Source organism: Carya illinoinensis, chromosome 7 (genome assembly GCF_018687715.1).
Source record: "Carya illinoinensis cultivar Pawnee chromosome 7, C.illinoinensisPawnee_v1, whole genome shotgun sequence".
Lineage (NCBI taxonomy): Eukaryota > Viridiplantae > Streptophyta > Magnoliopsida > Fagales > Juglandaceae > Carya > Carya illinoinensis.
The window spans coordinates 25585342-25657430 of NC_056758.1; the positions used below are offsets into that span (position 1 = coordinate 25585342).

Consider the following 72089-nt stretch of genomic DNA (forward strand, 5'->3'; position numbering starts at 1 on the left):
CCAAGATTAAAAAACGTACCGTCAATTACTCAAACAAATAGGGGTACTGCTCCCTCATGTCAGCTACTCTCTCCCAAGAGAAATCTTGAGCTAACGGATCTCCTCATGCCACCTTTACCAGAGGTATCATCTTGGATCTCAATTGTTGCTTTTTTCAATCCATAATCTGTAAAGGAACGACCTCATAAGTAAGGTCCGGTTGCAACTGAATACTCTCTGAGTCGACAAAGCGCGGCTCTTGTTATCCAAAACTCTTCTTCAAGGATGATACATGGAAGACATCATGAATATCCCCATGATATTCTGGCAATGCAACTCTATAAGCGACGGACCCTACCTTCTCCAAAATCTGAAAAGGGCCGACATACCTCGGATCCAGTTTCCTCCTTTTTCCAAAAAGCTTAACTCCTTTCATGGAAGAGACTTTGAGATAAACCCAATCACCTTCTTCAAAAGATAACTCTCTCCTCCTTGTATCTGCGTAGCTTTCCTGACGACTCTGAGCTGCTGCCTTTATCCTTGATAATCCGGACTTGATTTTGCATCTCTTGAATTGTTTCGGGCCCAATTATTTTATTCTCCCCGACTTCAGCCCAACACAAAGGCGATCTGCACTTCCTCCCATAAAGAGCTTCATAAGGAGCCATCTGGATGGATGCATGGAAGCTATTATTATAAGCAAATTCTATGAGCGGCAAGTGATTTTCCAACTCCCTTGAAATTCCATAACACATGCTCGCAACATATCTTCAAGGGTCTGAATAGTGCGCTCTGATTGGCCGTCCGTTTGAGGGTGATATGCAGTACTAAACTTCAACTTAGTACCCAATGCTGCCTGCAAACTTTTCTAAAACTGAGATGTGAACCTTGGGTCCCGATCTGATACAAAACTCTTCAGTATACCGTGCAACCGAACTATCTCTTTCACGTACAAACGAGTCAACTTACCCAAGGAATCAGTGTTATTAACATGCAAGAAATGAGCACTCTTCGTCAACCGGTCAACAATCACCCAAACCGAATTCTTTCCACTAGGAGTCCTCAGTAAGCCCACTACAAAATCCATCGTGATGTAGTCCCACTTCCACTTAGGAATAGGGAGGGGTTGGAGCATACCAGCGGGTCTTTGATGCTCAGCCTTGACTTGACGGCATGTGTGGCATCTCTCCATATACAAGGCAATATCCTTCTTCATCCCTTTCCACCAATAATTTTTCTTCAAGTCCTGGTACATCTTTGTACTGCCAGGATGAACTGAATAAAGGGCCGCATGCACTTCTACCATAATTCGCTCCTTGAATTTTAAATCTTTGGGGACCACTCTACGATCTCGGAATCAAATAATTCCATCCTTATCCATACTATAATGCAACGGCCCTCGAGATTTTCTGACTCTTTTTATTATATCCAATAGTTTCGGCTCCTTCCTTTGAAGAGTATTCAATTCCTCAAAATCAGCTACTCGAATATTAAGAATTGAAGATAATATTTCCTCTTGCTGTGAAATTTCAATAAGGAGTCTTCTCATCCCGCAAAGTAAAGAATCCAGTCCTAACGATTCGGCTTCATCTTCCAAGTGCGACTTTTGACTCAAAGCATCAGCAACTATATTTGTCTTTCCCGAATGATACTTGATCTCGCACTGGTAGTCACTGATTAACTATAGCCATCGCCTCTGCCTCATGTGCAGATTCTTCTGGGAAAACAAGTGCTTCAAGCTCTTATGATCGGTGTATACTTCGCAAACTTCCCCATACAAATAATGCTGCCAGATCTTAAGAGCAAACACAATCGCAGCCAATTCTAAAATGTGCGTCAGATAATTTTTCTCATGATCCTTTAGCTGACGGGATGCATAAGCAACAACCCGTCCCTCTAGCATAAGGACACATCCCAATCCAAATTTAGACGCATCGCTGAAAATTACGAATGGCTTATGCGGTTCTGGAAGTGCCAACACTGGTGCAGTTGTCAACCTGTTCTTCAATTCTTGGAAGCTTCTCTCACACTTATTTGACCAAATAAATTCTGCATTCTTTCTAGTCAAAGCTGTGAAAGGTTCGGATAAGCTATGATTGAGCTGATATATTGCATGTTTTAACTATTTAAAACCAATGTATTTTAAATTCTTCGTGACACTATTATTGGTTTTAGATGAAAAAATAGTTAATAAGCATAAATACGAGTTGTGATTTTTAATTGATTGATATCATGTTTATGCTTAATTTTATAACTATAATTTAATGGGACAATATTTCCTCACATATATAGTCTATTTTTGATAATCTATTTTTCTTTTAATTTGTATTTGAGTGCTATTTTTATCTCTTATTTTCAGTTCAAATAAAATTTACATGAAGAAAGCGGTGTACTTCAACAGCTAAAAAAAAAAAGACGAAGACTTTTGGTGGAGTAAGAACATAAGGCTTGAGGCGGCAACTTCTTGTTATTTAGCTTGACTTTTACGTTGATAAGAGGTGAAGACTGAAAGCTACATTTCGGTGCTGTGAACGTGGTAAGCAGATCAATCAAATATTTGGAAGCTCTCATGTCGGTTGGTGCAGTTAAAGTGGACGGAATTGGAGTGAAGATTGTCATGCTTGACTTGTGGAGAGGGACACTTTAGAAAGTTGGTGGTTATTGTTTATGAGAAGTCGGCTGCAATTGGGATTGGAGGAATTTGTACCAACTTGAGGCAGCTATATATATATATATATGTTGTTGAACGGTGCAGTAGGTACGAGAGAGTGGGTGAGTAGAGAAGGAGCCGTGCTTGACTTGTAGAGAGGGAGACGTGCAGGGAAAAAAAAAGGGAAGTGTCGTGCCGTGCTTAAATTGCATTAAGGGAGTTATACATCTTCACGTGGGAGTCTATAAGAAGAGAGAGTTGTGTGGTGCTGAAAAGAAAAAAAAGAAAGAAGGCAATCGGTGGGTGTAGGAGTTGAGGGGCAGGTTACGTGGGGGTAGAATTTGCAGGAGAGGTGTCCAACTGCTTTTGAAAAGAGGGTACTGTGTGAGGTCGGTTGGAGTTGAGTTGGAGTTGACGTGAGAAGTGTCATGCTGGTTCTTTGAATTTTCTGGAGGTAACAACTGGATTTTATTTTCTTTTTCTGAAGAAACAGTCGGTTCATGAGGTGAGATCATAATCGGTTGGTACTGTGTGAGTAGAGATGAAAACGGGGTGAGAAGATAGGATGAGAAGAGAGGGGTATGGAGTTGGGATGATTGTAGAGGGAAGTAGAGAGGAAAGTCAGTGTTGGATTCATGAAATGAAAGAGAGAGTCTGTGCTGGATTCATGAAATGAAAGAGAGAGTCGGTGCTGGAGGTAATTGATTGAAGGGAATCAGCTGGATTAATCTAATTGGCTGGTTCTACTCTTTTATGTTGGGAAGGAGACGTGTGGTAAGTGAGGTCGGTTGCTTGAGTTGGCTGGACGTGAGGGAAATTATTTTACTGGGCAGCTTTAATGCTCTTGCAGGAAAGGAATTGGCTAAGGTTGGCTGAGGTTAAGTTTGATTTGTGAAAGCATTGAGGGGAGTCGGTGGGGAGAGAAGAGATAGGAAAGGGTGAGAAAAAGTGAGTAGAGAGGGTGAGTAATGAGTGAGTCGGTGCATGCTTTTTCTGGGGTTGAAGGGAATCAGCTGGAGTAATTTAATTGGTTGGGGTTTATCTTGGTTGAGAGTAGAGGGACATAGAAAGGGAAGTAGAGTATTGAGTGGAGAGAGTTTGGAATTAATGTAGAGAGTCCGTGAGTTGAATTTTCTAGGAGAAAGTCGGATTGAATTTAATTTCTTTCAGCTTCATGTTTTTCATGTACGAAGAAAAAAGGATTGATGTGGAGGGAGTTTTCGTCCATTGATTTCATTTTTATTTTTTTACAATTCAATTTCTGATTCTGATTGATTCCTCTGTATCAGCTAGATTTTCAGATTTTGTTGTTTTTAAGTTATTTCCTAGTGTTTCTTGTATTTTATTTTAGTTATTTAATGAAGGATATTTATATGATTTCTATAGTACTTGTAATAAATATGTTTGGCTAAATTTTAATACTAAGGTGATAGGTGAAGTTTAATAATTTAAATATTATTTTCGGATCCACGTAAAATTTATTCTGCGAGCTTGATCGATTGAAGGATTTTATTATTGGATATTTTAATTATCTATATACTCATCTTGATTCATTGTGATTACTGAATACAGTGAATGCTTGGGGAATCCCTGTGATATTCAAATAGATTCGTGAATATTTTAATCATCAATCGTTCATGCTTAATCATAAGCGACTATTTTTCTTGATCTTAAATGTTAAATCTTCCAATTAAACGGAATCATTATTCTAGTTTAATTGAAGTAAATCGATCAAAAACAATATCATAAATTATTAGACGGATCCTCGAAACCTTAGTTTTTCTCTATATCAATTCATTTTATCATTTTAGTTTGATTCAGTTATTTTATTAATCTTCATTTGATTGCATGTTTCTTTTAGTAATTTCGTTTTATTGTCTGAATTTATTTTCTTTATCACAAAAGTCAATCCCTGTAGATTCGATCCTGTAAGATACTACAACACCTGTATACTTGCAGGTAAAACTGCACTAAATTTTTGGTTCATTAATTTGAGTCAAAGTTTAGGCGCAACAAGCTAGAAAATCCCTCCACAAATCTTCGGTAATATCCGGCAAGCCCCAAGAAACTCCGAATCTCGCGCACGGTCGTCGGACGCTGCCATGACAAAATGGCTTCCACCTTACTAGGATCAACAACCACCCTGTCTCGGGAAATCACATGCCCAAGAAATCTGATTTCCTCCAACCAGAATTTACATTTGCTGAGCTTGGCATACAACTGGTATTCTCTTAATTTTCCAAGAACTAGACGAAGATGATAAACATGTTCTTCAAAATCTCGGGAATACATTAAAATATCATCAATGAAAACTACCACAAAGGAATCCAAATAAGGTCTAAATACCCGATTCATTAAATTCATAAAAGCGGCAGGGGTATTGGCTAACCCAAAAGGCATCACCTTAAATTCATAATGCCCATATCTTGATCTGAAAGCAGTTTTGGGTACATCCTTGTCTCTTATCCTCAACTGGTAGTATCCTGATCTCAAATCAATCTTCGAGAACACAGCTGCTCCTTGAAGCTGATCAAACAAATCATCGATCCGTGTGAGAGGATATTTATTTTTGATGGTCACCTTATTTAATTCCCGATAATCAATGCACATTCTGAGGGTACCATCTTTCTTCTTAACAAACAACACTGGCACACCCCACGGCAAAGTACTTGGTTGAATGAACCCCTTATCTACCAGTTCTTACAACTGAACCTTCAACTCTTTTAATTCAACTGGTGCCATACGGTAAGGAGCTTTATGTATAGGAGCTGCTCCAGGTTCCAAGTCAATAACAAACTCCATTTCACGAACAGGGGGTAGCTCAGGCAAGTCATCCACAAACACGTCAGGAAATTCTTCCACAACGGGAATATCTACCAATGACTTCTTCTCAGACGGCATAGACACCATTTGGACTAAGAAGGCATCCGCTCCACATGCAATCTCTCTTCTCGCTTGAATTGCCGATATAATTACCGGCTTTTCTTTTAGCTTACTCCCTGCAAATTCCAAATAATCACCATCTAGAAGCTAAAAGCTAATAACCCGACTTCTGCAATTAATACTCGCAGAATATCGATATAGCCAATCCATCCCAAGGATGATATCAAATCCCAGCTGCTTAAATACAACCAAATCTGCATCCAGAAACCTTCCACCAAAATTTAAAGGGCAACCCAAAGCAACTTTGGAACACCACACCACTTCACCATTTGGTAGAGCCACTACCAATGACTTTGGCAAAGGTTCCGTAACCAGATTACATATCCGAGCGAAAGTGAAAGATACAAACGACTGAGATGCACCCGAATGAAACAAAGTGCAAGCATAAAATTCATATAAACGGACTCTCCCTGAACTAATCACATCAACCAATGAAATTCAATTACAAAGAAGAAACGAAAACACACCAAAAATCAAATCCAAAATTAAATTAGATCCATACCTGTAATCACTCCAGCATCATGGGTCGCTGGTGCCTGATCATCCACATCTCCGGGTGTAATAGCATAAACCTGGGCTTGCACTGTTTGCCTCTGATTTTTTCTTCCACCACGTCTACCTCCACGGCCTCCTAGTACCCCTTTCCATCCATTGCACATACCATCATTTTATTTTCTGTTTGTAAAGTTTTTCACCCTTTTCAGCGAATTTGATTTTTAAGTTACTTTCCCTGAGGAGACGATCTAGGAATTTATTCCTATAGCTAATTATTACACGACATCCTCCTGCACTTGGGATAGTTTTAGTGCTACTCATTTTTGGAGGGAAGCCCATACTCAAATTAATCTCTCGCTCTGCAAGAGTGGCCAAGTCCACTAAATCCTGAAAAGTGGAAATCCGGTGACAGACTACCATTCTACGTATATCAGGACGCAGATGCTCTTGGAAACGCTCTGCTTGCATCTCCTCCGTGGCGATGAGGTGGGGAACAAATCGCCTAAGCTCTATAAATCTTCAGGTGTACTGTTCCACGGTCATACTCCCTTGGACCAAGCTTGTGAACTCTCTTGCTTTTTGCTGCCTCATAGAAGCGGGAAAGAATCGATATTAAATTCTTTCTTAAAGCGTTGTCAGGACACAGCGATGAAAGACCCCAATTCTGACTCCAACATTACTCTTTTTGTATCCCACCATTCAGAAGCAGTGCCTTGCAACAGATAACTGGCATAAAGTACTTGTTGCACCTCAGTGCAACCACATACTTCAAAAGTTATTTCTAAATCTCTGACCTTTCTAGCCCGAAGTGGATCCTCTTCTCCCTTGAAGGGTGGAGTTCTATGCGCTAGAAAGCGCTCATAGGTGCATCCAGCTTGCACCACTCCACTAGGCCATCCTTGTTGTGGTCTAAAATTTTGCTGCATGAACTCAGTCATTTGCCTTAGCGCTTGGGCTATGGCATCATCTCTCGGTGTATCATCCCGAGGCTCTTGAGTAGACTTTCTTGGTCTCACCATCTTCTTGCCACAATACAACCTTTGGCCCCCTTAAAGAAACGAAAAAAAAAAACCAACAGCATAAAACCAAAACCAAAACCGAAACCACATAACAAGAAAATAAAATATACTAGCATGCAATAACATAACTAAATAAATAAATACAAACAAGTTACTCAAATAAATTCAAATCAAATAAAACAAATCAAATAGCAAACTTTAATTAAAATAAATTTCAAATCACAACTTTAAAAACTTTCTGGTACTACACCTACGGGACATGTGGTTTTACCCATAGCCAAACCGCTCTGATACCACCTGTGACGCCCCTAAATCTCACGTACGGACACGTGAAAATCGAGACATCGGGATGATGACAACACGGGTCACCACCCTATCGCCAAGTGCCAAGTGTGTGTACATGCAACAAGTGTGCAAATAAAAACACGTAGCGGATAACAAAAATCTTGTAACTAAGTACCACAATTTTTGTATGTTTAATACAAACCCGTTCAAAACATACATAATAAAATATTACAAGCCACAAATATCGTTTCAAACCAAATTACAAAGCATGAAACTCCAAATCAATACTCGGAGCTGCCTCCTCAGGCTCAGCCTCCTCCTCCTCCTCGACCTCTGCATCAAAATCTACGGTATCAAAATGGTGTCACAGGTAAGTAAAGATCCAAACGCCACAAGATAAAAAAATATTAAACTCAAACAAAATGCATGAAAGAATGCCAAATACACATATTCCATAAAACCAAATTTTTATTCCCACGCACGCTAAAAAACCCATTTTGGCCCAAAACATATCCTTTAAAACCAGTCCTTGCCATTATCCCAGATAAAGGCCCAAAATCAAGAAAACCACAATTTTTCCAGAAAATGGATCACAAGGCCTCAAACATAACCTGACCATTTTTCCCAGAAAATGGCTCATATCCAATATCCAAAAACCCGATCCAATTATTGCATGCACCATGATCTCCCCTAAGGATCATCCGCACACTCTAGCTCCTGTGCCACACCTCAGGTAACGACTACGCGTGTGACACCTAAACGAGCGATGCCCAGTTCTCGCGCCTAGCGCGTACCTGGACCAGGCCATCCTCTAGTCCCCGCTAGCCTAGGAACCACGGAGTCGACATGACAACGTTACCGTATCGTGTGATCCGGTCATCGCCTAGCGACAACCCAGGGGATGTCACTCAGTATTATCCACTCCCGAGTGACCAGAGGAGCTCCACCGAGATAATACCCCATCTCGGCTCGGGGTCGTGATACACACGCACCCGAAAATCCATTTACACAAATAACACCGGTTTTTCTCAATTAAAAAAATATGCACATGAATGCATCATGCATGCACACCTCAAGATACAAATCATCCAACCAAATCACAAAATCAACAAAATCAAGCAACTCCGTCCTCAACCCATCCGATCCCCTACTCCTCGGACTTAGTCCAGAATTAACCAACTAGTCAAATAATTAATTGTAAGAGTAATAATAAATTTAAATCTAAAATAGATTTTGGAAAATACTTACTGTGCTATAAGATATTTTTTGAAGGACCACGACGTTGCAAACGGCGGAGAAAAAGTAACGTAATAGTGTATTTTACACTGTGGCCGTGGGTTGTAAAATACTCACTTTCGAACGGGGACAAACCAAGACTTGGAATTGATAGGGAATGGCCTAGAGATGTTTATGAAGCTAATGGAAGTGAGTTTTGGCCGTGGGTGGTGGTGGAAATGACGGTGGAAGTAGAAAAAGGGCAAATCGAAGTTGAGCTCGTGGGAGCTGCTCCGGCAACAGATCGGGGCCGAAAATGGGTGGGTTAGGACGGCAAGAGGTAGGTGATGAAGTGGTGAAAAGATGGTGGCCGGAGGTGGAGCGACGGCGGCCGAAAAGGCCAAAAACTGTGCGGCTTAGATGGGCTCTCGGCAGCAAACGGCGGCTCGGATGGAGGTAAGATTTGGTGGGGAGGTGCACCAACCAGAGGGGGAACTTTCTAGGTGGGTGGTGCCGGCCACGTCACCGGCGAGCGGTGGTTTTGGGCTCAATTGCTGGACGGCAACAGAGAGAGGGAGAGAGGTCGTACGCGCGGGAGAGAAAGAAGAAAGAAGAAAGAAAAAGAAGAAAAAAAAAAGAAGGAAAGGAAAAGGAAAAGAAAAAGAGAAAAAGAAAAAGAGAAAAGAAAAAGAAAAGATGACCACTCTTTCACAAAGGAGAGATTAGATAGATGTGTGGCCAATAACAAATGGATGGAAATGTTCAGAAGTGCTAGTGTGAAGGGGTTGTCAGCAAGGAGCTCAGACCATCTACCTTTGTTGGTATTAACAAGAGGAAATGAGGAGAGACTGAGAAGGGGGCAGATTCCTTTTAGATTTGATGCAAGCTGGGTGAAAGAAGAAGATTGTGAAGAGAAAATAAAACAAGAATGGGTTAGGGGGCAGCTGTCAACTGATTTTGTCAAGAAAGTGCAGGCTAGGCTAAAATTCTGTAGTGGAATGCTAGTGATATGTTTCAAAAGAAAAGATGAAGAGAGAACAAGGGAAATAGACCAGATTACAAGTAAAATAAAAGAAGTCCAAGAAGATCTGGGGCATCATAATATAGAGGAGTTGAAGAGCTTGCAGAAGCAAGTAGGGGGTTTGTTGGAGCAGGAGGATATCAAGTGGAGGCAGAGAGCAAAAAGAAACTGGTATAGCCTTGGTGATAAAAATACAAGGTTTTTTTCATGAGTGTGCAAACCAGAGAAGGAGAAGGAACAAGTTCTATACAGTGGTTGACAGTAGAGGCTTCTCGAAAGAAGGGGAAGAAGAGATTGAGAAGGCTTTTCATGAACATTTTAAAGATGTGTACGAGAGTATTAAGCCAAAGGAAGAGTTGATCAATAAATGCTCAATTACAGTAGATAAAAATGTTACTTGTGAGACGAATGATTTTCTAGAAAAAGCTTTCAGGAGGGAGGAGGTGGAAGATGCTTTGAAAATGATGGGACCTCTAAAATCCCCAGGACCAGATGGGTTTGGAGCTTGTTTCTTCCAATCCTTCTGGCATATTGTTTGTGATGATGTGTGTAGTGCTGTGCTTCAGTTTCTTAATGGAGGAGAGATGGATCATGCTCTAAACTATACCTATATAGCCCTTATTCCCAAAGTGAGTGATCCAAAAGCTGTCCATGACTTTAGACCAATAAGCTTGTGCAATGTGATGTACAAGCTTGCAACCAAAACACTTTCCAACAGATTAAAGAAAGTAATGGATGCTATTATCTCTAGAAGCCAAAGTGCCTTCATACCAGGGAGGTTAATTTCAGATAATGTGATTGCAGCCTATGAGGTACTTCACTTTATGAATTTAAGGCAAAGAAGTAAGGGTGGGAGCATGGCTTTAAAATTGGATATTTCCAAGGCCTATGATAGGGTAGAATGGTGCTATCTTGAGGCAATAATGAGGAAGATGGGTTTCGGTGAAAGGTGGATTGGGTGGATAATAAAGTGCATATCATCTGTCACATATGCTGTTTTATTTAATGGCAAGCCAGGGGAGACTATTGTGCCTTCAAGAGGATTAAGACAAGGAGATCCATTATCTCCTTACTTGTTCCTTTTGTGTGTTGAAGGACTAAGTGCTTTGCTTAATAAGGCTGAAAGTAGTTCAGAACTAAAAGGTGTGGCAGTGGCTAGAGGAGGCTTAAGGGTTACCCATCTGTTATTTGCAGATGATTGCATCATTTTTGGGAAGGCTAGTTGGGTGGAATGGAGGAAGATAATGGATATTCTTGGGACTTATGAAGCGGCATCAGGCCAGAGCCTTAATAAACATAAAACCACATTGTTTTTTAGTCCAAAAGTCAAAGCTTTTGTGAAGGAAGGAATCATAAGAGAGATGGGGGCCAGGCAGCAGAGTTGTTGTGAAAAATACTTGGGTTTGCCAATTACAGTTGGTAGATCAAAGTATAACTCTTTTAGAGTCATCAAGGACAAAGTGTGGAAGAAGCTTCAAAATTGGAAAAATCAGTTCTTGTCTCCCTCGGGGAAGGAAGTATTGCTAAAGGCAGTTATACAATCCATCCCAACTTATTATATGAGTGTTTTCAAGCTTCCAAAGAAGTTATGTAAGGAGATAGCAGCACAGATGGCAAAGTTTTGGTGGGGCTATAAGAAAGAAGATAGTAAAATACAATGGAGAAGCTGGACCAAGATAGGGGTTTAGAAACATGGTGGTGGATTGGGATTCTGAGAGCTTGAGAGTTTCAATAAGGCTCTTTTGGCCAAGCAATGCTGGAGACTGTTAGTGAATCCACAGTCTTTGGCTGCAAGGATATTGAGAGACAAGTATTTCAGGCATGGAAAATTTCTAGATGCAAAGTTGGGTTACAGGCCTTCAACTGTGTGGAGAAGCTTATAGGGTTCTTTGGATTTACTAAAGGAAGGATTGGTGTGGAGAGTTGGTGATGGGGAAAACATCAATATATGGGGTGATAGGTGGATACCTAAGCTATCTACTTTCAAAATTCAAACTCCCAGAAACTCTTTACCAGTTGATGCAAAGGTTAAAGATTTAATTGATGGGGTTACTAAGACATGGAAATAGGAGATGATAAGGGAAATTCTTGATGAAGAAGAGGCAAAACTGGTCTGCAGTTTACCAATTAGTCCTTCTAGTAAACCAGATAAGTTAATATGGGCCACTCCAAAAAATGGACAGTTTAATGTAAAAAGTGCATACCACCTAGAGATGAGTAGGAAACATAGAGGAAAGGGGGAGGTATCAAAAGGTGTAACAGATATTTGGAAGAATATGTGGAAACTGAACATTCCTAGAGTAGTTAAGATGTTTTTATGGAAAGCACTGAATAATTGCTTACCTACAAAGTGGAATCTGGCTTGCAGGAAGGTTGTTAAGGATTTTTTCTATCCAATATGCAAACTATAGAAGGAAACAGTTGCACATGCTCTTTGGAGTTGTGGTGGGGCTATGGATGTATGGGCAGACAAAGCAAGTCCATTACAGAAATGGGCACTGAAAGAGATATGCAAGATCTATGTGCAGATTGGTGTGAAAAGATGCAGAAAGAGGAACTTGAGCTTATGGCTATAGTGTTGAGGAGGATATGGTTAAGGCGAAATCTCTTTGTTTTTGAGAATAAATTTGAAGGGCCTGATGTGATATTTAGGCATGCTGCAAACAGTTTATTTGAGTTTCAGCAAGCTCATAAATAGAATGCAAGGTGCCAAATGGTTGGAACAAGGCAAAGAGACTTTTGTAGATGGAAAGCTCCTGCAACTGGTCAGATGAAAGCAAATTGGGATGCAACATTAAAATTAGAAGAAGGGAGAATGGGAGTAGGTGTAGTGATAAGGAATGAGAATGGGGACTTTATGGTATCTATGTGTTCTCAAAAGCAGAATGTATGCAGTCCTTTGGTAGCTGAGCTTCAGGCATTATGGTGTGCCTTGCAGATTTGTGCAGATCTTAATTTGATAGAGGTAGTTTTTGAAGGCGATGCATTGAATATAATTAAGGTTGTTAATAATCCTGAGACTAATTGGGAATTGCATGGTCAACTAGTTGAAGATGTCAAGGATATACTGAGGAACAGACCAAAGTGGAAGGTTATACATACATATAGAGAATGTAATAGAGTAGCTCATTTTCTTGCTAAATTTTCCTTAACTGTAAATGAGGAGCAAATATGGATAGAAGAAGGTCCTGCAGGTATTCAATACTATGTAATGAAGGACAAAACTGTAATCACTACAGATGAATGAATATAAGATACAGAGGTTTGTTTTAAAACAAAAAAAAAAAGTAATAAGTTTTATCATTAAAATGTTATTTAATGTTTAGTAATCTTATGTTTAGCGCACTTTTATACATGTTACATTTGTTTGGAAATAAATTTAAAAAGTGATTTCTAAGTAAAAATGATGATTATTTGATTTTATTTTATTTTAAAAAAAAAGGTTATGGGCATATCTTTAAAAATTTAGAAGTTGTAATTATCTAAAAGTTATATGTGTAGTTTCACCCATTGATAGAATTTTAAAATTTGAACTACATTACTGATTGTCTAGAAAAGCACATTTGAGGAAATAATACTTTTACTCAAACATACTTTTTAATTTGTTTTAGATTAAAAATTACTTTAATATATAACATCTAAACAATTTAATTTTTCCATTAAATTACTTCTAAGTCTATTTAAGTACTTTTTAATACTCATATCGCTAAACCGACCCTAAAAATTAATGAAATAACTTATTTCATATTTAACCCTTATTTATACTACAACATATAAATTATCTACAAATATTAATACACTAGTTTTGAGTTATGAAAACATCTTTATACAATTTACATGTACAACTAGTTATGTTTGATTGTCAAAGTGATCTCAACTCATATCGAACCATTTATTAATGAAACCTACTACTTTTTCAACTTCCCATAAAAAAAATTAAATTCATCTCAACCTACTTCATACATTTTTTTTTTTTGAAATAAAATTGATTTCATTAATCAATTAGATAACATTTCAGAGGCTACAATAGAACAAATGCACGTAGGGCATTCTTCAATGTTGTACAAATCCTCTGTCAACAAAACAGCAAATTTTGCTAAGGCATGGGCTGCACAATTAACTTCTCTCGGTACATGACCTGCTCTCCACTCTCTCACACTTGCCAACACTTGCCTTGTGTCTTCAACTAGCCACCCTCCCACTTGTCAGACCATAAGTTGATACTGTTGTCATTTCCCACTCTCCATGTAAGTCCAAACTTGAGAATTGATAGGCCAGCCATTATACTTCTCCACACATATGAGGGACTTGAGCCTAGTTTTGCCTTTATAGGAGGTTTCCTGTGGGATAGTACTTCTGTTTCATAACAAATGAGGCAAGGGAGTTGGGTCTTGTATCATCCTCCAGCTTTGCTTTGCTAGCATTGTTAGATTGAATTTTCTGAAATCCCTGAAGCCAAGGCCACCCATATCCTTTGTTGAGCTTAGTTGATCCCACGAGACCCAATGGATTTTTGAGGAGTCTTCATTGAAACCCCACCAGAACTTCCTCAAGAGTTTATTAAGCTTTTGAGTGATGAAGTGTGGCAATAGGAACATCCCCATTGAGTAATTAGGAATAGCTTCGAACACTGCCTTTAGTAGGATCTCTTTCCCTGCTGAAGACAAGTGGCTGGTTTTCCAGTTCACTACTCAGGACCAGGTTCTATCTATGAGTGAATGGAAGGCTGCTACTTTAGCTCTTCCTAAAGCTGCAGGAAGGCCTAGATACTTTTCAAAGGATCCATTAGATTTTATGCCTGCTAGCTGTAGTATCAAGTCCTGTCCCTCTTTCATAGTGTTCTTGCTGAAAAAGACTGATGATTTGTCCTTGTTGAGCACCTGACCCGAGGCTTGTTCATAAATGTCCAGAATCTCTATCACTTTAATAAGCTCGTTTGGTGATGCTTGAGAAAATAACAGGTTGTCATCTGCAAAGAACAGATGGCTCACTTTGATTGGACCTCTTCCTATAGGAGCACTGGTAATTTTCCCCATCTCTTCAGCCTTATGCAATAGAGCTGACAAAACTTCTGCACATAGGATAAAAATATAGGGTGAGATGGGATCTCCCTGACGAATGCCTCTTGTAGGGGTGAATCTCTGTTAAGGTTCCCCATTCACCAGAATTGAGTAGGACACTGAGTTGATACATCTCTGGACCAGATTTACCCACTGAGGAGGAAAACCAATTCTTATCATCACAGCTTCCACAAAAACCCACCCCACCCTATCGTATGCTTTGCTCATATCCAACTTGAGTGCCATGAAACCTTTCTTTCCTTTTATCCTTGTTGTCATTGAGTGGAGAGCTTCGTAGGCTACAAGGGTGTTATCAGAAATAAGCCTCCCTGGTACAAATGCACTCTGGTTTACTGAAATGATCTGAGGCAGAATAAGTTTCATCCTATTTGCCAAGGTTTTTTAGACCACTTTGTACAGGACATTACACAGGCTAATGGGTCTGAAGTCTGTCACTTTCTTTGGGTTTTTAACTTTTGGAATTAAGGCAATATAGGTATCATTGATCTTATCCAGAGAGCCTCCATGGTTCAGAACACCCAGGGAAAATTCACTCACTTCTCTACCCACTAACTCCCAATGTTTTTGGTAGAACTGAGCTGGAAATCCATCAGGACCAGGGGATCCTAATGGATTCATTTGGAAAGTGGCCTTTTTGACTTCATCCATTGTAAAAGGTTGGACTAACCCCTCCCCCATTGCTTGAGTGATTCTTGGCTTAAGGACATTGAGGCATGTATCAATGTTAACAGGCATTGAAGAGCTGAAAAGTGAAGAAAAAGAACCTGTGAAAATGTCACCTATCTCCCTTTAGTCAAAGGCAGTTCTACCATTACCATCTTCTATGACTGTGATGGCATTGGTCTTCCTTCTTTGGTTTGCCTGCATATGGAAATAGGTTGTATTTCTATCTCCATTTCTGAGCCAGTGCTGTTTTGCACACTGCCTCCACTTCATGTCATTTCCTGTCAGGGACAGTTCAACATCTTTCTGCAGTTGCTTCATTAAGGTAATATGTTCCCCATCACCTATATCTTGTAGCCTACTGATCTTGGTCCAATTTCGAATGGTTTTCTTTTTTTCATCCTGGTTGTGTCTTTTAACCCACCTGGTTAGTCACTTTTGACAAGATTCCAGTTTCTCTGTCAGTGAATCAGCTAAATCACCTCCCATTCCATTCCTTTTCCAGGCTTGTTCTAGCACGAGTGCACTATCTTCTCTGAGGTCCCAGGCTGCCTCATATCTGAAAATTCTTTGTTTCCTGCTTCCCCCTCCATTGTTATGAAGTATGGAGATGATTAGGGGTGAGTGGTCTGACTTAACTACTGCCAGCACATGGCATAGTGCAGATGGAAAAATCTCCAACCATTCTCTATTTGCCATAGCTCTATCAATCCTTTCCTTTGTAAAGCCCTTCCCCTTCTATTATTGGACCATGTATACCTTTGGCCAGAGTAAGTGAGATCTCGGATACCACATTGTTCTAATGCCTGTCTGAACTTCTCAATCTGTTTGTAGGGCCTGCCCTGACCTCCTACTTTCTCTTTCTAGTGTAGTATTTCATTGAAGTCACCTGCACACACCCAGGGTATCCTTGGTTCAGGTTTTAGCATCTTCAACAAATCCCAACTTCCATTTATTTTTCCTGTTTCAGGATGCCCATAAAATCCAGTAAATTGCCAGGGTATACAATCAGTTTTATCCATGACCATGGCACTGATGTGCCATATAGTATAATTAATAACTCTGACTTGCCATTCTTCCTTCCATAGGATTGCTATGCCTCCACATAGGCCCACACTTTCAACTACAAAACACTCATCGAACTTGAGAGCTTGTCTTACTGTTTCCATTCTAGTCTTATTGGACTTAGTCTCCACAAGGAAAACTAAGTTGAGGCACTTTTGCTTAGTGATCTTCCTACGGATTTGAATTGTTCGAGGGTTCCCAAGCCCTCGACAATTCCATGACAGGAGACTCATTTGGGGTAGCAGTGCTAGGATCCAGCCACTGCCTTGTCATTTTGGTTCTCATTTCCACCTCCACTTGATCTTGTCTTTTTTGCTGGATGAAACCTTTCCACCCTGTGTACTTCTCTTCTTTTGACTACCCTCTTGTTGTATATTGGTGATCTCATTCAAGGTACTATTAGTGTGCTCTTTGTCTCTGGCCATTCTTTTCCATCTACCCCTCTTGCTCTTATCTTGCATAGGACTGCTGGTTAGTGTAGGGACCCTATCAGTTACGTTGGCCTTCAGTGACAGTGTAGGTTTGTGGTCCTCATTAATACATATATTAACATCTGGTTGTGGGCGCAGCATCCTTTGACTGGTAGCTTGGGTTGTACTAAAGAACAGATCCCTAGCATTGATGTCATGGGTATTATTTTGATCCATCTCTGGGTCAAAGTCCATCATATAACTAAGGCCTACAGATTCAGGTGATACTCTTTCCTGGCTGGGTGAGCACACTTCCTTCTTGGTCTCTTCCTTACCACCATTCACTTTTTCCTTCTTTAAGGTCTATTGGTCAAAAGTTTGTATCATGGGTTCATTTGCATTAAGATTCTGTGTCATCTTCTCCTGTATACTGGCTGCTAGTCTTACTCCCCTTTTGAGGCGATTTTGTTCCACCTCCCATTCTTCATCCCCTACACCCTTAGTGGTGTTTTCCTTCTTAAAATCCTCCTGCTGAGCAAGTTTTCCACCCTTACCATCTTTTTCCCCTCCAGGTTTACAATGGTTCTATTCCTCATTCTCCCCCTTTCCCCCATATTTGCGCCTATCGAAGATCGAGTTATTCATAGGTTGTGACCTAAGCCACGGGCCAAACTGCATTTTTGCTTTTTCTTCACTTTGAGTTTCATAGTATGGTCTTACACATTCTTTTCTTTTATGAAACAGGACTCCACAATGAAAATAAAAGTTTTGCAATCGTTCATATTTAAATGAAATCCAGACTTTTTGATTTTCAAAACCTAACCATTTGCCTCGGAGGAGGGGCTTATGGAGGTCCACAGCCACCCTGATGCGAAGGCAACGACCCCACGCAGATCCATCAGAGTCAACATCTACTCTGATAACGTGTCCGAGACACTCCCCAATCTTCTCCCCTATCCTCTCATTCATAGCAACCAGAGGAATGTTATAGCATTGGACCCAGAACGGCTCATATTGGAAGTTAACAGTGTTGATGGACATCGATTCATCCACCTCTTGGATGGTTAATAAATTCTTGCCAAAACACCATGGCCTACCACTAAGGATCTTTTCTTTATCTTTTTTACTCTGGAACTCTATAAGGAAACATTGTTCGTTTAGGTCCTTGAACCGGACCCAGCCTTCTAGTCGCCATATCTGCAACATGGTGATTCTGAACGCCTCATTGTTGACTCCTCTTTCAGAGAGTACTCTGCCAATGATATAGAGTTTTCCTCGGAAGGATGCATCATGAAGCCCCTTAGTCTTGACTTGAAGGACAGTTGTTTCTTCCGTTGATAAAGTGAGTTTTTCCCACTGTTTACTTAGGTCGTCTTCACCCATTTCCGCTCTTACACTGAAACCGATCTACACTCAACCAGTGAGACGAAGCCAATTGTCGAAAAACAACGGCACTAACCCTACTCGCACTCCACAGAACCAAGACAGAGAGAGGGACCCTTTTCGAGAGACGTCAACCTACTTCATACATTTAAACATATATATCAACATATTTCTATTCAAAAACATCTCAATAGGACCGACAAAATATTACCATTTACAGATAAATTCAGATCATTTGAAATTATCTCAATATTTAAGTGCAACCGATCTAAACTTTTATTCATAAGCATTTAAAGGACATATATTGATATATATATATATATATATATATATTTCATTACAAATATGATTCTCTCCTATAGTTTAAATATTAAGTATGTTTTCTTTAAAAAATTAAATAATAATAATAATAATAACGATAATGATAATAATTACATGAGTTTAATAAGCGATCCTAACATCGTTTAAACTTGAGGAGATATGCTTGAAATTGTACATGAAGAGCTTAATGCGAATCATCAACTTTAAATACAATAAAATGGTAGACATCGTGCATTGTAAATTAACTTCCAATCCATAAATGCCGATCATATGAAACTGGACTACATTATTAAAGCTAAAAGTACGTAGCACTCATATTTCTTCTTCATATCCTGTTCCTCACTTTTCAAGGAGACCATGCAGTTTTTCATCTTAATTCAGAAAACTCAGGCAGGATCATTGCATTACAGTGTTACAACAAGAATCATAATTCTGCTCAAAATATTCCACATCTTACAATAAGATCTTAATGGGTAGTCGCACTCCATCAGTTAGAACAATGACAATATCCAGATATAGCTTCATGGATGGGGATGCTTAAATTCTTCACCGGCTTATCCTGAAATTATTCTGAATCTGAAAAAAGAGTCCTTTCTAGCAAAGCTTCAATTCATTTTCAAATAGAATCTACAATCTACAAAACACTTCCACAGAACCCACATCACCCCACACACAACACCGCCCCATCCAATGGTTAGTTTGTCAGTGTCACCTCAGCTTGCATTCCGTAAAAGCCTCCCTCAAGTTATTGAAATACAGAGCACACTGCTAGAGAAAGCACAAGCTCATATAAGTACTGTTAACATTTTATAGACGCTATGTAGTAATGTACATACATACAAACAAGAAATAGCTGCAGTTTAATTTATCAAACCATATCGTATGTAATTAAATCATACATATCCTGCACAATGGGACGGTGACAATTATCATCTGGCTACTTAAAATGGAATACAATGGTTTTAAGCAACTCCTGACTGGTGACCAACGTACAAAAATTGTGCTGCAACACACTCCAATGTATTACATGTCAGACATGGCACTTTTAATTAAAAAAAATATATCTTTAATAATCCTCAATAAGCATTTCATTTCCTAAATTACATCTACAGTACATTTCTTTTCCAGGTTACATCTGTTGTACATTGAGCATGGGAAACTAGAAGGTCCTATTTGTTACACAGATAATTTTAGGTCTTTCTATAACTAGATTGTATAGCAGAGAAATAGGTTGGCTGCAAATAGACTTAACGTATAGATACTTAATGTGTACAGTAAAACCAGCAGCAATCAGGTGCTGAAATCATGCTTAAAACTCGTCCCTTTGTTGTAACTCTCTTCTATTATATAAATGAAGGAAACCAATAGAAAGAAGCATTCAAACCAATCTTGACATGGTATCATAGCCCTATTCTAATTCCGTCGTTTGGTCTTAATCACTGAGTGCAATTTACATTGCTGTTCTTGGGAGAAAGTTATTTTTTTCATTTTTCGTGGGCGTCGTCCCTCTCTGTTGAGGGGTACTCTTTCTCTTGTGGTGGCTGAGTGGTGGTCGATCACTTCTGGGTTGTTATCAACGCTGTTCCAGCGTGTGGGTTTGTCATTTCTGGTGGCTGTAAGCGTGCGTGTGGCTTGTTGGGTGTCTGTCGGCAGTTTCTGTGAAGGAGTGTGTGGCTATCGAAATTTTTTATGGGTGGCTGAGTGATTATCAGCACCTTCTATGGTGCTTTTCTTCATGAGTTTTCCATTTTTGTGGATTCTCTTTGTAGGTTTCAGTTGCGGGATCTCAGTTTCTGTTGGCACCTTCAGTTTCCAACTTTTCTGTGGGTGGCTGAGGGATTGTCGGCGTCGTCTGTGAGTGGATAAGGGCTGTTGGCATCTTCTGTGACTGTCGGCATCTTCCGAGTGGCTGTTGGGTCTCTCTCTCGGTGCTCTCAATTGCAGTCGGGTCTCCCAAGTCCAGGTATCTGCCTTTTTTGCCATGGGTCATTCTTTTGCCATGAGCCTGAGACTTCATTCTCATTTTTGTTGTGGGTCATTTTGTGTCTAGATCATTTAATTGCAAGTGGGCCATTTGATTCTGTTTGAGTTCTTTTTTGGGCCTTCTATTATTAACTTGGATCTATTTTTGGGTTGGATTTACTACCTATTTGATTTTCGTGGTTTTCATCATGTCTATTGAGAATACTATTGTTCACTTTACTGGAAAGAATTTTCCTACGTGGGAATTTAAATTTAAGATATTTTTGAAAAGAAAAGAATTATCAATATGATTCTGCTAAGGTTCCCATTGATGAAAAAGAATTTGCTCAATGGGAGGTCAAAAATGCCAAGGTGATCTCTTGGCTATTGGGGACGATTGAGTCTCACATTGTGACCAATTTTCGCTGTTTTACTACAGCTAAGGTTATGTGGGATTATCTTCACCGTATTTACAACCAAGATCATAGTGCTCAGAAGTTTCAATTAGAGTTGGAAATTAATAATTATAGTCAAGGAAATTTACCTATCGTACAATTTTATTCTGGTTTTATTAATCCTTGGAGCGAATATTCTGCCATTGTTCATGCTAAGGTTCCCCCTACAGCACTCGCGGCTCTTCAAGCAGTTCATGCTGAGAGTCAACACGATCAGTTTTTAATGAAGCTTGGACCCAAATTTGAGCCCGTTCAAGCTAGTTTATTGAACCGTAATCTAGTTCTTTCTTTAGATATTTGTTTCGAAGATCTATTGCGTGAAAAACAGCGGTTATCCACTCAGATGGGTATGACTTCTGAGAAGGTCTTTTCTAAGACGGTGAACGTAGCCTATGCAGCATAAGAGAGAGGGATGAACAAGTTACAATGTTTCAGTTGCAAGGAATTTGGTTATATTGCTCGCAACTGTCATAAGAAAGTTTGTAACTACTGCAAGATAGAGGGTCATATCATCAAGACTGTTGAGTACGGCCTCAGAATTGCCAATCCCAAGCTTTTCAGGCTAATATCCAGTCCTCTTCTTCTTCTTCTGTACCGCCTACTATAAGCTCCGATTCATCTGTTCTCATACCAGCAATAGTCCAACAGATGATTGTGTTTGCTTTTACGGCCTTAGGCTTGCAAGATACGGGTACTAACTCAACTTCTTGGATTGTTGATTCGATCATTTCTAATCATATAACTAGTAATATGACAGGTCTCCATGGTGTTTGTAAGTATAAAAGCACGAAAAATATTCAGATTACTGATGGCAGTACTCTTCCTATTACTGCTATTGGTAATTTGGGCTATTCATTTCACAATGTTTTTGTCTCTCCTGAATTGTCTAACAATTTGATTTCTGTTGGACAATTAGTAGATAAGAATTATGATATTCACTTTTCTCGTGATAGTTGTCTTGTGCAGGATCAGGTGTCGGGGACAATGATTGCGAAGGGATCTAAAGTAGGACATTTATTTCCCTTACAATTTTCTATTCCTAATGTTGTTTCTCTTGCTTGTACAGCTACTGCCAATACTAATGAAATTTGGCATAAGAAATTTGGTCATCCCAATTCTGTTGTCTTGACTCATCTTATGAAACATGGTTTTTTGGGCAATAAAGATTCATTTTCTTCTTCTCCTGTATCTTTTGATTGTGCTACTTGTCATCTTGGTAAAACTAAAACTTTACCGTTTCCTGCACATGATAGTCGTGCCTCTAACTATTTTGAGATTGTGCATACTGACGTTTGGGATGAGTCCTGTTATTTCTCATGGTCAATATCGTTATTTTGTGACGTTTATCGATGATTATAGTTGATTCACCTGGATATATTTTCTCCGTTCTAAAGATGACATGTTTTCTGTCTTTCAAAAATTTGTTGCGCTTGTTGAGACACAATTCAGTACTTGTATCAAAACTTTACGCTCCGAATCAGGGGAGAGTATATGTCTCATTCTTTTCAAAATTTTCTTAAGCAAAAGAGGATCATCTCCCTACTTTGTTGTCCTTATACTGCTCAACAAAATGGATTCGTTGAGCATAAGAATCATCATCTCTTAGATGTCATCCGTACTTTGTTGATTGATTCTTTTGTACTTTCTAAGTTCTAGGTAGAATCTTTATCTACTGCTGTCTATTTGATCAATCGTTTGCTTATGGCCATTCTAGATTATGATTATCCCTATTTTCGATTATTTGGCATATCTCCTGAGTATCAATCCTTTCATACTTTGGGTATGTTTGTTTTGTTCATCTGCCACCTGCTAAGTGTCACAAGCTTGCTGCACAGTATGCCACATGTGCCTTTATGTGATATATTCCTACTCAGAAAGGATTTGTTTGTTACGATGCTCATGCAAATAAATCCAAAATCTCACGAAATGTGATTTTCTTCGAAAATCAATATTTCTTTTAGTTTCAAGTTATTTCTGATCCTCCTATCGCTCTTCTTCCTACTTTTGATGATGCGTCTTCTTCTATTAAGCAATTTCAACTAGGTATGGTGTATCATCAACATCTTCCCCCTTCTTCAACAACTCTTCCAGACACTGATTCATCATTTGATTCTGCGGTTCCTATACCTCGGCACTCCACCGGGTTACACATCCACCATATAGGTATGGTTTTCCTCACATCTTGCTTACTGCCACTCTCGACACTATTTTTGTTCCTCACTCTTATACCCAGTCATCCACCCAAGCGTATTGGCAGCATGCCATGCAAGAGAAATCCAAGCTCTTCAAGACAATCACACTTGGGAACTTGTAATTTGTCCCTCTAATGTCAAACCTATTAGTTGTAAATGGGTGTCCTCAGTCAAGTTTCAAGCTGATGACTCACTAGACAAACATAAGGCCCGTCTCGTGGTTCTTGGAAACCGACAGGAATACAGTATTGATTATGAAAAGATATTTATGAAGAGATATTTGCACCTATTGGCAAAATGATTACTGTGCAGACTATCTTGGCACTTACTGCGTCACAAGAGTGATCTCTCCTGCAGATGGATGTGAATAATGCTTTTCTACATGGGGATTTGGAAGAAGAAATCTATATGTCCCCACCTCCCAGCTACCCTTATATAGACTGAAACAGGCTCCGCGTGCATGGTTTGACAAATTTCTCTCTAACTTGCTTGCTTTTCATTTTACTCAGAGTCAATTTGATTCCTTTCTTTTTCTTTGCAAGACTTCTGCAGGAATCGTATTGCTTCTCATATATGTCAATGACACTGTGATTACTGGCTCCGATACTAAGTTAATTAAGCAATTACAACAGCATCTCAAGGCCTCTTTTCACATGAAAGATCTTGGTCTCGTGCAGTACTTTCTTGGCCTTGAGGTGCATCTTACTCCAACTAATATGTTGTTACACCAACACAAATGCACGCAGGATGTTATTTCATTGGTAGTCTCCAATTGGGTTACTCTGTTTTTACTCCATTGGAGGTAAATCTTAAGCGTCGTCAGGAAGAAGGGGAACTTCTATCAGGTCCATCCTTGTATCGGCGACTTGTTGGGAGTTTGAACTACTTGTTGATTACTCGTCCTGACATTTCTTTTGTTGTGCAGCAAGTCAGTCAATTTATGCAAGCTCCTCGACATCTTCATTTAGCCGTTGTCTGTAGTATTATCCAATATCTGAAGGGCACCTCTACATGCGGGTTGATCTTTCCTAAAGAATATTCCTTACAATTGGTGGGGTATAGTGATGCTGATTGGTCCGAATATGCGGATACTCATCGCTCTATTACTGGCTAGTGCATGTTCTTAGGCAATGCACTCATTTCTTGCTAAAGTAAGAAGCAAGACAGAGTTTCCAAATCCTCTACTGAGTCTGAGTATCGTGCTATCTTCCGCATGTTCTGAGATCACATAACTTCGTGGGTTATTGGGTGAACTTGGTTTTTCTTAGCTACATCCCACTCCTCTTCATGCTGATAATACCAGTGCTATTCAGATTGCCGCTAATCCTGTCTTTCATAAGCGTATGAAACATATTGAAGTCGATTGTCATTCCATACGTGAATCCTTTGACAAACATGTGATTACACTCCCTCACATTTCCATTGAATATAAAACTGCAGACATATTTACTAAAGCTCTTTCTCGGCACCGACATCAATTCTTGGTTGACAAATTGATGTTTCTTGATCCACTAGCATCAATTTGAGGGGGGATGTCCCTCTTTATCTAGATTGTATAGCAGATAAATACGTTGGCTATAAATAGACTTAACGTGTAGATACTTAATGTGTACAGGAAAACCAGGAGCAATTAGGCACTGAAATCACGCTAAAAACTCGTCCCTTTGTTTTAACTCTTCTATTATATAAATGAAGGAAACCAATAGAAAGAGGCATTCAAACCAATCTTGACACTATTTAAAATGTGATTCTAATCCAATCAATAACCTAGGTAGCTAACAGAGTTACAAACTTGCAAGTAGTACTAAACACCAATCCCAACCTCTTAGATGACTAGAGCATATTTTTCATGATAAGGCAGGAAAAAGAGTGAGGGATCATTACCCAATCCATTTACTGTCAACAAATATCTATCCCCTGCCATACAATGAGTATCTCTCCTACAGCATCAGAAAGTCCACCTCATCAGAGCTTTCTTCATAAATAACATAACCGGCTTCACGACCATCCTCATTGCCACTACCCTGATCACTGTTGTAGCTGCTCTCAGCTGAACTCATAAAAATAGAAGCATCTGATGTATGACTGCTGAACTGTGATGGCAAACTGATTTCACTATCTTGCCCACTGTCAAGCATTTGATCAGTTCCAATGTAACTGCAACAATCCAAAAAGGCCATACTGTTATGATTCCAAAAAAAAAAGAAAAAACACTGTTATGGTTCCAGAAAAGAAAAAGGAAAAATTTCCATTTCAGCAACTATAATTAAGAAGACTAAACCAACCTTCCTTCAGTTGGAAACTCAGCCAGAAAACACATATCAGGCCTTTCTGCCAAAACCTGCTTTATAGGAATGACACTACAGAATATAAAACAACATTAATTTATAAATAAAGCAACATAGTCCGAACATAGGAATTCCAGAAGGGAGAGACCATTACCTAGACTTGTAGCATCTTTCATACCAGTCACCCTCAGAAGCTAAACCTTCCTTATTGGATATGTCCTATATGAGGCAGTACTCAAAATCAGAAGAGAGAACATCAAGCCATAATTTCAAAATCCCATTGACATAGAAAGGTTATTATCAATTTTGATTCCACTCACAAGATGTCTGAGGCTCTTAAAATCCCCTGCAAGAACTGCTGTTAAAATACGAGCAACTTCTACCTGCACACAACAATTTAATGTTAGGGAGGGGGGGAGGAGAGGGAGGGAAAGAGAGAAGAGGGAGAGATTATAGTGCCTCTTTGAGATGCATGCAGTCCCGTAAAATCAAGACCTCAAGTAAATTCCCACCCACACTGCTCCCAAGGTTCCTAAGTATTACAAATTGGCTTATCAAATGAGATAGAGCATGTAAAAAAAGATACTTCAAATAGAGGAAATTGAGAATGCTTCTCAAAATATCTGGTCCAGATACGACAAACCAACCATAAAAATGCTCCAGTGATTGAGTACGATGTTGAAAAATCAACATATCTTAGCTTCCAAAATCCCTGCACATAAAGTAAACATCCAACCAATGGAAACTATGCAGTAAACATTAAACATGAGACATTTACAGCACGACTTGCTTATATGCAAGACTACTATAGCTATAGTAACAACTTGCTTCTAATACAGTACGACACAATAATAAGGCCTTTACATGACTTATGACATTAAATTAAGGCTGCATTTCGATGCTGAGGTAATCTTAGATGATCTGATTTGATTTGTGAATAGTAGAGTTTTGTGGGTTCCATTGAGATGTAAATAGGTTAAGATATGTATTTGAATATTGAAGTATATTGAAATGGATTTAAATTTTTTATGGGAAGTTCAAAAAGTAGGGGGTCCCATCAATGATTGATTTCAGATGAGTTGAGTTGATTTCAACAACCAAACACACCCGCTTTGCTCTATGTATACATTTTGTGTACTTGGGCTTTGCCCATTTACTTGAGTTGATAAAATCTTCTTTTACCAATCACAAAAATTAAGTCCTGCTTTGCAAGGACATTTGCGAAACAGATTTTTTATTATAAATAAAAATTTCCCTGTGAAATCGACATATCAAACAGTTTCCACATGTCTTTAATTCTCAAATTGCCAAAGAATATACCTTAACAAGTATGCGAACTTTATAATCATGGAGCTTAAACCCTCTAAGCGCCAATGAAGATACATGCGGACAATTGCTTACAAGATCAATGCAGGTTGCCGATTTTAAACTGTCATCCCTGCCTGAAGTTCAGAAAACACATGATAATCAGAACAACCTTTTATAGCATGATAGTAGGACATGCTGATGAAGGGGACAGTACACCTATTTTTGAAGACTCAAAGAACAGCCGCTCCATTAAGTGGCAGTTTGCACTCACTGACATCAATGTTTGCCTCAATTCAACATGACTAGTCAATTCAAAAGGAAAACCATTACAAGCGAAGAAAAAAAGTTTATTAAAAACAATAAGAAAATGAATGTGTGGTTTGTACAGGACAAGAGATTGGACTCATAGCAATTGTTATGATCACCAACTCATAAAAGAAACATTTCTTCAGAGAATCTAATATAAACTTGTATTCTTTAACTGAGATTTGAAGAGAGGAATTCCTATTGGTAAGTAATAAAAAACTAAAACAAATGAGTATAAATTTTTGGAGAAGTAATAGGCAGGCCAAGCATTGATGCTACTTTGCAAAACTGTGTTGGACTCCCAGTTAAAATAAATAAAAAAAGTGATAAAGAAATCGATTGACCCATATATGTACCAAATATCAGAATGAACACCATCAAAAGCAAGCCAGTACAAAAACCAACAGACTGTAGTCCAAGATAGAACAAAATGCAGATGAAATTACACAAAAATGTATATATTCAGCATCCAATGCAACCAACTTATTTATAAATACAAGGCTAACTGCATACATGCTCATATGCATCTCACTACATTCTAACAACATGGGATTCATACTAACTCATACTAGTTACCAGAAACTGATGCTCAAGCATTTTCTTTATAGTTTGTTATAAACAAGAGGAATGTGGAGAAGAAAAAGTTGGTTTAGAGAAATCTACAAGCCAACGAAATTCAGAACAAGAGCTTAAACCAGCACGAATAAAAAAAACACGTGTTAGCTCAAAAAAAAAAAAAAAAAACTTACAGGCCAACAATTTCCAGATCAAGGAGAGATGGACAAGCCGACAATGCCCCACAAAGTGAAGTGTTATCCATTCTTTCAATATTGTAAAGATGCAACACTCTCAAAAGAGTCCTTTCAATATGAAAAGAAAACGTTAAGAACAAAAGAAAACACCCATAAACACCAAATTTTCAAGTGTAATAATTCAGCAGTACCCTGCAGCTGCATTATCACCAACTAATGGGCTCAAACAGGATCTAGTAAGAATTGAAGACTCCCTCCCTTGTCTTGATCTTTTATCATTCCATGAAAAGTTAGACACATCCACAGAGTTTTTTATGGTATAAACCAATGGCTGACAGGATCCAGGTGTCTGACAGGATCCAGGTGTCACTGTTGGGCCTGGAACTATGCCAAGCTTAAGAGACCTGAATAATTTAAAAGAGACTATGAAAAAACTCGTAATTACATAAAAGATACTACCACATCACAATGAATTAATAAAGCATACAGGGAGATGAACAGCTTATTGATCAAAAGCTTTCATAGTCAGTTGCTAGCACATAGAACTTTCTATAACCCTCTATGGGTATCAACAAACAGAACCTAATTTCAAACATGGCAGAACCTAAAAGCAAGGCAGAAGTATAAGTCAAAAGATATTGCAATTATGGGTTTCCCATTTTCTGTTAGATGATGAAGGGACTGGGGGTAGATATACGGGCAGCCATGCAATAAGGCAGATTAACCAAGTAACCCAATCCATCTGCAAGCAAACTGCAAATGGTTTACCCTCATGTTAGCTGAAGTATTGTACAGCTTACTTCAGTTTATATATGTGAGAAACTTAAGCATGGCTTAAATAATTAATCGGTGACAACTTATCAAAAAAAAAAAAAAATTGGTGACACAAAAAGAAATCAGTTTACCACGCTTTAGCCACGTCCCAAAAATACCTAAGTACTTGTTAGATAATTTGACACGACAATTAAAACCCAAAAAAGAGGGGAACATACTAGATGAGAAAAACATTTACATCAGCGGAAAATAAATATGCAAAAATATAAAAAATAGTCCTTCGCAGCAAATTTCTAACCGGAGAGATTTTGCAGCTCGGTGAATCATTGTGGACACAACTGCATTGTTAACCTTTGGGACAACTGTTGTCAAGTCAATGTCAGCGTAGCATGAAGGATCCCTGGCACACTTGTTGAACAACGAACAAGTAGCTGCTGCATAGCATAGGCTTTGTGTATCAAGCATGGAAAAGACCTACATCACCATGTAACATTCCTTCAGATGGTGCATGTCCTTTGGTAAAGGTATGAGACATACTTTTCACAATTTTCAATTAACAATGAAAGACTATTACCATCACCTAAATGAAGCGTATCACACACATAATGAACAATTCCAATACTGACTAGCAACGGAATTGAATAAAAAAGCAAATGCATATGGGACAGCTGCTGGTTAATCGATCACTAAAGGCACATCAAAAGTACCTACATTAACCATTATCATCACGAATTCCATCCAAAATCCACATTTGTACAGTTTATCAAAAGCAACATATCCATCCAAAGAATTTAGCCAACATATAAACTAAAAATTAAAAAAATAAGAAAGGGTTACATCCAGATCCCCGATTAGCTAGAACCACCATCATTTAAAACACCCGTTTCGCAGAACCGAGATAAACTGTACTTTAGGCAATATGCAACAACGCTAAATCCAACCACGAAACTGACAGAATTTTAAAGAAATATCGCGAGGGATTAAGAGGACATACCTTGATGGTGAGGTCGGGAGGGAGGGCCCAGGCAAGGGAGTTGTGCTTGGAGGCATGCTTTCGAGCGGAGCGCTTGGCGGCCTCGAGGAGGTCGGAGCCCAACTGGAGGGCACGGTCGATGAGAAGTTTCTGATCCGCGTCGCTGGAGGCCCGGGACTCGAGAAGCCGATCGAAGGAGAGGTCGATGGAGAAAGAGGAAGAGGAAGAGGAAGATGGGGAGTCGGATAGGGCAAGGAAAGATTCGAGAAGGAGGTCCATGTGGTGGGGAGGCGGTGTTGATTGGAGCAAAGGGATTTGGTAGGGGCAAGGGCAGGGGCGCTTGGCCATGGAGGTTTGGGTGTCTGGGAGGGCATCCATAGCGGGTGGAGGATATCAGACACACAGATTGAGAGAGATCCTACTCTGGCTTTGAGGTACGGAAAGGAATTGACTGCCACGTGTACGTGTACGTGGGGATTGCGGGTTCGGAAGATGAGTCGCCCGATGGGTAGTGACAGAGTTACCACTCATCTACCACTTAAATGCATTTCAAATTTTTTTTTTTTTTAAATATTTTTTAACATTTTTAATCATTAAAAAAAATTTAAAAAAATATATAATTTTATTAATACTAACTTTCTTAATCATTATATAAAATAAAAAATTAAAAAAAATTAAATACAAAAAGAGTAGTAGATAAATTGTAATTTAATAGTAATAATATCATTTTCCTCGCCTGATCACATTTGTGCTACTCAATGTGATTCGATCAACGGGCAAAATTGCAAGGGTGGGAGTAAAAATGTTTTTTTGCTATGTTGGTCGTGAAGTTGATCAAAATTGCAAGGGTGGGAGTAAAAACGTTTTTTTGCTATGTTGGTCGTGAAGTGCCCAGCAAAATTGATGTGCAAGCTATTTCCCCATAAAACTTTTGTGCTCTTTAGAGCTTTTTCCCAACTTGAAGATGGCAAGATCTTAATGTAAATGCACCAAAAATATTTGGGAGAGGGTAGCATTAAATAGGCCTTTGCCAAAAAAGCCCTGGGCGATCCGTTCGCATGATCTGAAAATGGTCCATTCGATTTTTGTCGGGTTCATTGGATCAAGTTAGATAACGGATTGACTACACCTATATTCGGTCAAAACTGAAGAAACCAAAAACTTTTTGAATCGAACTGTTCTCCTCAAAACCCTAGCTTAATCGTCGTTCTCCTGCTATCCAACCTCCTCGTGTCAATCCAAATGTCAGATGTCACTTCCCTTTCTCAAACCTTCAAAGAAGAAAAGCCCCAACATGTGGTTGGCAAATCCAACCTACTCTCCTGTTTTGCCTGACGAGCTCAAGAGCATGTTTTCTACAAAGGGAGGGCTCCTAAAGGAGATTAGAGGAAAATATTCAGTATACAATCGCCTCAAAACAGCCAAGGTAAAATTTTTTTGTTCTATTTTCCTCTGTTCTACTAATAAAAAAAAATTCCTCTATTCTTCCCTATTTGTTTGGATTCTCTTTTATCTTCCAGAACGAGTGAGTTATATGAGGTTTGGTTCTTACTATGATGCTGTCTTGCACCTCGTTCATTTCTTGCTCATTCCCTATATCTTGTTTTTGTTTCTATTCATCTCCTGCACCTCGTTCTTTCTTCACCATCGTCGTTGATGACGTGGGACGAAGGACCAGATGGTCGAGACAGGAGCATCGATGGTCTAGACCATGGTGAAGCAACAGTGGTTAGACTAGAGGATGTGGGTCAAGACTCGATTGATTTGGGAGTGGGTTGACTCGATGCAGCACTGGTTGGATCTAATGAAGAAGATGAGTTCAGCATTTTCAGTTTTTTTTTTTTTTTCAATAATAATATTAGGCGGGTCATATGGGTTCGACCCGATTTTGTTTTGGCGGGTCGGTTTGGATTAGGTTGTTAGTTTAATATGGATGTTTCGGGTCGGGTCGGATACAAACCCAGCTTAATCAGTTCGAGTTGCAGGCCTAGCATTAAATATGAATACTTTTTACATGGAAGTTCTTTGGCAAAGAAAACTACTTCAAATATTGAATCACTTCTCAAATAACACTCACATTTTACCACAAGTGCATCTCTATAAAAGCAAAAGAAAATCATTGTTGTAATCCATCCATTCACTCCCACTATCTCTTGTCAAAAATATAAGGTTGATGGAGCACGTGAACAGTCAAAAGAATGTGCAATTTTAGAGAATCTTTCAACCACAAAAAACAAAAATGGAATCATGTCCTTATAAAGTATTGCGTCATTGACTATGAAATCCATACTAAGACCTTCCCAAAAGACATGAAGGACACCAAAGGAGTGCACAATCCACATTTTGTTTCTACAATTTTTCAAGTTGGCAAGCATGACATGCTTCAATCACTTTATTGATATCTCTTTTTAGAGTTAAAATTAATCTTTTACAAATAAAAAAATTATTATTTAAAATTCTTACTTTTTACGCACCCAACATAATGTGGAAATTTTTCATATAAAATATGCTAAAACCTAAAAATGATTGATGGTTTGACTTTTTAAAAATTATAATGAATTTCATTATAAATAATTTACTAATATACACTTGCTCATGCGGAGAAAAACTCTTTACAAATACACCAAGCTTGCCACTTCCAAAATATCTCATAAGCCCTCTACGTACCTTGCAATTGATCTACAGTATGCTCATACAATGAGCTGTCAAGAATTTAAAATAATAAATAAAGTGCGTGCCTAAGAAAATATACCCGTCATGAAATAAATCATTGGCTAGTGCATCGCCTGCTTTATCAAGTCTTCAAAATCAAAATTAGTGTCGGAGTTTGTCGCCTTATGTAAATTAATTAGAAAAATTATTATATATAGTCATTTTTACGTATTATTTTACATAATTTATTAATATGATTAGTTATGTATTAAAAATAATAATTACTCACTCTAAAACCCGTTGGCAAATTATTCCTTTGCTTTTATTTTTTTTAAGATTTTTTTTTCTGGATTTGACAATATTTGTAATTGTACTTGACTTCTTTAAAACTATCGTTAGTGTTGTAAATTATTGAAAAGAGAGAGTTTCCAAGACAAAGAGAGAAAATTATTATTCGATATATTAAACTTAGAAATATACCCATATATATAAGAGTACAAAGGTCTTAATTAACGGTTAAGACTTGGTCAATTATGACAGATAAATGTGGTCATACAATACAAGTTGGTTTATACCACTCTCTTTTTGGATGACCATATTTAAAGAATATGCCTTATTAAAACTTTGCTAAGGAAAAATCCTGTGGGAAAAAATCAATAGTGAAAGAAAAAGAATACAATATTCATGTATACCGCCAATTACTTTATAATTGCCTCATTAAAACCTTGCAAACGAAAACCTAGTGGGATAAAACCTTAGCGAAGGAAAAAGAATACAATCAGCACAAGTCTTCAAGACATTACTCTCCCTGAAAGGTGCATGATAATAGGTCTTCAAGTTTTCGCATTCCAATGTTCTGCATAATCTTCTTAAATGTTGCAGTTGGTAATGCTTTAGTGAATAAATTTGCCAAATTATTACTTGATCGTATCTGCTTGACATCAATTTTGCATTTCTTCTCATGAATTGATATGATCTCCTTATGTGGATCTGAAAGATAATCTGCATCCGTATATCTAACTAATTATGGACTTGATCTATGTTGATAAAATAATCACATATTTAGGGCTTCAATTGCACTGAGATAAGTTATTTCAAGACTAAGAATTTCTTCATCGTCTTCACAATGACGAAATGAATCTTTCTGCTCATCAAATAATCGAGCAACCATTGAAATATTTAAGGGATGAGTTTTGTCTATATAAAAGTGCTTCAAGACTTTATAGTGAAAGGTCTTTGCATTGATGCATCTCAATATTATGTATCAACTCTTTAAATAATAAAGTTGATAATGTTTTGGTAAACAAATTTACCATATTGACTCAGGATCATTTTAACATTAAATTCACTACTCTTCTGGAGTTGTGCTCTTCTGGAGTTCTTGTAAATAACATAGTTAGTGGAGAAGTCATCAAAATTAAGTAGCTAACCTCCTTTTTCAACAAAAAAATGGTGGCTATCTTTTTAGACCAGACAAGCACCGCAGGCTTTTACAGCTCTTCTGTAACTGTGAGGCGCCACAGAGCTATGATGCTACATCTCTTGTTTATTGTATAGAGGTGCTTCACGAGAGATGCTGTGAAGCAATAGAGATGCTTTGTCATAATTTTCTCTATAAAAGAAATATTCAGCTCATCTTCATTTGCATCTCATATTCTTCACTTTTCTGTAATTAGTTTGCATTCTTACTCTGCAATCTCTTTCTGCATTCTTACTCTGCAATCTCTTTCTGCATTCTTACTCTGCAATAGTTCAGCAATCTTCTCATGACCAATATATAAGGTATCCTGCACCTCGTTTACCAATTATTTTTGCTTCTTCTGTAGGTAATATAATGCAATATAATAATAATCTGACTAATAAGTCAGATAATGAAATTATTTATGAGCTTGTGAGTCTCGGTACCCGATACTTATCAAGCATTGTCGCATTTTCTTAGCGACTATAATCCAAAACTTGTATGGTTGACAAACTCAACGAGAATATTTCTATCCTTCAGCGACTTCTTATGGAGTTCAACATGAAGATATGAGCAATAAAGTAAGAGAATAGGAATTTAAAATCCTTATTTAAATCTTCTTTTCGATTGCCTATTCTTTTAGATAGGGATGTCATGCAGACTTTTGAAAAACAAAATCATTTAAAGAATGAGGTGAAGAACCTCAAATTTTTACAATTTTGTTTTGAGATAATAAAACTAATATTTCACAAATATTGTGTTTCTATCTTCTGGTAGATGTTCTGTGTGCTCTATTTTATTTCTCCTTTAATAATGTACACTTCTTATAAAATCGTAATATGAATCTGAAATACTAATTGTATTTAAGAGATGGTATTTCATAACTAATAATTTCATTCATCTCTCTCTTGAAACTGCAAGGGTTTCAGATTTATATTTCAAATACGTGTAGTTTTCATGAGCTCTTCTGAAACCTAAATGACATTTAAATCATCTATATAAACTACAATGGATACTGAAAATATATGAAAATAGCTTGTTCCACGTGAGCTTGGATTGTTTTAGATCATATAAGAATTTTTGAAACTTAATAGAATACATATTTCTGGATGTATTTAGATTAGAAGTTTCAGGGATTTTCATATATATGTCATGATCCAATAATCCATATAAATATACAGTTAATCATGCATATCCAAACTCTTGGTAACTTTCAAGCTAATAAAAATCTCAATATAATTTTAACCACTTTAAAAGTATATCAATATTGTTTCTACAAGAAACCAACTCGTGATTTATACATCACATTTTCATTTCCTTTATATGAATACTCACTGATATTCAACAAGCATCACCTCTTTAGGTGTTTGGATTACGAATCCATATGCATCATATTTTACTATTGTTATCAATTCTGCAGGAATTATTTCTTTCAAATTAGGCCAATATTTTTACATCGGTATTCTTTGATAGTTCTTGATTCACTTTTTTCATTACTTCTGGTAATGTCAATTGCCATCTTATATGAAAATACGTTGTCGACAACGGTTTTATTTCTATCTAGAATTTCTCCAATATTTATGAAATATATCGAGATCTCGTTATTTTCAAGTACATGTCCCTCTTCAAGGGAAGACATTTCATGAAAAATCTCTTCAGGAGGCACTCTTCAGGAGGATTATACTTTTTATGAGTTTATATGGGAGAATTTTGTACAGAAAATTTGGATGGATCTTATTACTTGTTTTGTGGGTACGGCCTCTTCAGGAGCACCAATTTCTTTTATTTGTGTTTTTCTCTTTCGAGATGCTTTATCTTTTGTATCAATAGGTCTCATATGCTTTTAGACATGTCTTATGTTCATTAGACTGCTAAATTTCTTAATTGTCCTACGGGGACTTCAATTTTTGCTGGAATTTTAGCAGTTAGAATATGAGACCTTTTTATCTTATTGCATCTATAAATTAATTATTATCTTAAATTCCAGTTCACCTATGATAATCAAGATAACGTCGAATTATTTTATTTTATTTGTTTCTAGAAAATTTTTCTTTCCACTCCTGGTGGGAAAACTTTATAGTAAAAGAATCTTCTGGTTCTTTTGTGGACGTCCATATAAAAATTTATTCGACTTATCGGAACTGATTTTAGATGATCAAGATAATTATGATAAACATACAAATATTTTGAATCATATCACTTTTGATGTATCATAATATTTGATTTAATACTTATATAATATCATTTTAAAGAGAAAGCTGGTAGTTTTTCTAATTTAAGCTTCTGGCCCGAAATCATAAAAGTATTATAAAGATATTCATTACCACGTCCAATCTCTTAGTTTCTTTGAATAAAATGCATCATTCTCTTCACTTTAGGGAATAAAATTATATAAATCCAATATCATTCACTTCAGGGAATGATGTAGAACTATTAGGAGTGACTAATGATTCTTAACAAAAGTTCATTATTTTATTTAGCCACTAGAAGACCAGATATAAATTTAGAATATATTGTGAACTTTTGTACTCAATATTATTACTTCAGGAGCACATTCGAGGTATTCATTTAAACATATATTCTTTAGTGACTTTTCTCTATACAATTTCAATTATGCAACTTCAGGTGTATTAATTATAATGAGCTTTCGGTACATGTATCGATCATTTAAACTATGAGATACTCAATAAAATTATTAATTTAGAGCGATCCTTCAGGGATGCTCAATTTCGATTCCAAGATGAATCTTAATATGAGATACTCAATAAAATTATTGGTTTAGAGCGATCCTTCAGGGATGCTCCATTTCTATTCCAAAATGAATCATATCATCAATAATTCATAACAAGTATAAAAAATAAATAAAACTTGTATATAAACTATGTGAATAAAAATTGACCACAGATATAATTGAAATGTAAATTATGAAAATTTTAATTCACCATATATATAACTGAGATGTAAACTATATGAATAAACATAGAATTTTATCAAGTAATAATAAGGAATATAATCTTTAATACTCACATTATGGATTGCAAATAATATATTGAAAAACTTACTTGGAATAGAAGACCACTAGTTTCAGAATCATCAGAACCTTCGTGCAATTTGGATAAACAAGTCTCTTTTGTGGTTGGCATGCCATGTTTGACTAATGGTTTCCATCAATTTTTTTCTGACGGTGATTGGCATGCCATGTTTGACTAATGGTTTCCATGGTACCAAAGGCTGTTGGTAAGTTGAGTCAGGTGGACCATTTTGGTTCAACTTTTGCCTTCTGTATACATCTATGCATTTATACAAAGGGACCATGATCATAGGTAGAAAATCATATGTAATGTGTGAGGTAGGTGCCGACGTTTAGAGACCAAGACATTAAAGTTGTTTGCTTGACAACTTGGTATAGGTAGGTAGGTCTACGTGAACCTTGTATTGTGAAATGTCAGGCTAAAAGGGCAAGCCAAAAAACGAAAAAGAGGAGAGAAAAATGACGTGTTAAAGAGAAGGCTCATTATATAGCCGGAAAGTCCAACAGGGTCGGTGAATGTAGAGGTGTGAAGGACGCCACGACACCCCTGGAATGCTTTTGTCAAGCTTTCAATCTCAGTTAACTTCGCCATAACTGCTGACAGGTTATTGTTACCTATCATCATCTCTCCTGAGCTTTCCATCTCCCTCAATTTATTTATGTCCTCTTGATTTTCAACAATAATCCAGATGGAGTAGCCACGAACCAAAAGCTTGTTTACAATAGCGAGACCTAAATAAGAGATGCCATTGGTGACACAGACCAACTTGTCTGCATCATCGATGTCCATACCCATGGAGGAAACACATACTCCTTTGAATTGTTCCTCATCTTTCCTCCTCTGCAGGCCTGCACAAGCCACCAACATCCACTGGAGTTCCTCCAACTCCATCCTCATGCTCTCTTATGACCCCAAAATTCCCATATTTTGATGAAAGATTCAATCAATATCTTTATTCCTCAGCTTCTATAGTTTAAAGAGCGCGCGTGGAATTGGCTGTGGTTAGCTGCTCAATCTTCAAGTTGGGAAAGAGAGGTGCTGCCCAACTCAAGTATGAAAACCTCTCCAGAAAGACCTGCGAATGTGAGTCGAATCCGTTCTGATCCGGGCTCATCTATATTATCCTTCGAGAAGGCCAAGCATGACAGCTGGGTTAAGATGACCGCCAGATATGTGGCCGGCAGATATCATCATGGACACCACAAGGGCATGTGCGATAGCCACAGTAAACAAGCTTGTGAACTTGCCTCTAGCTTATCAGCGGCCATGGCAGATCCAAATTCGGCATAGACAAAAAGGAAGGTTGTAATTAACTCGACTATGAGGGCTTTGATGCAGTCGGGCGGAGTGGCCTCTTGGCTGGTTCCCAAGGCAATTTTCGCCATTAATTTCGTCAAAGGGAGCACCTCTTCTCGGTCTCCACGATGACCAGGTCGTAGCTGTTTCCCTTCTTCACGCACTGGCTCTTGTCAGCGCGGTCACAGTTGCCGCACTTGTCCGACATCGTTGATTGAGCGAAGCTAATAAATGGTTTCGGCTTAAATGGTTGGGCTTGTGTTAACGAACGCCGGTGAATGGAGGGCATCAGCGATCTATGGAACTGTCAGATATCCGAGTGCGAGAGAGAGAGAAGAGGGAGGGAGAGAAAGAGAGACAGAGAGTAATCGTGCTGATAACGTGTTGTAAACGATTGAAAAAAGAGAGCCTCCAAGACAAAGAGAGAGAGAATTGTTATTCGATATATTGAACCTAGAAATATACCCATATATATAGGGATACAAAGATTTTAATTGACGGCTAAGACCTGGTCAATTGTGACGGCTAAATGTGGTCATACAATACAAGTTAGTTTATAACAATTAGAATATTTTAATTCTTTTAATAATTAAAAAATGATTGTATATTTTAAAAATAATTAAAAATGATAACAAAATATTTAAAAGAAATAAAAAAATATCTAAATGCACTAAGAACACGTCTAGCGAATCAGCGATACATGCTGGGCGTGCCACTTGGATTGTGTCCTTCTATCGAACTAATTAATGGTGAGGTTGTCATTTGTAACCAATTAGAACTCCACATGTGTAAAAAATTATAAAAATCTAAAATTTGTTTAAAAAATAGATAAGATAAATATTAAGAATTAAGATAAATATATTAAAAAGTGTGCATTTATAAGAAAAGTTGAAAATATTGAAAAAAGAACTTCAAAAAATTGAAAGGATAAAAAATGAAAAAAAAAATTAATCATAAAAAATAAATATTGGTAAAACAAATAAAGTTAAAGTACGAAATTTTAATATTTAATTTAGAAATTGATCAAATAAAAAAAAACATTAAATTAGAAGTATGAGATTATTTTGAAACAAAATAAGAATAAAACTATAAAATTAGCTAAAACTAGATTACAAAACTTAAAAAAGTATGAAAAATACTTGAAAACAAATCCGAGTATTATTATGATAAAATAAAGATATAAATATTTACAATAAATAAAAAAAGTAATAACAATATTAAGAGGTTTCTCCTTCCCCGCGGCCGGGTGTTTGACAAGCCATTCTACCTTGGTTTGTGGGTGGTTCGGGGCAACCGGCATCTATCTAGGTCTTAAGCCACACTCAATTGTTCAAAACTTGTGGTATCATTGGGCAATGCATCACTTTGTCAAAATATTGCAATTGATGTATAACATTTTCACAAAGTTTAATAGCAACATTATGTAGTGAAAAGAAATACTCATATGACCCAACAAATGACAAGTTTCGTAATGGCTATTTTTGTTATTTTCAAAAATATTATGTCACCAATGCATTTCTTTTTATGGGAAATAGACTTCATGATGCAAACCAAGGAGTTGGACATGCTGATCATACACGTGGGAATCGAGTTGAATTTGTACAAGACCCTTTGTTATTTCCAAGTGGCCCAATTATAAGACTTAGAGCCAAACGTTTCAAGGAAGCACTATATGGGCTAATCCAAGAAAATTGGGTTGATTCTAAAAAGACCAAAATGGGCTCAAATAATAATCAATGCTTAGTCCATGTCATCAAAGCAATTGAAGAGGCCAATTAGCAGGCAAAAACGTGACTAGCATGGTCTGACCATTAAAGGGCGTGAATTTGTTGAGTTTCAAGGATATTAAATAGGGAAATGTTGATGGTCTTGGTTGGTTGTGACGCCCCCAAATCCCCACGCACGGACACGGGGAAATCGAGACGTCCGGATGATGACAGCCCGGGTCACCACCCTATCGACGAGTGCCAAGTGTGTGTAAGAGCAACAAATGTGCAAAAGGAAACGCAGCGGATAACGAAAGTCATATAACTAAGTACTAGAATTTTTCTTAATATAATACAAGCTGTTTAAAACATACATAAATAAAATATTACATAACACAAATATAGTTTTAAAAACAGCTACAAAGCATAATTTCAACTCAAAACTCCGGCGGAGCTGCATCCTCGGGCTCAGCCTCCTCCTCCTCCTCGAACCCTGCACCAAAATCTACGGAACCAAAATGACGCCGCAGGTAAGTAAAATTCAAACACCACTAGATAAAAACATGTAAAACTCAAACAATATGCATGAAGTATGCCCAATGCACATGTCTCATAAACCACATCTCAAAACCCATAAAAACATATTTTTCCACGCACGCCAAAAATCCCATTTGGCCCAAAAACATATCCTTTCCAAATATCACGCCAAAAGTCACATTTGGCCCATATCTATCTCAAACCATTATCCAATTAATCCGTATGCATCATGACCTCCGCTATGGGTCATCCGCACACCTTGGCTCCAGTGCCACAACGCAGGTAACGACCACGCATGTGACACCTAAACGAGCGATGCCCAGTTCCGCGCCCCGCGCGTTCGTAGCCAAGCATCCTCTAGCCCTCGCCAGCAAAGGGCCACAGAGTCAGTGCATAGAGCGATGCCCGGTTCCGCGCCCGGCGCGTTCGTAGCCAAGCATCCTCTAGCCCCTGCTCCCGTCGTCGTCCAGCGACAACTCAGGGGACGTCACTCAGTTATTACGCTCCCGAGTGACCAGAGGAGCTCCACTGGGATAATACCCCATCCCGGCTTGGGGTCGTGATACACACGCACCCGAAAATCCACTTACGCCAATAAAACAGGATTTTCTCAATTTAAACAAAACGCACGCGCATGAACGATGTAAATGCGATATCAATGCACAAAAAGATCAACCAACCATTAATCAATAAAACAAGCAACTCCGTCCTCCATCCATCCGACCCCCGAACTCCTCGGACTCAGTCCGGAATCAGCCAACCAACAAAAAATAATTATCGAATGAGCAAAATATATTTAAATCTAAAAGTAGGGTTTGGAAAATACTTACAGCGCTATATGGTATTTTTAGAAAACACGCGGTGTTGCAAACGAAGGAAGGAAAGCAATGTAACAGTGAAATTTCACTGTGGCCGTGGGTTGTAAAATACCCACTTTTGAATGAGGACAAACCAAGGCTCGGGATTGATAGGGAATGGTCTAAGGATGTTTATGAAGCTAGTGGAAGTGAAGTTTGGCCGTAGGTGGTGGTGGAAATGGCGGTCGAAGGCCAAAAAGGGGCTGAACGGAGTTGAGCTTGTGGGAGCTGCTCCGGTAACGGATCGAGGCCAGAAATGGGTGGTTTAGGCTGGCAAGAGGTAGGGGAAGAAGCTGTGAAGAGATGGTGGCCGGAGGTGGTGCGACGGCGCCGGAAACGGTGAAAAAACGTATGGCTTGGAGGAGCTCGTGGCGGCTAACGGTGGCTCGGATGGAGGTGAAACTTGGTGGAGATGTTCACCAGTGAGAGGGGAAGAAAACTGGGTGGGTGGTGTAGGCCACGCCACCGGCGAGCGGCGGTTCTGGGCTGCGAAAGCAGTCGGCGACAGGGGCAAAAATAGAGCAGGTGCAATGACTTCCGGGGGCTCGCGGTGGCTAACGGCTGGTCCGATGGCTCTGAAAATTGGTGGGGATGATCTCTGGTGGAAGGGGAAGAGAATGGTGGTGGTGGTGCACTAAACGGTGGCCGGACGGCAGAGAACTGGGCGGTCAAAGGGGTGGCGACGGGAAGGAGAAAAAGAAGCTGTTCGGCATACGTGGGAGAGAAAGGAGAAGAAAGAAGAAGAAAAGAAAGAAAAAGAAAGAAAAAGAAGGAAAAAGGAAAAAGAAAAAGGAAAAAAAGAAAAGAAAAAGAAAAGATGAGGGAAAAGAAATGAGGTCCAGTTCTCACTCCGGAAACCAAAACTGATCCGTCGAAAACGATTTTAAAAACCGTAAAATGACTAAATAAATTAAACACCGCATCAAATAAATAAAAACCAATTAAAATACATTAATTTAAAATAAATGAACCAATATATTAATTAAAATAAAAACAACACTTCAGTGAAAATACACGTAACAGCGGGTCATCACATCCTCCCCCCCTTAAAACAAATTTCGTCCTCGAAATTTGCAAGCTCAACTACCAACTTAAAACAAGCCACATAAAATCACATAAACCATCTGTGACCAAGATTAAGATACGTACCTTCATTACTCAAACAAGTATGGGTATTGTTCCCTTATGTCCGCTACTCGCTCCCAAGAGAAGTCTTGAGCTAACGGATCTCCCCAAGCCACCTTAACCAAAGGTATCGTCTTGGACCTCAACTGTTGTTCCTTCCAATCCATGATTTGTGACGGAACAACTTCATAAGTGAGATCCGGTTGCAACTGAATACCCTCTGGGTCGACGAAGCGTGGCTCTTGCTGTCCAAACCTCTTCTTCAGGGATGATACGTGGAAGACATCATGAATATCCCCAAAATATTCTGGCAAAGCAACTCTATAAGCGACGGACCCTACATTCTCTAGAATCTGAAAAGGGCCGACATACCTCGGATCCAGTTTCCTCTTCTTACTAAAATGCTTAACACCTTTCATGGGAGAGACTTTGAGATAAACCCAATCACCTACTTCAAAAGATAACTCTCTCCTCCTGGTATCAGCGTAGCTTTTCTAGCGACTCTGAGCTGCCGCCATTTTATCCCTGATGATCCGAACTTGGCTTTGCATCTCTTGAATTATTTCAGGTCCAATTATCCTACTCTCCCCGACTTCATCCCAACACAAGAGAGATCTGCACTTCCTCCCGTAAAGAGCTTCATAGGGAGCTATCTGAATGGTCGCATGGAAGCTATTATTATATGCAAACTCTATGAGCGGCAAATGGTTTTCCCAACTCCCTTGAAATTCCATGACACATGCTCACAACATGTCTTCAAGGGTCTGAATGGTGCGCTCTGATTGGCCGTCTGTCTGTGGGTGATATGCAATACTGAACTTCAACTTAGTACCCAAAGTTGCCTGCAAACTCTTCCAGAACTGCGACGTGAACCTTGGGTCTCGATCCGACACTATACTCTTTGGTATGCCGTGCAGCCGCACTATTTCTTTCACATACAAGCGTGTCAACTTACCCAAGGAATCGGTGTTATTAACAGGCAAGAAATGAGCACTCTTCGTTAACCGGTCAACAATCACCCAAACAGAATTTTCCCACTAGGCGTTCTCGGCAAACCCACTACAAAGTCCATCGTGATGTCATCCCATTTCCACTCAGGAATAGGGAGGGGTTGGAGCATACCTGCGGGTCTTTGATGCTAGGTCTTCACTTGACGGCATGTGTGGCATTTCTCAACATATAAGGCAATATCCCTCTTCATTCCATCCCACCAATAATTTTTCTTCAAGTCTCGGTACATCTTTGTACTGCTGGGATGAACTGAGTAAGGGGTCGCATGAGCTTCTGCCATGATCCGCTCCTTGAATTCTGAATCTTTGGGGACCACTCTACGATCTCGGAACCGAAGTATTCCATCTTTATCCATACTATAGTGCAACGGCCCTCGAGATTTTCTGACTCTTTTTCTGATATTCAGCAGCTTCGGATCCTTCCTTTGAAGAGTCTTCAATTCCTCAAAATCAGTTACCCGAATGTCAAGAACTGAAGATAGAATCTCTTCTTGCTGTGAACTTTCAATAAGGAGCCTTCTCATCCCACAAAGCAAAGAATCCAATTCCGATGGCTCGGCTTCATCTTCCAAGTGCGATTTTCGGCTCAAAGCATCAGCAATTATATTAGCCTTCCCCGGATAATACTTGATCTCACATTGGTAGTCACTGATTAGCTCTAGCCATCGCCTCTGCCTCATATTCAGATTTTTCTGGGAAAATAAGTACTTCAGGCTCTTGTGATCGGTGTATACTTCACATGCTTCCCCATACAAAAAGTGCCGCCAAATCTTGAGAGCAAAAACAATCGCAGCCAATTTCAAATCGTGCGTCGGATAATTCTTCTCATGGTCCTTTAGCTGACGAGATGCATAGGCAACAACCCGTCCTTCCTGCATAAGGACACAACTCAAACCGAATTTAGATGCATCGCTGAAGACTACAAATGGCTTATGCCATTCTGGAAGCGCTAACACTGGTGCCGTCGTCAACCTGTTCTTCAATTCTTGGAAGCTTCTCTCACACTTATCTGACCAAACAAAATCTGCATTCTTCCGAGTCAAAACTGTGAGAGGTCCGGATAGGCGAGCAAATCCCTCCACAAATCTTTGGTAATATCCAGCAAGTCCCAAGAAACTCCGGATCTCGCGCACTGTAGTCGGACGCGGTCATGACAAAATGGCTTCCACCTTAGTAGGATCAACAACCACTTCATCTTGGGAAATCACATGCCCAAGAAATCTGACTTCCTCCAGCCAGAATTCACACTTGCTGAGCTTGGCATATAACTGGCGTTCTCTCAATTTTCCAAGTACCAGACGAAGATGATACACATGTTCTTCAACATCTCGGGAATAAATTAGAATATCATCAATGAATACTACCACAAAGGAATCCAGATAAGGTCAAAAAATTCGATTCATTAAATCCATAAAAGCAGCAGGGGCATTAGCTAGCCCAAACGGCATCACCTTAAATTCATAATGCCCATATCTCGACCTGAAAGCAGTTTTGGGCACATCCTTGTCTCTGATCCTCAGCTGGTAGTATCCCGACCTCAAATCAATCTTCGAGAACACGGCTGCTCCTTGAAGCTGATCAAATAAATCATCTATCCGCTGGAGAGGATATTTATTTTTGATGGTCACCTTATTTAATTCCCGATAATCGATGCACATACGGAGGGTTCCATCTTTCTTTTTAATGAACAGCACTGGCGCACCCCACGGCGAAGTACTAGGCTGAATAAATCCCTTATCTACCAGCTCTTGCAACTGAGTCTTCAACTCTTTTAATTCAGCCGGTGCCATGCGATAAGGAGCTTTATGTACAGGAGCCGCTCCAGGTTCCAAGTCTATAACAAACTCCATTTCTCGGACAGGGGGTAGTCCAGGCAAGTCATCCACAAACAAATCGGGGAATTCTTCCACAACTGGAATGTCTATCAAAGACTTCTTCTCGGACGGCATGGACACTATCTGGACTAAGAAGGCTTCCGCTCCCTATGCAATCTCTCTTCTTGCTTGAATTGCCGATATAATTACCGGCTTTTCTTTTAACTTACTCCCCGCAAATTTCAGACAATCACCATCTGAAAGTTAAAAGGTAATTACCCGACTTCTGCAATTAATACTCGCAGAATAACGGTATAGCCAATCCATCCCGAGAATGATATCAAAACCCAACAGCTTAAACACCACCAAATCAGCATCCAAGAACCTTCTATCAAAATTTAACGGGCATCCCAAAGCAACCTTGGAACACCACACCATTTCACCATCGGGTAAAGCCACTACCAATGACTTTGGTAAAGGTTCCGTGACCAAATTACACATCCGCGCAAACGTGGAAGATACAAATGACTGTGAAGCACCCGAATTAGACAAAGTGCAAGCATAAAACTCATACAAACGGACTCTCCCTGAACCAAACACATTAACCCATGAAATCCAAAAAACAAAGGAGAAACCAAATACACCAAAAATTAAATCCAACATAAAATTAAATTAAATCCATACCTGTAATTACTCCAGCATCATGGGTCGCTGGTGCCTCATCATCCACCTCTCCTGGTGTGACAGCATAAACCCGGGCTTGCACTGCTTGCCTTGGATTCGTTCTTCCACCACGTCTACCTCCACGGCTTCCTTGAACTCTGACGGGGCACTCCCGAGCAATATGTCCCACTTGGCCGCACCGGTAATACTGGGGTCCACCACTCAGCTGACACTCGCCCTCATGAGCTCTATTACATGCTCCACAAATTGGCACCCATCCTCCCATACGAACACTTAAGGACGCTTGAGGTCGAGTTCCGGTCCGCTGAATAAATTTCTGAGGCGAACCCGAGCTGCTTCCTTCACCAGAAAAACTTCGCCTCTTATGTCCTGGAGGGGAGCCCATACTCAGATTATTCTCCCGCTCTATAAGGGTGGCCACATCCACTAAGTCCTGAAAAGTGGATATCCAGTGACTGATCACCATTCGGTGTATATCAGGGCGTAGTCCCTCCTGGAAACGCTCAGCTCGCATCTCCTCTGTGGCGATGAGGTGGGGAGCAAATCGCCCAAGTTCTATAAATCTTTGGGTGTACTGTTCCACTGTTGTGCTCCCTTGAAGCAAATTTAAGAACTCTCTTGCCTTTTGCTTCCTTACAGAAGCGGGAAAGAAGCGGTCGTTAAATTCTTTCTTGAAACGCTGCCAGGTCACAGTGGCGAAGGATCCCAATTCTGATTCAAGCATCACCCTCTTGGTATCCCACCAATCAGAAGCGGTGCCTTGCAACAGATAGCTGGCGTAAAGTACTTGTTGCACCTCGGTGCAACCACACACCTCAAAAGTTCTTTCCAAGTCCTTGATCCACTTTCCAGCTTGAAACGAATCCTCTTCTCCAGTGAAGTGTGGGGTCCTATGCGCCATAAAGCGCTCATAGGTGCATCCAGCTTGCATCATGCTACTAGATCCTCCCGGGTAAAGCCAAGGCCCTCCCTGATATGGCCAAGGACCTCCTAGTTGCGGCCAAAGTCCTCATTGTTGCGGACAAGACCCTCCTTGTAGCGGCCAGGGACCCCCTTGTTGTGGCCAAGGTCCTCTTGGTTTTGGCCAAGGCCCTGTCCGCTGTGGCCTAAAACTCTGCTGCATAAACTCCGTCATCTGCCGTATTGCTTAGGCTATGGAGTCATCTCTTGATGTATTGTCCCGTGGCTCCTGAGTAGATTTCCTTGGTCTCACCATTTTGCCTGCTACCACAACCTTTGACCCCCTTTAAGAAAACAAAAACAAATAAAACCAACAACAAACAAAAATAAAAACTAAAGACCAACACCACATAACAAGAAACAAAAAGAAACCAGCTTGCAAAACATAACTAAATAAATAAAAACAAGCAAACAAGTTCAAACAAATAAAACAAATTAAACAAATAAAACCAATCAAATAACAACTTTACTTAACATAATTTTTAAAACACAACCTTAAAAACATTCTGGTACTACCTACGGGACATGTGGTTTTATTTAAAGACAAACCGCTCTAATACGACCTGTGACGCCCCTAAATCCCCACACACGGACATGGGGAAATCGAGAAGTCCGGATGATGACAACCCGGGTCACCACCCTATCGACAAGTGCCAAGTGTGTGTAAGAGCAACAAATGTGCAAAAAGAAACGCAGCGGATAACGAAAGTCATATAACTAAGTATCAGAATTTTTCTTAATATAATACAAGCTGTTTAAAACATACATAAATAAAATATTACATAACACAAATATAGTTTTAAAAACAGCTACAAAGCATAACTTCAACTCAAAACTTCGGCGGAGCCGCATCCTCGGGCTCAACCTCCTCTTCCTCCTCGAACCCTGCACCAAAATCTACGGAACCAAAAATGGCGCTACAGGTAAGTAAAATCCAAACACCACCAGATAAAAACATATAAAACTCAAACAATATGCATGAAGTATGCCCAATGCACATGTCTCATAAACCACATCTCAAAACCCATAAAAACATATTTTTCCACGCACGCCAAAAATCCCATTTGGCCCAAAAACATATCCTTTCCAAATATCACGCCAAAAGTCACATTTGGCCCATATCCATCTCAAACCATTATCCAATTAATCTGTATGCACCATGACTTCACCTAGGGGTCATCCGCACACCCTGACTCCAGTGCCACACCGCAGGTAACGACTACGCATGTGACATCTAAACGAGCGATGTCCAGTTCTGTGCCCCGCGCGTTCATAGCCAAGCATCCTCTAGCCCTCACTAGCAAAGGGCCACGGAGTCGGTGCGTAGAGCAATGCCCGGTTCCGCGCCCGACGCATTCGTAGCCAAGCATCCTCTAGCCCCCGCTCCCGTCGTGTCCAACGACAACTCAGGGGACGTCACTCAGTTTATTACGCTCCCGAGTGACCAGAGGAGCTCCACTGGGATAATACCCCATCCCGGCTTGGGGTCGTGATACACATGCACCCGAAAATCCACTTACGCCAATAAAACAGGATTTTCTCAATTTAAATAAAATGCACACGCATGCACCATGTAAATGCACTATCAATGCACAAAAAGATCAACCAACCATAAATCAATAAAACAAGCAACTCCGTCCTCCATCCATCCGACCCCCGAACTCCTCGGACTCAGTCCAGAATCAGCCAACCAACAAAAAATAATTATTGAATGAGCAAAATATATTTAAATCTAAAAGTAGGGTTTAGAAAATACTTACAGCACTATATGGTATTTTTAGAAAACACGCGGCGTTGCTAACGGCGAAAGGAAAGCAACGTAATAGTGAAATTTCACTGTGGCCGTGGGTTGTAAAATACCCACTTTTGAACGAGGACAAACCAAGGCTCGGGATTGATAGGGAATGGTCTAAGGATGTTTATGAAGCTAGTGGAAGTGAAGTTTGGCCGTGGGTGGTGGTGGAAATGGCGGTCGAAGGCCAAAAAGGGGCTGAACGGAGTTGAGCTCGTGGGAGCTGCTCCAGCAACGGATCGAGGCCAGAAATGGGTGGTTTAGGTCGGCAAGAGGTAGGGGAAGAAGCTATGAAGAGATGGTGGCCAGAGGTGGTGCGACGGCGCTGGAAACGGTGAAAAACCGTATGGCTTGGAGGAGCTCGTGGCGGCTAACGGTGGCTCGGATGGAGGTGAAACTTGGTGGGGATGTTCACCGGTGAGAGGGGAAGAAAACTGGGTGGGTGGTGTAGGCCACACCGCCGGCGAGCGGCGATTGTAGGCTACGAAAGCAACCGGCGACAGGGGCAAAAACAGAGCAGGTGCAGTGACTTCCGGCAGCTCGTGGTGGCTAACGGCTGATCCGATGGCTCTAAAAATTGGTGGGGATGATCTCTGGTAGAAGGGGAAGAGAATGGTGGTGGTGGTGCACTAAACGGTGGCCGGACGGCGGAGAACTGGGCGGTCAAAGGGGCGACAACGAGAAGGAGAAAAAGAAGCTGCTCGACGTACGCGGGAGAGAAAGGAGAAGAAAGAAGAAGAAAAGAAAGAAAAAGAAAGAAAAATAAGGAAAAAGGAAAAAGAAAAAGGAAAAAAAAGATAAGAAAAAGAAGAGATGAGGGAAAAGAAATGAGGTCCAGTCCTCACTCCGGAAACCAAAACTGATCTGTCGAAAACGATTTTAAAAACCGTAAAACGACTAAATAAATTAAACACCACATCAAATAAATAAAAACCAATTAAAATACATTAATTTAAAATAAATGAACCAATATATTAATTAAAATAAAAATAACACTTCAGTGAAAATACACGTAAAAGCGGGTCATCACACTGGTTATGTTAAATACATTAAATTTAGTCATTTAGTTATTTTTGGCTGACTTTAGAAATCCAAGGGGCCTAAAAATGTGGGGATTTATTTATATTGACGTTTGTGTTGCTTTTAAAGCTGAGTTATGATTTTTTCTATTTTGGAGGGTTGTTCCAAGTATATAGTATGGGTGTTATGAACTTTGTAGGCAGATTTGGTTTTCAGAAAATTATTATCATTGTGAGGTCTTGTGTTCCTTTTCGTTCTTGGAAGAACTCTTGAACTTATCAAGTTAATCTTGTGGCATTCAAACAACCAAACTTATCATCTTGATTTTTGAGAAATTCTTAGGTTTCTTGGTATGGCGTTTCAATTATTTGTAATCTTGGTATTCACCTAGTTAGGTGACGGGTCAAGGCTCAACAAATCTTGTCTACACGATCTTGGGGTTCCAAACCATCATTGTTATCGGGTTTCATCACAATTGTTGGTAGAGTTTATATCATTTGGTATCAGAGCTCAGGTTCTAAGGCAAGTTTGACTATCTTTTATTTTCATTTTTTTTATTTCCTGTTCCCTACTATTGTTAAAAAAAAGAAAAAGGTACATGATTCCGGTAAGAAAATTTCTTCATTTCAATCTTGTTTCTCACCTTATACAAGTTCTTGACCTTTTTTATGAGTTTTGGTTGTTTCTCATTTTTGAATTGCTGCTTGATTATTTTGAATTAGTTTCTTGAAGTTCGATTAATAACTAAAGAAGACACCAAAAAGTGGAGAAATGCAAGAGTGTGTGAGACCATAAGAGAGTAAAAGCCGTTTAGAGTGAAAGCACAAGTGCAAGTGTATCAATTCTTGAGTGAAACACATGAGGGAGTGCTTGTGAGGATTCTAACCTTATTTTGCAGACACTAAACATGTCCAATAATCAAGAAAAAGACACAATCGAAGAATGTCTACAACCTGCAAATCTGAACCTCCAAATGCAAGCGTTTTTAGGGGAGATAAGGCGTATGTTGAGGGTTGAATTAAAACCTATTCATGAGAGGTTGAACAGGTAGAAGCGGGAACTCCTAGCGGACAACAACAAGACATCCCCAATAGGCAGCAAGGTGGGTGTGTTTCGTGGCAAATGTTGAGGAAGAGGCGAAGTTAGAGGAGTTTGATGAGCCATATTGGAACCAGGCCAAGTTTGAGCGTGGGTATGGGAATAGAGAAGCTAGGATGGGTAGGCCTAGGAGGGATAATGATTTAGGAAACATAAAGATTAAAATCCCATCTTTTCAAGGTAAAAATGATCTTGAAACTTATTTGGAGTGGGAAACTAAAATGGAGATGGTGTTTGATTGTCACAACTACTTGGAGATAAAGAAGCTTAAGTTGGTTGTAATTGAATTCATTGATTATGTCATTGTTTGGTGGGATCAATGCTAATTAATACGAGGAGGAATAGGGAGCCACTCGTGGACACTTGGGAGGAGATGAAAATACTTATGAGGAAGCGTTTTGTACCCACTCACTATTATATGGGATTGTATCAAAAGTTGCAGAGGTTGATTCAATGTTGCAAGAGTGTGGATGAGTATTACAAGGAGATGGAGGTAGTTATGATCCGAGCTAATGTAGAAGGGGACCGGGAAGCTACCATGGCTAGATTTTTGCATGGTTTAAATCGTGAGATTGTGGATATAGTCGAGTTGCATCATTATTTTGAGTTGACGGATATAGTGCATCAAGCTATAAAAGTGGAGGAACAATTCCAATGGAAGGGATTGACAAGGAGGGGACAACCTATGGCTACTACCAAACCGTGGAAGATAGCTCCTAAAAGGGACGAACAGTTACAAAATAAGCTAAAATTTGAACCCTATAAGAATGCCAAACCAATGACTGCCACTACTTTAGGTAACACCGAGGCTTCTACTTCTAAAACATGTGATATTAAGTATTTTAAATGTCGGGGACGGGGACACATAGCCAGCCAGTGTGTAAATAAAAGGGTGATGGTGATAAACGCCCAATGAGAGCTTGAGTCGGAGAATGAGAAAAAAATAGATGATGATGACATGCTACCTTTCGAGGATACCGATGATGAGCAAAATGCTGTGACTGGAGATTTATTGGTAGCAAGGCAAGTTCTCACTGTGTAGGTTAAGGAGGAAGAAAATAACCAAAGGGAGAACTTGTTTTATACTCGATGCTTTGTAAATAACAAAGTTTGCAATGTCATTATCGATGGAGGTAGTTGCACAAACGTAGCAAGCACTTATTTGGTAGATAAATTGGCCTTAACCACCTTGAAACATCCTTACTCTTACTGGCTTCAGTGGCTGAATGAATGTGGTGAAATCAAGGTGACAAGGCAAGTGTTGGTGGCATTATCCATTGGAAAATATGAGAATGAGGTGCTTTGTGATGTAGTTCCTATACATACATGTCATTTATTGTTGGAAAGATCATGGCAGTATGATCTGAGGGATTCTTTCACTCTTAAGATCATGATCATGGCAGTAAGATCATGATGGATTCACAAATAGGTATTCTTTCACTCTTAAAAGGCAACCTATTACTCTTGTGCCATTAACTCCAAAATAGGTCATGGAGGACCAACTAAAGTTACAAAGATTAAATGAAAAAAAGAAAGAAAAACAAAAGAAGGATGAAATTGAGAAAAAAGAGTTAAAAAAAAAGAGAGAAAACATTGATCAGAGTGAAAAAGAAGGAGAGAGGATTTCGGCCATAATGAGAGTAAGAGAGGAAAAATTCAATTACATTGCAAAAAAAAAAAAAAAAAAAGTGAGATCAAGAGAGCATTATTTTTACAACAACCCCTTATTGTACTCATGTACAAGGAGGTTCTTTTGTACTAATGATCTCGTTGGTGCTTTGCTGAGTGATATAATTTCTCTTTTATAGGAGTTTAAAGATGTCCTCCCCAAAGAGGTACCTTATGGCTTACCTCCAATCCGAGGGATTGAACATCAAATTGATTTCATAACTGGTGCATCAATTTCAAGCCAACCTGCTTATAGGATCAATCCTGAGGAGACCAAGGAGCTTCAGAGGCAAGTAAGTGAATTATTAGAGAGGGGGTATGTGTATGAAAGCATGAGTCCTTGTGTGGTTCCGATGCTATTAGTTCCTAAGAAGGATGGAGCATGGAGGATGTGTGTTGACTGCCGAGCCATCAACAACATAACGGTAAAGTATTGTCGTCCCATTCCTAGATTAGATGATATGTTGGATGAATTGCATGGTTCTTGTGTTTTTACAAAAATTGATCTTAAGAGTGGATATCATCAAATTAGGATGAAGGAAGGTGATGAATGAAAAATTGCTTTTAAGAGTAAATATGATTTGTATGAGTGGTTAGTGATGCCTTTCGGTTTAACTAATGCTCTGAGCACATTTATGCATTTGATGAACCATGTCTTGCATGCATTTATTGGCAGATTTGTAGTTGTGTATTTTGATGATATCCTAATTTATAGCTAAAACTTGGAAGAACATGTAATGCATTTGAAATCTGTTTTAGAAATTCTAAGGAAAGAAAAGTTGTTTGCTAACCTCAAAAAGTGCATCTTTTGCACGGATAAACTTGTATTTCTTGGTTTTGTTGTTAGTAAGAGAGGAATTGAGGTGGATGAGGAAAAAGTGAAGGCAATCTAAGAGTGGCCAATGCCTATAACAATCAGCCAAGTGAGGAGTTTCCACGGCTTAGCTAGCTTCTATAGATAGTTTGTGTGTGATTTTAGTAGCTTAGCCGCCTCTCGTATTGAAGTCATCAAGAAAAATGTGTTGTTTAAGTGAGGGAAAGAACAAGAAAAGGCATTTAATCTGATCAAAAGTTAACTAATGCACATTTGCTTGTTTTATCTAACTTTACTAAAACTTTTGAAATTGAGTGTGATGCTTCAGGAATTGGTATTGGAGTTTTTTTTTTTTTTTTTTTCAATGCAAAAAGGCCATCTAGTTGCTTATTTCAGTGAAAAGTTGAGTGGGGCAGCCCTAAATTACCCCACTTATGATAAGGAGATGTATGCCTTGGTAAGGGTTTTGGAAAATTGGCAGCACTATCTATGACCAAAGGAATTCGTGATTGACACAGATCATAAATCTTTGAAGCATTTGAAAGGATAACAAAGGTTGAACAAATGCCATGCCAAGTGGGTGGAATTCATTGAAACATTTCCTTATGTAATCAGATGCAAGCAAGGTAAGGAAAATGTGGTGGCTGATACATTGTCCCGAAGGTATGCTTTACTTTCCATTTTAGATACAAAATTGCTTGGCTTTGAATATATTAAGGATTTGTATGTACAAGATTCTGATTTTGGTCATTTTGGTGTAGCTAAGAATTTAGGAATTTTGCATGATCATGTTTTTTTGCCTCATATGAAACGTGATGTGGAAATAATCTGTGAAAAGTGTATCACATGTGAACGCGTTAAGTCTAAGTTGAAACCCCATAGTTTGTACACCCCTTTGCCAATAGCTGTGAACCTTGGACTAATATTTTTATGGATTTTGTTTTAGGTTTACCTAGGACTAAGAGGGGGAGAGATTCAGTTTTTGTGGTGGTAGATAGATTTTCTAAGATGGCACATTTCATTGCATGTTATAAAACCGATGATGCATCACATATAGCTGATTTGTTCTTTAAAGAAATTGTTAGGTTATATGGCATGCCTAGGACCATTATTTTTTATAGGGATACAAAGTTTTTGAGTTACTTTTAGAAGACTTTGTGGGGAAAGTTGGGAACCAAGTTGTTTTTTTCTACTACTTGTCATCCACAAACGGATGGTCAAACTAAAGTAGTGAATAGAACTTTGTCTTCTTTGTTATGTGCTATCATTAAAAAGAACTTAAAAACATGGGAATATCGTTTGCCACATGTTGAATTTGCTTACAATAGAAAGCATACATTCTTCATCTAAGTTTTCACCATTTGAAATTGTTTATGGCTTTAACTCATTGTCACCTTTGGATTTAACTTCTTTGCCTTTGAGTGAACGTGTGAACTTAGATGGCAAAAAGAAGGCAGAATTTGTAAAGATGATTCATGAAAAGGCATGGTTGAACATTGAAATGAGGACTAAACAATATGTCCATCAAGCCAACAAGGGACGCAAGAAGGTAGTGTTTGAACCAGAAGATTGGGTTTGGTTGTACTTAAGGAATGACCGTTTTCTGGAGCAACGACGTTCAAAACTCCTACCTTGGGGTGACGAACCATTTCAAGTAGTGGAACACATCAATGATAATGCCTACAAACTTGACTTACCAGATGAGTATTGTGTCAGTACAAGCTTTAATGTTGCTAACTTATCTCCTTTTGATGTATGTGACGATTTGAGGACAAATTCTTCTCAAAAGGGGGAGAATGATGCAAATCAAGGAGCTGGACATGCTGATCATACACGTGGGAATGGAGCTGAATTTTTACTGTCACTTCCTAATGGTCCAATTACAAGACTTAGAGCCAAACGCTTCAAGGAAGCACTAAATGGGCTAATCCAAGAAAATTGGGCTGATGCTAAAAAGACTAAGATGTGCTCAAATAATAATCAAGGCTTAGTCCATGTCATCAAAGCAATTGAAGTGGCTAATTAGCATGTAAAAACGTGATCAGCATGGTTTGACCATTAAAGGGCATGGATTTTTTGAGTTTCAAGGATATTAAATAAGGGAATGATGATGGTCTTGGTTGGTTATGTTAAATACATTGAATTTAGTCATTTAGTTATTTTTTGGCTGCCTTTGGAAATCCAAGAGGCCTAAAAATGTGGAGACTTGTTTATATTGATGTTTGTGTTGCTTTTGAAGCTGAGTTATGATTTTTCCTATTCTTGGAGGGTTGTTCCAAGTATATAGCATGGGCTTTACGAACTTTGTAGGCAGGTTTGGTTTTCAGAAAATTATTATCATTGTGAGGTCTTGTGTTCCTTTTTGTTTTTGGAAGAACTCTTGAATTTATCAAGTTAATCTTGTTGTTTTTAAAGAACCAAACTTATCACCTTGATTCTTGAGAGATTTTAGGTTTCTTGGTGTGACGTTTCAATTTGTAGTCTTGGTTTTCATCTAGTTAGGTGACGGGTCAAGGCTCAACAAATCTTGTCTATACGACCTTGGGGTTCCAAACCATCATTATTATTAGTTTTTATCAAAATTTTTGGTGGAGTTCATATCATTTCAATTCATTCATGAAAGAAGTTACATATGTTACTAATAAATACAAGTAACAAGCTCGATTACAAGCCAACTACTTATCTATTGTAGGCGTCCCTACACACAAATTCCTTTGTGCCAGACATTATCTTTACTTCAATAAACTCTCTAGTGATAAGACTATTTTGAGATGTGAGACTCTGTAACAATAGAAGTATCCAACTTGGATCATCTGAGAAAAAACACTTCCAACCCCACCCTTCAAAGGAGGAGAGGGACTCAAATCCTCATCCTCCATTGAAGGAAAGAGACACAACCCTCATTCTCCATTCGAGGAGAAAGACTGGCCTAAGATGGACAACAAAGTCTAATAACCTATTTCTATTTATTTTGAATAAACATAATAGACAAAACAACATTAAACATTAAGACTAAAAAACATTAAACTAATAAAACCACTATGGCCCTCCATCTGCCCACACCATCTACCCATTGTCATTTTTTTGTGAGTGCCCGACAACACCCACATTTTCCTACAGCAAGCATGCGTGGCACTCCATGTTCATCTCCTTCCTCTCTATTCGGCACCCTGCCTCCAAGGCCCAAAGCAGCTGCTGCACATCAGTAGCAAATAGACTTCAGTTGGCTACTCTTTTTGCTAAAATGCAGAGTCGCAGAAGATTGAAAAATCACAAACTGTCACATTGAAACTCCAAGCTCATGGACTACATGACTTCTTCGAGCATATTATACCCGTGATTCCCATTTCACGGCTTGATTCCAAGGCTCGCGATGGATGCATGCATGCATGCACGATGGCTCAGGGCAAAAACTCCTCTTCTTTCCATTTCCTTGCATGTCTCCAGTGTTCCTCCATGCTGCAACATGGGCCACAACCAGAGAGGTTTGATGCTCTATTCTCTGGTTTCTAAAATAGAGAAGATCCTTCCCCTCAGCCCCAGCTATGCATACATGATGGCTCAGGGCAAACCTCTTCTTCATTCCATCTCTATGCACTTCTCCAACATTTCTCGCACGCCATGGGCCACAACTAGAGAGGTTCAAAATAGAGGAGATCCTTCTCCATCATTTTTCTCTAGTTTCCAAACCAAAGGAGATTCGTACCATCAACCCTTGTGCTATAGCCTTGAAGACAATCACCTTGTCCTTAAGCCATCTTAATCTCAACCCCCGAATGCCTTATTTAAAAACACGAAAAGAAAATAAACAAAGAGGGAGGGAGGGATGAGCCGAGGCTCCCTCCCGCCCCCGATGCACTTGGGGGTTTTGCTATTTAGATCTCTTGAGAGAATGCAAAGCTTCTCTCTCTAAACTGGAGCCTGTCACCAATGCATTTGAGCCAGAGCATCTTGCAAGTTTCTTATTGAATAGATAAAATAGAAGGTGAAACATGAGATTTTACTTTTAAGCCGCATAAATTGAAACCAACGGGAAAAATCAATCTTTACAGTTTTGAGTTATATGTTTATTATTTTATTACATGTATTTATTAGATAATCCCATATTAGAGAATGCAAATTGGGAGAACATCATTATAAACTTAAAATGCAGTTGCATCAACTTTTTCAAGTGGTACTTTAAATATTTTTAAAGAATGTTGCATGGTAGTTGAAATGTCAGTATTGTTAGTTGAATAAATCTACTATGCCATCTCAAGTGTAACATTCCATTTTACCGTTCCTTAAATTATTTTTTTTGAAGTTTTTTTACTTAATGATTAATGAAGTAATTTTTAGTGTATTGGTGTATTTTTTTATTTTTTAAAAAATATTTAATAAAAAAATAAAAAAGTAAAAAAATAAAAAAATAAAAAAGCACAAATGTGCTAAGCTAAGCAACACACCCAGCGGTTAGTGCTGGGCGGTAGCCTAGCACAACTCTTATTAGTTAGAACTAGTTCAACCTATGAAACATAAAAATATTTTGTTTTATTAAAAAATAAGAAAAGATAAGATAAAATGAAATGGAAGCATCTCTCTATCCAAACTAGGTAAAATGAAAAGAGAAGAAAATAACTCACAGAATAATATAAATGTTTTAAATAAGAGAAATGATATTTGTAATTTTATGATATGCAAACTCTGCACATTCCTTTTTAAAAAGTAGGTAAATATGAAATTCATATAAAAAATTATTTTTTAATAATAAACTTTTATTTTTCAAAAAAATGTGCAGAACTTGTAAGACTATCTCAGGACTACTAGCATTATTCTTCTTTAAGTAATGAGAGAGAGAGAGAGAGAGAGAGAGAGAGAGAGAGAGAGAGAGAGAGAGAGAGAGAGAGAGAGAGAGAGAGAGAGAGAGAGAGAGAGAGAGAGAGAGAGAGAGAGAGAGAGAGAGAGAGAGAGAAGGAATGATCGAATCACCCTTTTTTTTTTTAGAAGAAATAGCATATGGCATTTATATTAGAAATAGATACAGAGGGTCTCCAAATACAACAAAGAAATTTACATAGTAGCAAGACTAATAGCATCCACCGTAATGTTCTTGGAAATAAAATTTGGATGGTCGTACCACCATTGAAGAGTGTCACCCACAAAATGTGCATGTCTTTCTAGTAGATGTGCCATCTTATTTCCTTGTCGACCAACATGTAAGACATCAAAGGATTGGAAAAAGGATAATAGAAGTTGTACCTCCTTTAACAAAGTGTGATGCCCCCAAATCCCCACGCATGGACACGGGGAAATCGAGACATCCGGATGATGACATCATGGGTCACCACCCTATCGACGTGCCAAGTGTGTGTAAAATCGACGAATGTGCATGAGAAATATGCAGCGAAAAGCAAAGTCAATAACTAAGTACCATAATTTTTCTTGTTTAATACAAAACTATTCAAAACATACATAAATAAATATTACAAATCACAAAAATAGTTTTAAACCAAATACAAAACATAACATCAGCATCCCGGCGGAGCCGCATCCTTGGGCTCAACCTTCTCCTCCTTATTCTCGATCTCTGCACCAAAATTTATGGTACAAAAAATGGTGCTGCAGGTAAGTAAACTCCAAACACCACTAGATAAAAACATATAAAACTCCAACAATTATGCATGAAATAAAAATCAATGCACATGCGTCATAAAACCATAATTTTTCCCACGCACGCCAAAAACCCATTTGGCTCACAAAAACATATTCTTAAAACCAAGCCTCGCCATTATTCTAGATAATGGCCCAAACCACCATTTTCCCAGAAAATGGATCAGAAGCCTCGAAACCAAATCTCGTCATTTTCCCAGAAAATGGCCCACATCCGAAAACCATAAAAATAATCCAATTATGCATGCACCATGATCTCCCCTAGGGATCACCCGCACACCCTGGTTCTGTGCCACACCATAGGTAACGACTACGCATGTGACACCTAAACGAGCGATGCCCAGACTCGCGCCCTGCGCGTACCTAGCCAGGCCATCCTCTAGTCCTCGCCACTCTAGGGACCACGGAGTCGTCACGACAACGTTACCGTATCGTGCGATCTGGTCGTCGCCCTGTGACAACCCAGGGGATATCACTCAGTATTATCCACTCCCAAGTGACCAGAGGAGCTCCACCGAGATAATAACCCATCCTGGCTTAGGCTCGTGAGACACACGCATCCAAAAACCATTTACGCCAATAAAACGAGATTTTCTCGATTAAAACAAAATGCACATAAACACAATATGCAACTCATGCCTCATGGGTCAAATAATCAAGTAATCACAAACAAGTAAAATCAAGCACTCTGTCCTCAATCCATCCGACCCCCGAACTCCTCGGACTTAGTCTGGAATTAGCCAACCAACAACAATTAATTTATTGAATGAGCAAAATATATTTTAATCTAAAAGTAGGGTTTGTAAAATACTTACAGCGTTATATGATATTTTTAGAAAACACGCGGCGTTGCAAACAGAGGAAGGAAAGCAACATAACAGTGAAATTTCACTGTGGCCGTGGGTTGTAAAATACCCACTTTTGAACGGGGACAAACTAGGGCTCGAGATTGATGGGGAAGGGTCTAAGGATGTTTATGAAGCTAGTGGAAGTGGAGTTTGGCCGTAGGTGGCGGCAGAAACGGCGGAGGAAGGGCCGAAATGCCCAAAACGGAAACTAGCTCGTGGTAGCTGTTCCGGTGGCTGTTAGAGGCCGGAAATGGGTAGGTTAGGATGGCAAGGAGTCGGTGATGAAGTGGTGAAGAGGTGGTGGCCGGAGGTGGAGCGACGGCGGCAGATCGGAGCAAAATCCGTGAGACTTGCTGGGCTTTTTCCAGCCAAACGGCGGCTCCGTTGGCGGTGAAAATTGGTGGGGTGGTTCACCGGAGGGAGAGGAAGATTTTGGTGGGGGTGGTGTGCCGCACGGTGGCCGGCGGCAGTGGGTCTGGGCAGAAGAAGCTTCCGGCGTGGGAGAGGAGAGAGAGAGAGACGAACGGGGGGGTATCGCGCGGGAAGGGGAGGGAAAAGGAAGAAGAAAAAGAAAAAGAAAAAAGGAAAAAGAAAGAAAAGAGAAAAAGAGAAAAAGGAAAAAGGGAAAAGAAAAGATGGAGGGAAGAAATGAGGTCCAGTCCTCACTCCGGAAACCAAAATGGATCTGCCGAAAACGACATTAAAAACCGTAAAACGACTAATTAAATTAAACACCGCATCAAATAAATAAAAACCAATTAAATACATTAATTTAAAATAAATAAACCAATATATTAATTAAATTGAAAACAACATTTCAGTGAAAATACACGTAAAAGCGGGTCATCACACAAAGGGCTTAAACTTAACTAGCTCTTGTGATTTGAACAAATGGAGGCACAATAACAAGCGAAGCCCTCTCAAGAACTAAATGTGAAAGTTCCAAATGATAAATCATTTGTAAACCTGTAAAGCAACTAGAGCATCAATATCATTAATTGAAGAATCCCTTCCTCTTTCCGAGACATAGCTAGCCAATAGCCATAAACATATCCCCTCTATAATCTCTTAAGATAGCACCCACCCCAGAATGTTGTAAAGAGTGAAAAACAGCCCCATCAATTAAAGTTTCTACTTTGCACAAGGAGGAGGATGCCATAGGATAAATTCTTTTTGACTTGACAAGAATTCTGAACCAGTAAGTTAGTCTGATGAAACAGTTTCAAAATTTGGAATCTCCATATACCCCAAGTAATAATTAGAAATCTAGTAAGGATATTAGAATCACATTGATGCATCAGTGCCCAAACTACAGATTCAAACCTTAAATAAGAAGCCAACAGAACCAAGTCATTTTCACAGAATTTCTCTCAGAATTTTTGAACAACCGAACACTTGCATAGGATATAAAATAAATTCTCCTCTACTTCATTACTTAAGAGACAGAGATTAGTAGCAATTATTTTGCATTTAAACAAATGATTCTTTGTAGGTAGACTGTCACTACAAGTCCTTTATATGAAATTCTTCACTTTATTCATGATTTTTAAATTCCAAATGGTCTTCTAAAACAATCGATTTGATTAATCATATTCATGACATCAAGATTACATGGTATGTTTTAAAGTAATAACAAGATGATATATAGATTTAACTTTGAACATACCATTTTTGTGCAACCTTATACTAGCTGATTAGTACACCAATGTCAAAATAAAGGAATTTTAAGTATTTCATTGGCCTCGAAAGGAAGAAATACCTGGTGTTGGGGAGACTTTCCCAGGGCCTTGGGCCCACGAAAATTGGCCCAGACAATACATCAGGAAGACTCAAGGAACCTAGCCCAGGCTTATAGGTTCTATTAGCAAACTGAATGGGACCCACTGCCCATAGAAGTCAGGCGTGCTTGTCTAGGTCAGGAGATGTTACATAAAGAGCGCAGAAGGCCAAACCAAAAAAAAGGGAAGGAAGCACACTTGAGAGAAGGGATGAGACTCCAAAGCAGTATGAGGAGATCACATATGCATGCTTTATTTAAATATTTTCAAAAGTGATTGATACTCTTTTCGACTTATGCAAAAGGTAGATGATTTTATTTGAAAAATTTGAAAAGTAAATAGTATTCAATTTGTCATATACGAAAAGTAAAAAGATTAGGTTTGAAATTTTTGAAAAGTGAATGATGTTGTATTTGATAAATGAAAAAGAAGAAACTTTTATTTGAATTTTTTGAAAAAGTGAATGATGTTATTTTTGACATGGGAATCTTTTTAAATTTGAATATGAAGTCTCATATACCTATAAATAGATTACTTGAGAGTTTCACATTCACAATACCAAGAGCATACAACATTAATTCAAAACTTTCGTTCTTTCTTCTCTAAGCATTGAGCTTTAATCCTTGTTCATTTTGAGAGATATAGTTTGTACCGTATTTTCTTATTTCACTCATTGATTAGTGTTCTCTGATAACCTACTCACTATAAGCTCTTGTATTAGTAAAAGAGTGTGTATAACCTTTGTACGTGTAGAAAGTGTTCTACATAAGGAATAATTGAATCACTATGTGTAAGGTGATTATAAGTGTAGAGGGTGTTCTACATGAATCCTTTGTAGCATTGTTGTTCAAAGGTGTAATAGGTTTCTATTTCCACCTGAAGAAGGTTAAATGGTAAATTTGGGGATCCTCAAGGGGTAGCTTGAGGCGGGGATGTAGGTAGTGGAGCCAAACTTCGTTAACATACTGAGTTTACTTCTCTCTTACCCTTACTCTTTATATTTACTACTGTTTCGTATTTTTTTGTATTTTATATTTTGTATTTAATTTATAATTGTTAATTTTTAAATGCAACTCAATTTATTCCTCCTCTTGTGTTATTCATCTGGGCAATAATATATATATATACACACATGACATACATATATGTACATATGCATGTATGCAAGCATATTCATCATCCTATAAATCGATACGACAACCCCCCAAGGTCAAATTTCTGGTTTCATCACTCGCTTTGGGTGTTTTGAATTCAAACATGAAGTGGGTTTTTGATGAATGGTGGATGTTTAATCAATGGTTGGCCGAAATTTATGAAAAAAGAAATTGATCATTGAGTTTTTGAGAAATCAGCCTCGATGAAACTTAAGATCGGAGTTATGAAAAATTGTGGAATAAGGAATATGTGGGCTACTTGTTTAAATTCTTAGAAATAAATATAGAATAATTCCGAGATTTCTCTTGAAGCACTTAGATACAATTACTTGGCTTAGAAATGCTATACTTGAAATGTTAAGCATGGTTTCATTATGATATGTTGATGCATTTTTCGGCATGGCTAGAGCCCAACACCATGAGTGAACTGCACACGTTGATAGGGCCTAGGAAGATTCTTTTATGAGCAGAAATAATAAATAAAACATAAATAAAAGAAAAATAAATTTATGTGGTTCGATATAAAAACTTACACCCATGAAGTGTTTGGGGGAAGAAGGCCATTTTTCCCTTTTACGAGAGAATATGTCTCTTAAAGAAGTAGAAGAGGAAGGAGATGCTTTTGGGTATAGAAGGATCTCATTTTATCGATGCCTCTTTAGAGTGGTTGATTTATTGTTAGCTTTATGTCGCTTTCACCTTTATGCATTTGAGTTAAATTCCTCTTCTTGATACTTTGTTTTTTTCTTCTCTTTTCTCCTTTTGCTTTTGGTGATCCTTTTTTAGTGGGTTTGGCCTAATTTATTTTATGCCTAACTGATTCTTACGATTCTTAAATTTGACTTGCCCAACAAGAAGGCCTTGAGAATACCACCAACTTATTCCTTGTTTTCCTTGTTTTTTGGTTGTTGTGTGATACAAAGAAAATCTCCAAGGGTGGACCTCTAGGAGACATGTTAATCCCGATAAGAGCCACTGAGGATGTGCTTCTAAGATGCTTGTTTGTGTGAACGTCTATACGATAACCAGGCATATTGATTGTAATGATCTAATCCAATATTTCTAAGGTTGGAATAAGAATAATTTTATTGGGTTTAATTAAGTTTATTGTGCCAATATTTTTTAAAGCCTAGTTGAAGTTTAATGGAACCAAACCGGTATACATTGATTTTGAGAATTGAAAAATAGATATTGGACTAATTCATCTCCGAAACGTGTACTTTTGATTTTATCGCTCCGATCTAGTTTGGTCCAATTTTACCGATTTTTCCAATGTACTAACAAGGTCGGGCTTTTAGGAAGTCGAGCTTAAAACAACAAACTGATAAACTAGAAATAAAATGTCTAGATAGAAAAATGATATGCAACAAAAAATAGGAATTATAGTAAAACTATTATATTATACGTACATTATTTATAATAATCATATTATCATATATGTTAGTGATAATATAATGATTACATATACTAAAAGTATTAGTCTATTTATATTTTAGTATATGTACTTTATTCTATAATAATTATATTAATTAATACATACTAATATATTCTTGAATTTAACTATAATTAATAAATTAATATTAATATTCATGTTTAAAATGAGGATTTTATGTTATAAAATTAAAACTTATAAGTTATATTAAAAGTTATATTAATTTTATGTTATTTTATTATTATACATTAATGATAAGATTTTAAAATTTCATGTTATACTAATTAGTAATTTAGCATATAATATATAATATGATATAAAATATTATATATAATATAAACCATATAACGAAACCGGATTTTGTAAAATTGGAATCGAACCGAAGCAATATATATATATATATATATATATTTACCTTATATAATTTTATTGGGACCAATAACTGAATTAAAGCTTATTTAATATTTATAAATCAATTGGGCCTATTTAATATATAGTAAACCCACGAATAATTTTATAAGCCCAAAAATGTTACAGTCGAGGTGTGCCCGTTTAGGAATTTGAGATTGATCCATTAAGCTTGGTAAGCGACTTAGTTCATTAAATTGTAGGCAGGGCTGTTGAAATTGGTTGGACTAGAGAAGGCCTAAGCCCAAAATGTGATACCTAACCCACGTAGTAAACCATGCGCACATGACTTCTTTCCTCATATGGCTAGGGCTTGTCAAAATCCCAAGGCAGGAGGCCATGCGCCATGCCTTGACTAACACCCGCCCATGCCAGGACAGTACGCCAGCAGCACTGTTGGCTTCACTTGATTGCCCATAGACCGAGCCCTTAGTAAATGCTAGGCCACGGTCACCCTCCATCAGGCAGCGAACAGTCAGCGCGCGCACGCAAGCGAGGTTGTCACACCACGCTCAGCGCACGACTAGACTGCACGCACGCCTAGTGCGCATGCGCAGCGGGCACGCATGGGCTATGCGCACACACCACGTGCATGCGTGGGCCATGCGTAGGCACAAGGCCCATGCGTGGCCTAGGCACCCGCACAGCGCACGCTTGCACACCCACCTTGGAATTGACGGTGTGGCTGCCCAGCAGGCCCATGCATGCTGGCATGCTGCTCAACACCCTAGTCTTGACCAGGGCCATATTGATCAACGCCTTAGCCTTGGCCAGGGCCTTGCTGCTCAACGCCTTGGTCTTGACCAGGGCCATGCTGATCAACACCCTGGCTTTCGCCAGGGTTTTGCTGACCAACGCCCAGACACCACAGGTTGGGCCATGCAGACCAACGCCCAGGCCCCACTGGCCTAGGCCATGCAGCAACCTGCCATGCTTAAGCCAACCACGGTCCAACCCAGCCACTCACCAATGGCGCCCAGCCCACACAATCTGGGCCACACATGCAAGTACTATGGACCAGCCAAGGCTAGCCCGGCAGGCCAACCTGAAGACCCACGCGTGCAAGCATGAAACCTATGCTGTGAGTCATCCTGGCCACCCATGGGCCACTGACAGCATGAGGCCTTAACCAGGAAGCGTGGACCCAGAACCATTTTTCCTTTGTAATCATTTTAATTGCTTTCTAGTATAAGTTAGGCAATAGGCCATCACTTATCTTTATCTTTGAACATTTGGACGAATTTGGCTTGTAAGCCCCCATAGACACATTGGTGCTTTGTCACTTAGGCTCCATTGGATGCAATCAGTGAATCTCAAAGGAGAAGGCTCACCCTGTGTGAATGAGTTGAAATATTGCATGTTTTAACTATTTAAAACCAATGTATTTTAAATTTTTCGTGACACTATTATTGGTTTTAGATGGAAAAATGGTTAATAAGCATAAATACGAATTGTGATTTTTAATTGATTGATATCATGTTTATGCTTAATTTTATAATTTAATGGGACAATATTTCCTCACATATATAGTCTATTTTTGATAATCTATTTTTCTTTTAATTTATTTTTGAGTGTCATTTCTTTCTTCTTATTTTCAGTTTAAATAAAATTCAAATGAGATTCGGTTGGAACTTTTGACTAAAAGTTGAGAGAAACGAAGAGAAGGAAGGAAGTACTTGACAGCTGAAAAATAAGACACAAAATGAAGATGACTTCTTTCTTACCTTGATTGTTCATAAACACATGTAATGAAGAAAATGGTTTGCGGTGGACAAATACATGCAAAGTCAAAATCTAAAAAAGGAGCTAAAACCAAGTAAAGGATACGGAGGTGGGTGATATGGATGTATATAGCAAAAGTGAAAAGAGAAAAAAAGAAAAAAAAAAGAAGAAGAAGTTGGGATTGAATTTTTGGTGGAGTGTGAATGTAATTGGGCGGCAGCTTCTTATTATTTGGCTTGACTTTTATGTGAAGATCAAATATTTGATGTCGGCTAAAATGTCTTGACTTGGATTGGTGAGAGTTGCACGAGAAAAGAAATAAAAAGGGTGGTTGGATTAGAAAGAAAGAGAGGTGCCGTGCATTACTTAGATTGAGGGAGTTGTACAATATTGAATCTATAGTGACGTGCTTGACTTGTGGAGAGTGACAGAGTTGGTGGTGATTATTTGTGAGAAGGCGACTGGAGTGAATTTAATTGGAGGAGTTTGGCACTGACTTAAGGCAGCTGTATATATATATATATATTGCTAGACAGAAAAATAAAAAGGAGGGAAGAGACATAGAGAGAGTTAAGTGGGGGACAATTGGAGGTTGTAAGTGGGGGACGATTGGAGGTTGTACGTGGGATTTATTTTCTCTCAGACATAGAGAGAGTTAAGTGGGGGACGATTGGAGGTTGTACGTGGGATTTATTTTCTTGGTGGGAGAGAAAAAAAATAGAACCAGGTACGAGAGGTGTAGAGAGAGTGGAGTTTAGTCGGCTGGGATTAATTTTTCTAGCAGAGTGATAGTCGGTTTGAAGGATTTTATTGGTGCTGACTCTATTCTGGTGCGTAGAGATAGAGAGGGTGAGAAAAAGTGAGTAGAAAGGGTGAGTAATGAGTGAGTTGGTGCATGCTTTTTCTGGGTTTCAAGGGAATCAGTTGGAGTAATTTAATTGGTTGGGGTTTATCTTGGTTGAGAGTAGAGGGAGTTGAAGGGAGTGAGTCGGTGGGTACGTGGGTAGAGAGGGACGTGTAGGCAAGTGTAGGGAAAATGCCGTGCTTGGGTTTGAGTGAGGTGTCGGTCATTTGGTTGGTAGTGAACGGGTGAGTTGGAGAGAGGGTGAGACGTGTAGGGGTACGTGGTTGGAATTGAGAGTAGAGAGGGAGAAACGTGTAGAATCGGTGGGAGTTTTCAGGAGAGGTGTCGTGCTGTCGTGTTGGAGTTCTATTGTGCTGAGAAAGTATTGATGTGAGTAGAAGGAGGGGGTTAGAGTTGGACGTGAAAGTCTATAGTGAGGAGAGTCGGCTGCTTGCAGGAGAGTCGGTCAGTGAGGGACGTTGAGGGAGTTCCAGATCATTAAGTGGCTGGGATTGATTTTTCGTCTGACGGGAGTAAGGGACGTGGAGGGAGTTTTCGTCCAATCTTGCTAGCTTCATTTCTATTTTCTGCAATTCAACGATGACATGTATTTTATTCTCTAGGCATCAACTGGATTCCAAATTTTATTGTTTCTAAATTGTTGCTTAGTATTTCTTATGTTTTATTTTAGTTTTCTAATGAATAATATTTATGTGATTTCTATAGTACTTGTAATAAATATGTTTGGCTAAATTTTTATACTAAGGTTAGAGGTGAAGTTTAATGATTTAAATATTGTTTTCGGATCCACGTAAAATTTATTCTGCAAGCTTGATCGATTGAAGGATTTTATTATTAGATATTTTGATTATCTATATACTCATCTTGATTCATTGTGATTTTCGAATACAGTGAATGCTTGAGGAATCCCTGTGGTATTCAAATAGATTTGTAAATGTTTTAATCATCAATCGTTCACGCTAAATCATAAGCGACTATTTTTCTTGATCTTAAAAGTTAAATCTTCCAATTAAACAGAATCATTATTCTAGTTTAGTTGAAGTGAATCGATTGGAAACAATATCATAAATTATTAGACGGATCCTCGAAACCTTAGTCTTTTTCTATATCAATTCATTTTATCACTTTAGTTTGATTCAGTTATTTTACAAATCTTCATCTTTATATTCGATTGTACGTTTCTTTTAGTAATTTCGTTTCATCGTCTGAATTTATTTTCTTTATCACAAAAGTCAATTCCTGTGGATTCGATCCTGTAAGATACTACAACACCTGTATACTTGCAGGTAAAACTGCACTAAATTTTTGGTTCATTAATTTGAGTCAAAGTTTAGGTGCAACAAGTTTTTGGCGCCGTTGCCGGGGATTGCAACGTGTGATATTTTTTTTTAAATATATATATATATATATATATATTTTAGAAATCTTTTGCTAATTGTTTTTCATATTCTTTTTGCATGTACGATTTTTTACAGAAAAGAGAGCATGTAACATTGCTTCCATATTTATACCATTTGGTAATTTCGTTCCAAAATTTTTTCTTTACTTTATTGCTTGTTTTGCATTTTGTTTTTACTTTTTGAATGTGTTCGATCCTCTATGATGAATGATCTCGTGATAACGTGATCAAACAGGTAGATTGAGAAGAGAGGAAATTGTTTTAAAAGAATTGGTTGATACTTTGTCAGGTGATTCTAAAAATTCTCATTCTAATACCATGGCTGACAATCATAGTATTCATGATGAACAAGAAAATGAAGAGGCATAAAATAATCTGCCAATGAGAACTTTGCGCGAGTATTTGCAGCCTACAAGGATAAGTACTCCATCTTGCATGATTTTTCCTACAAATATGGGAAATTTTGATTTAAAACCGGGAGTAATCCAATTACTTCCCAAGTTTCATGGCTTAGATTCAGAAAGTCCTTATTTGCATCTAAAAGAATTTGAAGAAGTTTATGCAACTTTACAAAACCAAACTATCAATGATGATATTGTTAGATTAAAGTTGTTTCCATTCTCTTTGAAAGAAAAAGCTAAAAATTAGTTGAACTCCTTGAGACCAAGATCTATTGGCACATGGTAAGAAATGCAAAGAGAATTTCTGAAAAAGTTTTTTCCTACTCATAGGACCAACACTCTTCGCAGAAATATTATGAATTTTTCTCAAAAGGAAAATGAAACTTTTTTTCAGTGTTGGGAATGTTTTAAGGAATTGTTGTTAACTTGCCCACATCATGGCTATGAGACTTGGCGCACCATTAGTTTTTTCTATGAAGGTTTAACATCTCAAATGCGTCAGTTTGTAGAAATGATGTGTAACGGTGATTTTTTAAATAAAGATCCTGATGACGCTTGGGACTATTTTGACCAGTTAGTTGAAAAGGCCCAATCTTGGGATAACACAGATCGTTCTGATCGGTCAAATAAGCCCAAACTCAGTGCCATGTCTCGAGAAAGTATGTATGTTCTTAAAGGAAATGATGATGTGAATGCTAGGATAGCAAGTCTGACAAGAAAAGTCGAAGCCATGGAACTTAGGAAAGTAAATTCGGCTAAGACCATTGAAAAAGAAGAAGAAAATTGTGGCATTTGTGAGATTAGTGGACACCTAACTCAGGATTGTCCAACAATCCTTGCTTTTAAAGAGGTGTTGCATGAACAAGCAAATGTCATGAATTCCTATAGGAGACTATTTTCTTCCCCTTATTCGGAAACATATAATCCTGGATGGAGAAATCACCCCAATTTTAGTTGGAGGAATGAGTCCAATTCAAATCAAAATCCTCAAGGGCAATCTTCTTCTACTCCTTATGTGCCTCCACATAAGAAAACCCTTAAGGAGACATTACAGACTTTTATGCAGGGACAAGCCAATATCAACACTCAGACAATGCAGGCCATTACTGAGATGATAAGTTCTATTAGCGACTTGACCTCTGCATTACATGCTCAAGAAAAGGGTAAGTTTCCTGCTCAACCTCAGCCGAATCCCAAAGGTAAATTTGAGGTAAGAAATTCAAATCCTTCTGATTCAAAATTTGAACATGCCAAGTCCATCACCACTCTACGCAGTGAAAAAATAATTGATAAGAGTATTTCATCAACGAAAGTTGATGAGACCAACAACTCTTTAAATTCTAAAAGTGATGGTAAACTTGAGAAGGTTGAATTAGATATGCCTGTGAAAGCCCCAATACCTGCCCCATTTCCCCAAAGGTTGCAACATTCTCACAAGTTGGTTCAAAATGCTGATATTCTTGAAATTTTCAAACAAGTAAAAATCAACATTCCTTTGTTGGATGCAATCAAACAAATTCCATCGTACGCTAAATTTTTGAAAGATTTGTGCACAGTAAAGCATACGATGAAGGTGTAGAAGAAGGCTTTCCTCACTGAGCAGGTAAGCGCCATCAACACTGATACATAATGGATCTTTTGAATTCAACAGGGCCATCTTCCAGCCAAACATTTTCACTAGTATCTCTAATTGCTATTAGCAGTTGTATGAGCACTTACATTATCAAATCTGTGTACAAAAACTAGTTGCCAAGCAGGGCAGGATTCCAAAAGTTGTTGCAAATCCTCAACCTTCTGTCCAAGCCATGAACTGTCTTCTTCTTTAGAGTTGACCGCATTTATAATAGCTTTAGCATCCCCTTCAAAACAAACTTTTGACAATCCTAATTCAATGCATATTTCCATGGCTTTGTGAAGAGCATAACTTTCTGCTTGGAAAACCAAAGAGACATGCTCCTTAGGTGCTGTCAAACACCCAGTAGTTCCCCTTCTAAATCCCTTATAACCACCCCTATCCCCATTCTTCCATTTGCTTGATCAAAGGCTGCATCGAAGTTCACTTTATAGATAGGCCACATAGGTGGTTTCCAAAGCTGCCTATATTCATTTGTTTGCCTTCCAACTACTCTCTCAGAGTTTTTAGTCAAAGCCTCTTTATACGATGCGAGGTCTGCCTGTGCCATTGTAGTGACTGTAGTAGGAGACTTAAAAACATTTTGAAAAACCAGTCCATTTCTCCTTGTCCACAGGTGGTGGATCACTACAGATGCCAATTCAAGCTCTTCCTAGTTCAGTTTCACCACCATTTCTTCCCATAGTAGCTGAAAATCATGGAAATGCCTTATCCATTTTCTGAAGAGAGTGATCCCACCCCATACATCTGTTGCTGCAGGGCAGCCCCAGACTACATTTACTACGGTTTCAAGTTCTCTTAAACAGACTGGGCATGTATTATCTTCCACTATGTTCTTTTTATAGAGATTATCTTTGGTAGGAAGAATTCTATTGAGACATTTTCATAACAGCATTTTGACCTTACCAGGTACATTAAGGCACCAGATCTTTTTCCATGAGCCACTTGCAAACCCACCTGAGGATGTTTCACTTGTGCTTCTTCTCTGCAGTATGGTTTCCAGAAAGTAGGCACTCTTGACAGAGAAATTCCCTCTTGTTGAAGCTGCCCATATCCTTCTGCCACATGACCCTTTGCTTCTCAATGGGATAGAGTGAATCAACTTTGCTTCATCCTTCTTGAAAACTGAAGCCACCACCTCTTTTTTCCATGATTTGGTTGCCTCATCAATCAGTGCTTCCACCCTAGAGTCTGGATCAAAGGTGCTTCCACCTTGTCATTCTATATCTTAAATTTTGTCATCTTTAATCACACTAACTATGTAACATTTTAAATAGCTATTATCTAAGTGATAGATGTAGGACCATATCGTGACGATATTTTTGGCATCATAAAGATTGAATAAAGAGTTGAGATATACAAGTAGGAAAATTATTTACTTACAAGTATATTAGTTTCATATTAAATGAGGTATAGTTTTGTAAAATTGAATTTCATTTATTGAATACTTGTTGATTTGATTTTTATTATATTTCTTTTTCTTTTTCCTTATGTTTAAAACAGATGGAAGGTAGTTTTAGTGGTAGTATTGGTGATTCTAGTTTAGCTCATATTTCATTAGACATGAAGGAAGACACTAATCCTTTAATGCCTTCCTCCATGAATCCCCCAATCCCCAAGCTTGCACCATCTCTCCCCCCAAAGCCAAAAAGAGCTAAGAAAGCTACCAACCAATCTCATGTATGAGATCATTTTATAAGGGTTGAACCTATTGATCCCATTGCACCTAAAGCTCA

The 72089-nt window shown here is 38.6% G+C and overlaps 2 protein-coding genes and 1 non-coding gene across 5 annotated transcripts; all 3 read right to left on the reverse strand.

The window, feature by feature from the left end:
* Window positions 1-18714: 18714 nt before the first annotated feature.
* Window positions 18715-29994, reverse strand: LOC122315446 (F-box protein SKIP17-like). Of its 3 annotated transcripts, none has more exons than XM_043131334.1 (13): window positions 29562-29986; window positions 28866-29041; window positions 27985-28197; window positions 27791-27901; window positions 26952-27037; window positions 26748-26869; window positions 26075-26139; window positions 25887-25959; window positions 25748-25810; window positions 25582-25646; window positions 25425-25499; window positions 25024-25296; window positions 18715-19295 (listed from the first exon to the last, which is right to left on the reverse strand). In XM_043131334.1, exons 1-12 carry the CDS (start codon window positions 29916-29918, stop codon window positions 25080-25082), a joined length of 1623 nt encoding a protein of 540 aa, XP_042987268.1. In that variant the 5' UTR covers window positions 29919-29986; the 3' UTR covers window positions 18715-19295; window positions 25024-25079. The 3 variants fall into 3 exon arrangements, with proteins under 3 accessions (XP_042987268.1, XP_042987267.1, XP_042987269.1); XM_043131333.1 differs by having other exon boundaries at window positions 18715-19298; window positions 29562-29984; XM_043131335.1 differs by lacking the exon at window positions 18715-19295 and having other exon boundaries at window positions 25055-25296; window positions 25425-25480; window positions 29562-29994.
* A 7076-nt stretch (window positions 29995-37070) lies between these two features.
* Window positions 37071-37580, reverse strand: LOC122316265 (cinnamoyl-CoA reductase-like SNL6). Its single transcript, XM_043132797.1, has one exon. The coding sequence runs from the start codon at window positions 37578-37580 to the stop codon at window positions 37071-37073; it is 510 nt and encodes a 169-aa protein (XP_042988731.1).
* Window positions 37581-69060: 31480 nt separating this feature from the next.
* Window positions 69061-69164, reverse strand: LOC122317613. The gene has a single exon (XR_006244540.1). It is a non-coding gene; the product is annotated as a small nucleolar RNA R71 (small nucleolar RNA).
* Window positions 69165-72089: the final 2925 nt, after the last annotated feature.

Coding starts and splice junctions, on each gene's coding strand:
- LOC122316265 (XM_043132797.1), bottom strand. CDS start 37,580: ATGAGGATGGAGTTGGAGGAACTCCAGTGGATGTTGGTGGCTTGTGCA.
- LOC122315446 (XM_043131334.1), bottom strand. CDS start 29,918: ATGGATGCCCTCCCAGACACCCAAACCTCCATGGCCAAGCGCCCCTGC. Junction 27,038..27,790: donor GATCTGGAAATTGTTGGCCT/GTAAGTTTTTTT, acceptor TGAATTGACTAG/TCATGTTGAATTGAGGCAAA. Junction 25,960..26,074: donor ATCACTGGAGCATTTTTATG/GTTGGTTTGTCG, acceptor TGTAATACTTAG/GAACCTTGGGAGCAGTGTGG.